We start from the raw sequence: 72,089 nt of genomic DNA on the forward strand, positions 1-72,089 counted from the left end.
TTTGGATACAAAGTATTTAACTTCGAGGACAATTTATGGTTAATTAAATTTGCTTGCGTGATTAGGTATGCACGGTGCTAATTTGTTCTTATTTCATGTCACTTGATTATCGTGAGATCTATAAGTTAATTAAATTTGTAATCTATATATAGTAATTAGTTGCTGCACTTACTAATTAAAAAATGAAAGCTAAATTAGGTGGGTTGAGTTTATGCAACTTGCATTTGCTTGAATCATCATAATTATGAGGGTTTAGAATTAATTTCAACTATTTAAACAGACTAAATTGATTTCATTTTTTAATTAAATTTTTTTTGGTTTAGAATAATTTTTAAAATTGTAAAATTCATTTGACTTGAGTAAGTGAAAATACATGATTTACTCAACTTATTTCATTCCTAAGAAATTATTCTAAACATGTGTATGAAAGAGACAAAAGTGTTAGGCTATGTTTGTTTTTTTGAATTCATTTCCCGGAAAATTACTTTTCAAATTTTCCTGTGTTTGTTTGCTATTAGAAAAGTTGATCAACGGAAAATACTTTCCAGTCAAAGGAAAATTTAGTTTGGTTTCTAGAAAAGTGTTTTCCTGGAAAATTTGGACGGAAAACACTTTCCGGAAGTTGTGAAAAATTTAGAAATGTCATATTATTTGCTAATTATATCAAATTTGGTCCTCAAACTTTTGATTGCTATATATATTTTGTTTTGAATATTTATTTTTCAATTTTATTTCTTAAAATTTAATTTTTATATTAACTTTGGTCCTTATTTTTATAATTGTTATTTTTTTTTCTTATCATTTTTTTATTGAAACTTTTTATGTATCAAATTTGATCCTCATTCTTTTGATTGTTACTTATTTTATTTGAAATAATTTATGAAATGTTAATTATTATAATTTTAATTTCTTCATCTTTTATTTTTTTTATTTTTTAGATTTAATCTCTATTATTTTGATTATTATTTATTTTATTTGAGATAATTTATGAAATTATATTTTTTTTTCAATTTCATTCTCACTCAACTTTTTAATTTGTAAGATTTGTTTCTCATTATTTTAATAAACTTGAAAAAAATAAAATATTAATAAGTTATTTTCCAGCTCATTTTTCATGACATAACCAAACACTAGAAAATGTTTTCCAACTTATTTTTCATTATACTGCCAAACATCAAAAAATAATTCACTTTCCCGAAATTTACTTTCCCGGAATTCACTTTCCAAAAGAAAACTACTTTCCAGCAAACAAATGGGGCCTTACTGAGATTAGTTTTTAATAATTCAATTTCAAAACAAATCATACCCTTTTAGTATGATTTGTGAATTTATAAAAAAAAATTAATTTTAATTGGCTGTAGAACTAACTCATTTATAGATGTTACTTAAAATGTTTCAAGCACTATAATTTAATAAATAATTCATTTTAGCTTGTATAGCCCAAAACCTTATAAGTATGCATGCGTGTGACATGAAAATACCATTAACTTTTGCTCATAATCCCTAACAATAACAACAACAATTAATGTCAAACAAACCCGAAAGAGTGTGTTAGGCATGGCTGTCAAACTATAATATAATCTTTTTCAAATTTATTAAACTCTTCTATGATTGTAGTAGGTTAGGAAGATGGGATTGAAAAAAGAAAAAAAGAAAAAGATGAGAGCAACTATATATAGGGTCCTCGTGAGATCCAAGCATGGGTCACCGATACCAAGCGTAGCAAGAAGGAATCTTTGATTGCGTATTAATTTGGTCATGCTAAAATGGAGAATTTCGCCATCTGCTTTTTTTTTTTAGTGCAACGCTCGAATTATATATATGATGTTTCAGAGACACTTTGCTTGTGTGGTTAGTTTTCAACACACAAGTGGGAATATTTTGCATTGATTGATGATGCTGCCGTTTATCTGCAATTGTGGCTCTAGCATCTGCTCGTATGAGGTCTTGGACAAGTCTTGCAAATGCTGAAATTGAAGCCATATATGGAAAAGCTACTCTACAACAAGAACACGAGTTGATTTGACATTTGAGTTGTACTTTGAGTAACTCATAGACAAGAGAGTTCTGTAGCCGTAACTACATTTAGGACACAATGTACTATGATATTTGCATTGCTAGCTCGTTTATTCTAGCCTAGCCTATTATATTTGTTTTACTTTATTTTTTATGCTTAGAACACTTAATTGTTCTACATTAACATAATTTGATTTTATTTTGTTAAATGAAACATCAATCAAACACTATAATCTTATCTTGACATTGTTAGAACCCTGTATAGAGATAAGAAAAACAACCTACCAAGATAAATCCCCAAAAAAATATTATGTAAAATGATAGCACGAGGATGATGATAATAATGTATTATAATGATGATGTTACGATGGAGGTGGTTGTTATAATAGTAGTTGTAGATATACAGATGAAGATAAAGGTGGGGTTTAGGGGTTGGTTAGGGATGGCGATGGCAGTGGCGGTGGCGATATAGGTTGTGATGATTATAATTATTGGATGATATTTGTAGAAACAAATTTGTGTATCTAAAAATTAAACAAGCATGCATCTACAGAATTTGATTTTATTAAAAAGTATTACTAGGTACAATTTCTATTTAAAATATTTGTACAAAAAAGTAAAACAATCATATGATTCTTTTCTTGAATTTGATTTATGATGACTTGAATTTATTTGTGAAACCAAACAAAGATTTGTGTTTTGCTAGATCACGAATTTACATGTGTATTGTAGAATAAGATTTGGTGATTTGATCATTTAAAGAGTATACTTGATTTATTTTTAAATAGTTGCTAAAGAGCTGTTATAAGATGTTTATGCTTAATCCAACATAGTTTCATTTTTTGTAGACTTCAAGCGTCAAATAAAGAATACTTGAAAGCTTTTAAGAGAGTTTGCTTGCTAGAAGTACTTGTATGGATTAAAACTTTATACTTTCAAGAAAAGTTATCCTTTATGTCTAGAGTGAAGCCTTTTTTTTTTATAGAAATTTATAAGTGAACTCAAGTTTTTTATCAATGCCACATGATATTATTTTATTAATTGATTTTTATTTATGGGATATCATATTTACGATAAGATATTGTAAATACATAAAAAACGATTTATTTTTCATGAAAAAATAAAAATAACACATGAAAATTTTTGATTGGTCATGAATTCTTTATTTGTACAACATTATGAGTGAATTATTGGTGTAAAATATTTCACAAAACTTTATGAGTTAAGAATATCTTTCTAAAAAAGAATTAAATTTAAAGATTTTATATAAGTTATTTTACACTAATTAATTTTCCTGCAAAATATTTTATGAAAAATAAATAAATAAAATTTAAAAAACATTTTTTTCTATAAAATGTTTTGCATAGAACAAATGCCCAATGTTATCCTTTCATTGTTTATTTTATACTCATACGGTGTCCCTTTTAACTACTATAAATAAATAAGGTTACGCTTGATTTTTAACTAGTCACATTCCAAAAGATTAAGAGATAATATATATACTGCATTATGCACTCAAAAACAAAAATTACTGCAATACTGAAAAAAAAAAAACAATTTTTCTAGAGAAAGTCTTAAAAAATCAAGGTCATTTATTCATATATGAACTTTCTTGAGTGTGCTGCAGGAGGAATTAATTGCAAGGCACACAAATTTTTTTTTTTTTTTACCTACATAGAACTCTAGAATCATAATCAATCAGATATTAAGAGGATTGAATCTAGTAGTTAGTGGGATAGAGAAGTAATATTGCCCACGTTACGTAATAAATTAAATTGATAATCACTAATGTAAAATCAGGCTTCTTAATTAAGAGAGTATTTGTTTTTTTAGCTCAAATTCTTTTCTTTTTTTTTAAGATGCGAGGAAACCCCATTATCTGAAAAGATCATTTTATGGGTTCAGGTGAGCGAGTAAAACTTTGACTATCTCAAGTTTTTATAAAAAATACACGCCCTGACTCGAATTCAAAACCTACTATACAGATCTCAAGTCTTTTATCATTATCCTACGCTCCTTGGAGTATATATATACCTTGTGATTTCCTTACGAGTGCAAAGAGTAATTTAGTGGACCAACAATGTGTCTTTGGAAATCCTTCCCTTCTCTTGATTTATCTCCTTCTGGGTTCAAAAAATTGTAAAAAATTTAGATGAAAGGATATAATTAAAAAATTATTAATTAATGAATCAATAAAAAAACTAAAAGTTATAATAAACTAAAATTGAGAATCATTAAATAATTCGAGAACTGATTTGACGTTTGCTATAAAAACTAAAGAATCGAAGTCCATCAAAACCTTCTTTGAATCTCAGGAGCCCTAGCATTACACTGTGGGTTAAGCGAAAAACAAATTGAACAAAAAAAAAAGCAGATAATAATAATAAAAAAAACCTAATCACATAGAATTAAAAGTAATTTGAATGTATAAAAAACTTATTGAAATAATAATATATTAGATCGATCTAAATTATAAAATTATAATAACTCTATAAAAAATAAATGAGAATAAATGAATCCTACATAAACCAAACCAAAATATATTATGAAAACCAATTTCAAATAAATCAAATATTTTTTAAAAAAGTTCAAAATAAATTTTTTTAAAAAAAATATATTAAGATAACAATTTATTGAATCAAGCCAAACTTTGCTGTTTAAATCATCAAACTTGTTATTTAGGTCATGACTCAACTAGATTTAATAAATTTATTTTTTAAATTATTGTTTACTTAATTTATGAAAAAAAAAAGAAGTTGAAGGATTAAATTGGAAGAACAAAGAATTGAAGGATAGGAATAAAATAATAAAGTTTACCAAAAAAAAAACAAAAGAATGAACGACAACTAGTTTCGAACCTAGGCGGGAAAACTTGGAAAGAAATTAAACTTTCGTAACCACTCAGGCACGCAGATGCCTGTTTTTTTTCCCCCCTTAATAACAATTATTGTTATTTAATTATTAATCAATTCCAGTATTCAAACCCGTGACCTTTTTTTTTTATTAATTCTTATGAAATGCTTAAAATAATATATTAATTTTATTAGAAAAGATTTTAAAAATTCTGTTTGTATTAATTTCTATGATAAAAATAAATGACAGATTTAAATATTAAATAAGTGATATTTTAAATGTAATTTTACAGTATTTATAGTAAGTTTTATTATAAATGAAGAAAGTAGAAATTAATATTGTTATCCTCGCGGTACCTTATTTGTCTACTAGGCTTGTAAAGTGTTTAATGGATCCGAGAACTAGTCATAATATGTGTAAACTGACCCCGACATCCCGAGTTATTATTAAAAAAAAAGTAGAAATTGAAAATTAACACAGAATAATTCTTAACACTCCTTCGTCATACCCTTTTACATTTTTATTAATTCTCTAATACTCCACCAAATACTGGAAAATGCATGGCTCAAAACACTCTTGAAATGCCCAAAAATGGCTTGAAATAGACATCATTTGAGAAAGGCCATTCAGTAAATATTGGGCCTGGGCCTGGTATTCTGAGAGAATTTTTACTTTTTTTAATTCATCAGATTTGAAGCTATCATTATATAAATCCATGGAAGAAACTTACGGTTCATAACTCTCCTCATATTACTTTAAATTGATCTAAGAAAAAAAAATCATGTAAGGTTTTATATATTAGAAATATTTTAAAAATAATTTTTTTTCAAAAATAAAGTTTATTCATATAAAAGATAAAAAAATTATAGATAAATCAAAAAAAATCTTCAAATTTAAATACATAACTAAAAAAATAATTCTCATTTAAAAAAATTCTCCAAACAAAATGAAAGAGAGAATGGTTACTAATTTAAATATAAATTAAAAAATAGAGAGAAAATCATAAAAAAATCATTAATTTTAAAAAAAATTAAACAAAAAAAAGAAGCAAAGGCCACCATTTTGTCGAGGCCCATGCATGAGCTTGCCCTTGGCAAGCCCACACGGCTAAACCTTTAATTTTTTTTGTCCAGCTGAAATCTTTTTGGAAAAAAAAATTAGATGACACGTTGTCTAATTTGCCTAGATTCCAACCGCTGTAGTAGCTAGAAAATTGAAACTCAAGTTTTTAACCCAAAAAACCTATTCTTCAACCCTCTTTCGATCCAAAATACCAATAAAACACAGCAAGAACTATAATAAATCTATTCATAGTCTTAAAAAAACTGTCTTAAAAATCAAAATCCACCAAAGCTCAAATATGCTTTTTTACAAACATTAAAGGTAAAAAGAAATACATAATATGAACTCTTTTTATCAAATGAAACCATTTGACATAAATATCATCCAATTTAATGGCCTAAATCGGTGTTAACTATGCTTTTTTCCCTCTACCGCTAAAATCCAGCGACCTCTCTCTTCTCTCTCACAATCAAAGACTAAAAAATAACAAAAATAAACTGGAAAAATATTGAGGTACTAAATATATAATTTGCATGATTTTTAAATTTTAATTATTAAAGTGTATCTTTTGGGAGATTTATGGCATACCATCAATATTTGATATCTTTTTTATTTTGGTCCCTTTTCTTTTAGTCTATCTTTTCATAAGAAATCAAAATAAATTGATCTTTAATTAGGATTAAATCATCAAAAAAAAAATTAAAGATCAAATTAAAAAAAACACAAAATTTTATACAATTTATCCACAATAATATATGAGAAGATGAGCAATAAAACCTTATACCATGAAAAAACTTGCCTTTTAGAGTAATATTTAATGTTGCGATTATATTTAAAAGAAAAAAAGTGCATATGCTTATTTATTAATAATTAATTCTTACTTGTTACTTCTTTAAGTCTGAAGTTTGGTCTACGGTAGAAAAAAGAAAAAAAAAAAAACGGGGGTTTGTAAGTCTGGTCAACGGTAGCGGTGAGACTGGCTTGCTATTACTCTCAAAAGTCATGCCTGCTTGGCCCAGAAGAGATTTGGACGGCTTCTCTAAATCTAACTGATAGCATGATTGATATGGTCGTGCTGTATGTTTTTTGAGATGTTTTTTTTTAATATATTTAAATAATTTTTTTATTTTAAAAATTTATTTTTAATATTAAAATAATTTTAAAATATTAAAAATTAATTTTAAAAAGAAAAAAACTGAAATTTTTAATAAACATGTGGTATCCGCCTTGCCAAATAATTTCTGCATAATTATAAAAAGTTTTAGACAATGGAAAACCAGATAAGAAGAAATTGACTTTTCTTGGAAAAAAAGGGAGACATATTAAATGACTTATTGAATGATATTAATAATTAAGAATCGGATAACACAATTATCAAATTGATATTAATAATTAAGAATCGGATAACACAATTATCAAATTGATATTAATAATTAAGAATAGAGATTAAATTGAAATTACCTTATCAGTTATTTCAAATCCTGGGTTTCTGGGCAATACTTTAACTGCTATACATCATCAAGTAAAATTTGGTTGAAAAGCTGCCGTGGAAAAATGCATGCAAGACTATAGTTTTAAAGTTATTAAACACGTCCCATAACTCGATTTAAAGACAACATGTTAACTTGAAGTAACTGATCAATAACAAATAAGATGTATTTTGGAGTTAGAACAACATTATTTTTTATGATTGTTTAAAATTTAATATATTCATGAATAAGATTATTTAGTATTTGAATGGTGATTTGTTATATGTTCATGTCAGTATTTTCTTTTCATTAGCTCAATAAATATAAAATTGATAGAAGAAGTCTTGATGCCTACAAATTAAATAGTCGTTATCGGTGAAATTTTGGGACAATTTAATGATAAAATCAATGATTTTAAATAAAAATAAAAAAATAAAAGAATAAATTTTAAATTCCAAAAAAAAGAATATTTGCTCTTATTGTTATGTGGTTAATGTTCTATAGATTAAGATATATAAGTTTAGAGAGTAGTAAAAATGAATATTTTACCTAGGTGGTTCAGTATATATTTATATTACCCGAACTTTGTCGTTTTGTGGAGTAGAGAAACTAGAGAGTTATTTTCGTTTGATTATATTAATAAGAGAAAAAGATCTCTTACGTATCATTAATGAGAGACTAGAGAGTCATTTTCGTTTAATTATATCATAAATAAGTCATGTCAATAATCTTAATATAGAACCCTATGATCATAAGATGGATCTTATAAACCAACTAGATCCATCGCATAGCCAAAATTAGAAGAGATGAATTTGACAAATCATTAGACTCACGGTACCTTAGGTTTAGCTCATGGCGGAACCTAAGTATATCGAAGTTGACAACTTGCTAGACTTGTGGTGTCTTGGGCTCAACTTATGGTTGAGCCCAAATAGATTAGGTCTAGGCTTTTAATTTCAAAGCATAAAAATACCAAATAAAAAAGACTTGTTAATTTTGAAGAAGTTTTTTAAAGTAAAATTAGATTTTAATTGAATCAATTTAATGATGAATTAGACTAATTGATCAATCCAGTCATGATTTAACCCGACCGATTAATTAGTCAATTGTAAATTAAGTTTTTTTTAAACCTAGCTAGGGATAAATCCCAGGTAAATTGATCAAATTAGATTGGGTTTAAAAATATGGTAAGTGGTACCATTCTCAAACTTTTTTTAATTTTAATTTTAAATTTTCACAGGAGAACCACATGAGCCCGGATTTTGAAGCACATGGTTGTCCTTGGTCTCTGTAGTCTTGAGGCTTCCTTAAATGCAGCCCTTCTGCTAAGTGCATATATATATATATATATATATATATATATAGTCCCTCTCCCATCTTAATTTAGAATAAGATGAAATAATTTAGAATCCAAAAAAAAAAAGGCATAGTGAGAGATAAGATGGGCAGGAAATAAATTAGATGGGTCGAGATAAAATTAAGAAACCAAGGATAGAGATGAAGCAGTATTTGGTAGCAATGAATAAAATAAAATGACTATTTTTATATTTTATTTACTTATGGTTGACAAGAAAACAATTTTTTTTTGTATGTAAATAATATGTTTGGAATATTGGATAGATATTCTTTAGTTTATTATATTATGCACATTTTATCTATTAAAATACTTTTAGTTGTAATACTTTTTTTATCAGTAAATATATAAATAAAATTAATTCAATATAACGAAAAATTACTTGATCTTCAATATTGATTTTCTCTGGTCAAATAGTTTTCTATAAAATTGCTTTTATATGATATCAATACAAAAGTTACCACCTAAATTTACCAAAAATATATTTGGTAAAAAAGTTTTTTTAAAAAAATAAAGAAGGCATCTAGATATAAAATATATTTTGAAAAGAAGAAACACTAAAAAGAGGTGTTTGAAATTGAATTTCAACCTTCTTTTTGTTAAAATTTGATTTTTTTTCTTTCAAATTACTTTTTTAATATTTTTTAATCATTTTAATATGCTGATATAAAAAATAAAATTAAAAAATATTATTTTAATATATTTTTAAATAAAAAAACCAATTTTTACCTTAAAAAATACTTTTGTATGATATGATGAATCCAGATAGAAAACTTTTACCTTTAGCTTGAAACTAGTGTAGCCCAAGCACAATTACTAAGAGGGAGGGGCGACAGTCTTGCAAGATTGCTGGCATGTTGTCTAGCCTCTATTTCTACAATTATACTTCGTGGGTTTCTGACAATTCTGGCTAAATCCCTCTAGTCTTCGTCCAAAATGCAATTTTTTCCTCTTTTTTTTTCAACAAAAAAACACAACCAAATACTCTCTTCTCAACCTTTTAATTACAATAAATAACTTCAAAAGTTATTTTTAATAAGACAATCCCTATTTTTGAGATCAAATGTTTCACCGATCGAGTTATTATTCAGGTCGATGTTACGGCAAGATGGAATCCGGCCAAGGTTCTGTGCCTTCCCTTCCTTTTTTCTTCTTATATATCTTTTTTCAGTTGTTGCATTTAATTAATGGTTAAAAATAATTAAGAGAAGATGACGATTGGATATCATGAAGCATGAACGAAAGAAGCTAGATTCATTGAAGGCAGAAGTCTTGTCCTTCGCATCGAAACAAGAAGGCAATTTGTGCAAATTAAAAGAAAATAATCACTTTTCAGGCTCTCTTCAAGTGTTTTACACGCTAAACGACGTCTTGAAAAATTTATGCTCTTTCAATGCATCGTTTATAGAGCCCGAAGTGGTCAAAAGAGCCAATCCTCCACTTCTCCAAGTGAGCAAAACTCTCTCTCCCGAAAATAAAAAAGAAAAAGATCAAAGGATGGAGAAAGCTTGATTAAATCTTGTTGACTCTAATGTAATATCGGAGAGATTAGCCAGTTTTTAAATTGATCAATCCCATCATTACATTAGTATAGTCAAATATTTATCATTATAAATAATATATAATATAGTAATAAAACACGAAATAAATAATTGTATATGATTAATAATCCCAAATGGAATCATGCTGCATTTCTCCCCGCTCATCTCTATACTCAACATCAATATCATCACTCATGATCATAGGCTCTTCCAGCAGAAGAGCCCCAGCTAACTCCATCCACATTTTTGGTGAGTCCAATGGTGCCTCGTTTATAGCTTGAATTTGGCTCGGTGACAACCCAACCCTAACAGGACCTAAACCACCACCAACACTGGAATCGCCGCTTACAGCCTCCGAGCATTTCATTGGTCTGCGAAACAGCAAAGCCGCCTCTTGTGCCGCCATTTGCACATCCTCTGCGCTAGAGCTCGCTGGCTGGGGCAAAATATCCACCATCTCAGGAAAATTTAGTTGCGCCCCACGTCTTCTAAGGTGCAATGCTGCAACGTCGTATGCGGCCGCCGCCATTTCAGGCATCTCATAACTCCCGAGCCAAATTCTTGTCTTCTTGCCAGGCTCCCGGATTTCGGACACCCATTTCCCCCATTTCCGTTGTCGTACACCTCTATATCGCGGCGGACTAATCCCAAGATGGCCGTCCCTGATTCTTCCTTCCATTGTAGCAAGCAGGAGAAATTCAGGCTGCGTCTACTGATGAATGGTATTATGGCAGTACTGTACTAGTGGAGTAGCGATGATCGTAGAACTGTGGGCTTTGGCAACTGAGAGTTCGCACTAATCTATAAATAGACGTGACATATCATGGGAGTGATTGCTATGGGAGCAGAAGGGAGCTTCCTCGTAGTTACATTTAAGTGCGGGAGATGCTGGCAATGAGTTGCATGTGCTCATTTTTCTTGGGTTTGAATGAATGACACGTGTTAATGTATCGCTTCTTTTTATATTATTATTATTCAAATATATTGTCATGGTCAGCCTAAAACAACTATCTGCAGATTTATGAAATTAATACAACAACAACATTCTTAAATATATGATCTGTAATAAGACAGGTTGTTGGTATCAAGGATGGAGTAGGAGGCAGATAAGAAAATCATTAAATTCTATTACAGGAAATAATATCATATATGTGAGTTTTTGTATTAAACGAAATATTTATTAGTTAAGAAATTACTAAAATCACAAATTAAAATAGTATACGTTATGGATTGATGGATAAGTTTTATAAAATATAGAAGGAAAATATATAAGAAGAGACAAATTTAAAGAGTGTTTTTTTAATATAAAACAAATAGTACCATGGAAAAAAATAACAAAATATAAATTTATTTTTAAAAATAACACAGTAGACACTCATGTGGCATATCCATATCCAGAAAGCCGGACACGCGCAACCTTTTAAATCTAAAAAGTTACAACCTAGTACATGCTCACAATTTTTTTTAATATGGGTGTCTGAGTTAACTTGTGCGTACCTCAATTAATTTTAAGAGCCTTGAAGTTAACGACCATGTATGTAAACCTCCAGTGACCATCATATTAGCAACTATGTGGCTCGAACTTGAGATCACAGGGGAGCAAACTTCTCAATCCCAAATTCTTATCTCTGGACCATCTACTAGATGTTTAATGGTTGTATATATCACAAAGTTAATGGTTATGCATGTGTTACATGCATAACCTTACTAATCATGTTTTTTATTATTGTGTATTTTTAAAATAAAAATTTTAAATTTTAAATTTAAACTCTTAAATTTTTTTTACAAAAAAAAATAAGGGGGGAAGTTTTTTTTTATTGGTATTATTTGTTTATATATATATATATGAAAAAAAGATTGAAAGAAAGAAATAGATTAATATTTATTGACTGTGATTATTTGTTCAATGGTGAGTACGTGGACCTCCTATTATCTAGGTATTGATATTTTGTTTTCTAAATATGGATAATTAATCAGATACTGTTGTTACGTAGCTATGCTGGAAGCATTGCGTATCGTCCATTGTCTTTCCATGTTAAATCCACAGGCACGAATATTCTAGCACAGTGCCACCTAGTTTTGGGATAAATTTGGCATTTCGCACGTAAAATACAAATAAATGATGAAATGATACGTAAGAAAAAAGTGTTGGTGAAATAGTATATTTTTAGATGTTATTGTTATGAATTATGGTAAAATTTTAATTGATGTCGTAATTCTTAACCGTGATATTTATTTAAATTAAGGACTAATCGAATGATCAGTTTGTTGAAATGGTCGATCAATTCATAAAAAAATCATAAAATTGTCAAAACTAGAGTCTCGGAGAGAGATTTTTAAAATCTAAAAATTTAATGATTAAGTAGCGATTCTATAGTTACTTTAAAGAAAATAACCTCAAAAAAATTCTTTTGAGCCATCATTCTAGTTTGACGCGACCAAACCTTCATCTAAGTTTAGACTGTCACATTGATCCATAAATACATTTACTAAGTCATTCACGTAATTTATCTAAAATAAATTCTTATCTAGTTATGACAGACTCATACATGACTATTCTTAATCTTCCATAAGCACTACTGTGTGAACAATAATATTTTCAGATTTTAATTAAAGTTTATTTTTTAGTCTCTGTACACAAATATATATTTTTATTCACAAAAATTTGACATGATAATCTTATATACGTGACTTTAAGAGAAAATAAAATATATATAAAAACTAAAACACTAAATATATAAGTTTTAATTAAAAAAAACTTGACATGATAATTTTTATGTGACTTTAAGAGAAAATAAATAAAATAAAAAATAAATATTTTATTATCATTAAATATTCATGCCGTAATTATTTTTTAAAATATTTTACACATTAGGTTCATAATTAATAATTAATAAAGTAATTACTAATATTACAAGAAAAGCTCTAATAGTATTTTTTTTTGAAAAGTATGGCATGATCAAATAATTATTATAACATCTTTTTAATTATTTTATTTAAAGAGAATTTAGTTTTGAAATACCAAAAAGCAAAACACACATAAAAAAGTCAAGTTTCGAGTTCATTGCCTCTGCCACTCAAAATTCAACATCTTTTTAATTAAAACACACATAAAAAAGTCACAGGAACCTTTATATTTCCACTCCATAACATATTATAATTAGTGGAAGAATTTTAAATATCAACTTAAATTAAAATTTTTGAATTCTAATCAATTAAAGTATAAATCACCGTAATTTAACTATTTATTTAAAAAGAATTAACAATAGCATTTGAGGTCGTGGCCTAGCGGAAAAAAAGACTTATTCTTTCATTTGCATCCACGTTCGATCCTCTTTGTATATATTTGTCACCCGTCTTACCTGTTTATTGGGCTTGCATGATGTTTAGTGGGCCCGAAAATTAGTCATGGTGCACGTAAACTGACCCGGACATCCCGGGTTATATAAAAAAAAATTAACAATATCAAGATTGATTTTTTTTTATGAGTCTCTCTCCCTTATCTCTCAACTTTTGATTAAAGTATATTTGAGTTTACATACGTCAATCAAGTGTTTAATTTGACAAGAATGTATACCAAAGATCATATAAATAATTGAAGTAAAGTAGGCAATCCAAGCGACCACGGGTCTTTCCATATCGTTTCCTTATTCAACGATAAGATGTATATTAATTTTGACAAGCTTATACGTCAAGAAATATAAAATCTCTTTCTTGTATGATTTTAATGCCATACCCTACATAAAATTTAATTATAATATTTGTAAAAAAAATAAATCTTTTTTAATGAATAAGTATTTTTAAGTAAATTATCTAGGAGACGCTAATCTTACCTATGGAGAGTGTGTTTATTTTTCTAGTAAAAGAATAAATATTTAATTTTTTTTTGAAATTAAGTTTTTTTAATAATTTTATATGATATTAAAAATATATTTTTAAAAAATAAAAAATATTATTTTAATATATCTTTAAATAAAGAATATTTTCAAAATTAACCGTCAATTTAGAATACGGTTCACAGCCAGGTTTGAGTGGATCAGTATCTAAGAAAGGCATTAATTTCTCGCCCCACGAGCTACCCTTTCTACTTGTTTCGAACGTAGTCAAAACAGTACAGGAGATCTAAGGGGTCAAAGCATATAACAAAAAAAAAAAAAAGCTAATGATAGTATTACCAATTGAATAATTTACCATTGATAAAGAGTTTAAGATCTACATAATAAATTTAAATTTTGAATAAAAATGTATATTTTTTATAAAAGTTTAAGATGATCAGGATTTTACTCATTCATCTCAACTTATAAAATACATTTTTCTAGGGATCGGGTTTCCTCAAAAAAAAAAAAATATAATGAGAAACCATAGTTAAGGTATGGAAAAAATATACAAAACGTGACACTAGGAAAAACATCATGTGTAATAATCGACGTGCTTTGGCTGTTGCTAGTCAATATATGATTGATAAAAATTGCATATTAACAGAAGTAGTTGGATTTTTTTTAATTTTTGTTTTTTTTAATATAGATATATTGTGTCATCTTAACGATCACATGAGTCAGTTGCTCATGCTCATCCGGTGGTAACTTTTCACCAAAATTATTACATTTAGTTAAGTTTGGTGGTAAAACATGGTAACTCGTCAGTCAGTCCGATCGTTATAATAATTCATGTTTCAAATAAACCCGGTGAGAATTAATTAAATGTGTTCTAATTGATTTGATATATATACTCACCATTCGGTCAATCCAATCAAAATTTATTTTAATTTTTTAAGAAATTAATTTAAAAAATAACATTGATTTAAAGTTTTATTTTTAAAATATTAAAACGATAATGTTTTGAATTGACCCAAATTAAACCGAGTTAACCCATCCAACTCATGAACTATATCATGGTTCTGATCGGGTTTAGTAACTTTGCTATCTCGAATCTAATTTTTATTTAATTAAATTATTCTAAAAATAGATATTTATAGAAAATATAATGAATAAATTATCAATAAAAAATGTATTTTTTTTCATTAAAATTTTCTTTTTTGATTAATGTATTTTTTTTTGTTTTAACAACAACAACTATTATTATTAGCTACGTAGTTCAATGAAAAAAAAAGCAATAACAACTAGGAAAAAATTTAGAAAAACTATAAAAACTAGGAATGAAAAATCATGTGTTTATAATTAAATAACTAAATTATCTTATTCACACTTATTTTACTATGGATAAACAAAAAAATTACAAGGAGTATTGTTTTTAAAGCAAAAATTCATTATGATCACTAAATGAAGTTTCAATTAAAAAATAAAAAGATCATGAATTGATTATTTCTCTGCAACTATACAAAAATGATAAAAACAACAAATTTTAGAAATTATATAACACATTTACAATTCAAAATGTAAGGATTTTTTTTTTTTGCTAGTTTAATATGTTATATAGTCAATCGGTTGGTTATACATAATTTTATTATATTCATGTAAATATATTTATTATTAATAAAATTTTAATTTATTAATTATGCTTAATGGAAGAAAAATAGTTTTTTTCCCTCCATTTGCTCCCTTTCTTCTAATCATATATTTCTACTACAATTTCAAATTATATATATCATTAACTAGACTCTAATCAAGTTTTAAAATATGATAAAAACATTCAAGATAGAAAACTATCAACCCATAAACACCCAAAAAAAAAAAACTCACAAAATAATGTAATTGAGAAGAAAAAATTTCAATGACAAAAATAAAACATCATTGTAATTCATCACTAGTAAAAGTTAATTATGATCAGAAGAACAAAACAATCAACAATGATACCATCAGCATTTAGTCAACAATCGTCAAGAACTGCTTGAAGGGAGGAAATCTCCATAAACGAGGACAAAAGTACAGGGAAAGTTTTTATCTTCACACGTTGTATGGGATAATTTTCTGTTGGACGTGACGTGTTAGATTGTAGGTGGCATGATTTAACGGGTAATCTAACAAAACCTAAAAGAGTTAAACCGTCCTAAGCTCAGGCGTGTCTAATACGACTACCGAGGTATCAAGTCAAGCAAGTGTTGAAACAGCTGGATCGAAGCTGTACTCATCGTCCCTCTTTGCTCCACGTGTTTATAAATACTACTTTCTCAATTTTAATGCACCGCCACCCTCATCTTCACATTACCATACCGTACTCGGGTACGCTTTCCGCGTCGGATCGGATCCGAACCATTAATTTCATTTTTCTAGCCATTAATGAATATGACTAGATTTTGGCTGATTAGTGGTCCACTAGATTTGTGGTCCGCAGCGGGGTAAAACAATTTTCAATGCAAAACAAATGCTAAAACAAAATTGAGATTGGTTCAATTAGTAATTTATATAATATAATTAAAAATATAATAAACAAAATAAACAAAAAACAAAAAGGTTAAAAAAACCCGATCTAAGTCAATTTTGATTATAAAACAACTAAATATTAAAGGGTAAAACTAAAAAAAAATTAAAAATAAAACCCTAGTTAAACTAGGTTAACTCACAAACTTTACAACTATTTATATAAAATTAGGATAATCTTATAGAAAAAAAAAAGTTTGAAGATCATTTCCTTAATAAATCAAATGAGGACACGATAACTCAAATGAGAACACGATAACTGTACAAAAAAAGAAGAAGGAAAAAGGTCAAGTTCAATCCCTAATAAATAAAATGTTGAAGGAAAAAAATTAAGAAACAATATAATTTCAAAAAAGGTCAGAAAAACTCGATCCGAACTCACCTTGGCCAAAATACAAAATCTTTGACTCTGTCATGATACCAGGGTGACCGCATTTGAAAGCAAATTGAATAAAATCATGAAACTTAATTATCGAATAACTTAATGTTAAAAGATAAAAATGATAAAAATAAATTAATTTAAAAAAGCAATGAAAAAAAATATGAGTCCACCCGCAAACCCCTTGATCTTGGAAATCATGAATTTCTTGAATTAAGTTCAATCAAGAAACTTAATTTTCAACTAATTTAATTTTGAATGATGAAACAATAAAAAAATATGAATTTAAAAAACTTGCCAAAGAAAAAAAGATAGTAATAAAAAATAATGATCAAATTTGATAAAAAAAAATCATGAAGGAGAAAATTGTAAAAAAAACCCCTAAAAACCTATAAGGATAACCTAATAGAAAGGAAAGGAAATGAAAAAAATAAGTAAGAAGACCAATTTCAAATAAGTTAAATGTTGAATGATGAAATTGAAATAAAGAGAAAAAAAGGAGTTAATCTGCGTTAACCTTTGAAATTGATGACTCTAGTTATGAACTTGAGACTAACCGCACAACAACAAAAAACAATTTGAGTTAACCTGTAAATCCCGCGATTATAGGTATAAGATTGTGATAAACCTATATAAAAGAAAAGAAAAAAAGAAGATAGGAAGATCAATTTCAAATAAATTAAATGTTAAAGGATGAGATGGAAATAAATCATTTTAAAAAAAGGATAAAAAATATCAAAAGTCAACTCACGTTAACCTTTTAAACTGATGACTCTAGTTATGAATCTGAGATTAATCCCAAAGAAGACAAACCATAAGAGAATTATAAAGGAAAACTCTAAAAAAATGCCAAAAAAAAAACATTAGCTTTAAAAAAGAAAAAATAAAACCAAGTCAACTCGAGCAAACTTCTTAAACCTAATAGATTCTCTAAAACTCACAATCTGTGAAATTCTTGAATCGAGTTTAATCAAGAAGTTTATTTCCCAAACAATTTCATTTTGAATGATGAAATTGTGGTAAAAATATCAATTTAAAAACTTCATAAAGGAATAAAGATAACAATAAAAAATAAAGATCAAATTTGATAGAAAAAAAAAACTCATGGAGGATGAAATTGTAAAACAAAAACTTAAAAAAATGATCCTAAAAAAAATAAATAGCAATCAAAAGAATGATGATCAAATTTGAAAGAAAAATGAAAAGGGTGAAACTGAAAAAAAAATAATTTTATAGCTTATAAAAAATTTAAAATAAAAAGTAATCAAAAGAATAAGGACGAAATAAGAAAGATTAAAAAAACAATAAAAAAGGGTGAAATTAAAAAATAATTGTAATTTCATGTTTTATTCAAAATGAAAAAAATAATAATGAAAAGGATAGATACCATATGTGAATGAGAAATAAATTGTAGGGGTTGATCCAATTTTTTGAAAGGGCTAGCATAGAATTCAAGGTAGGGAGAAAGAAAAATGAAGAAAAAAAACAACCATTAATGTTAGGGGTATTGGAACCTTTCAAATGTTGCTCTAAAAGGTGATGTTTGGTGGTCAAATAACTCTACACACACTGTCCGACAACGTGAAGCCCAACCAAATGTTAATAATTTTTTTATTATATTTAATCAATGTAAATTACATCAATTCCTTTTAGTAGCTTCTAAATTTATAATAAAACCAATATCACATAACCAAAATAGCTCTTATGAAAGCATTATGTTGATTGTCTTTAAAGGTATTAAAATAATTATACTATTCTGAATTTTTTTTGAAAAGAACAAAACACCTCTTAATAATAGGCTTTTTTTTAGAGTTAAATTTGTAATTTTACTGTGAAAAAAAGAGAAATGACCAATCTAACCCCATATAATTTATAAAAGATAATTGTATCATAATCAAAAGACTACCTTACTCTTAACACATAGTTAGAAGACTTAAGGGGCAATTTCATCATTATATTATTGTAATGAAAATAATCTGAATCTTGGTGGGAGAATTAGATTTTTTTTAATGGGATTTATAGCTACCCAATTAAAAAATAATACTGAATTATACTTGTCCATATGCTGTCAAATACCCTTCATTATGCAAAATCTTGAAATCAAGTTTTAACAATAAAAAATGTTGAAAGAAAGGAAAGAAAACTTTAAAAACTTTTAAGCCTGTAGTAAATACAAATGAATTTAGTAAAATTCAATAAATTTTTTTCAAGAATAAAATTAAATTAAAAAAACAGTAGCTATGCTAAATATAATCTTGAATATTAAATGTGAAATATAGAAAAAATTGTTTGATGAAAATAAATATGGTCCGTTGGATACCCAGCCCATCCTAAATGGCCTTATGCCAAGCCAGTTTCTGTCCCAATGTCGTTGGACCATTATCCTATATGGGCTCATGATTATATATTCCCCCCTCAGCAGCTCATGAAAATAAATAAATAAACCGAGTAATGCCACTGCCTCCTTCAGATCGGTACTCATACAACAAAGAATATATTTCAACCAATGAATTTTATATTCGGGAAAACCTAAATTTTTTTTTAATTATTGGGCTGATATCAACTTTTCTGAAAATTAATTTTATATTAATTTTATCCTCGAATAACTTTGATTTCACAGTTGAGGTTTTCTATTAGAATTCATTGATGCAAAATGACGGTAAAAAAAAAAGTAATAACTTGTAGATAGTTAAGCTTAGTAATTATTTTTGTGGTATGTTAGTTTTCAATTATTTTTTTGTTAAGTTATTATTTTTTAAAATTTAATGAATTTTTTTTTTTTAGAATACATTAAAAAACCAGTTGAAGGAGAGATATGAGTATAATTCTTTAACCTATCAGGATCTTGATCTGAATTTATGGTTAGAGACAAGATCTTGGATCCAATAGAAATCAGGTGTACGAATTCTCTAACACTACGATTGAGAACTTATGGACAGCCCATAGTGCTTTGACTGTTGGATGCTCGCAATCAATTTCAGGCACTCAAACTCTAGAGTTTGTAGCGATGTTAGACCAACAAGTACAATCTCGGATGACCCATCTTAATGTAAAATATAAATGACTCACTGCTGATTATGAAAAACTCTATCAATTGATAATAAAGATAAGATCATAAATGGATGATATATGTAACTCCTTAATTGGCTTCATGATCCCAACAATGATTGACCTCCTCCTCCTCCTCTTAATTTGGGAAGTAATATTCATGGATTACTGAATATCGAAGCAAATTACCCAATTGCTTTTAATTTCCCGGATATCTCTATTTATGTTAAGTTGCTGCTTATACTTTTCTCTATGAACAAAGCTTGTTGAAATTAAATCAAGTGGATGTTAATCTTCAATCCCATATTAAACTTATTATTAACCTTTATTAAAATTGGTTTACTAGTTAATGTTGCAATTATTATTAGTGGGTTATATATAGTTTCTATAAATATATGAGTTTCGTCTTATTTTAAATATATTTAAAGGGGGTGTTTGAGAGTGTAATAGCGATTAATTTTTAAAGTATTTTTCGTTTAAAAATATATTAAAATAATATTTTTTTAAATTATTTTTGATCACATTAATATATTAAAATGATCCTAAAATATAAAAAAAATTAATTTAAAATAAAATATAAATTTTTTAAAAAACATGATTTTAACCACGTTCTGAGAAGACTGCATCCATCCATTGTTAATGCAAGCTCTTGAGCCTGTAAAATAGTGCTGTGATTGAGTATTTTATGCTTCTATATATAATACTTCTTATTCTAGCGAGGTCATAAGAGAGTGCGGTAGCAAAAAGGGTTGAATTCTCACTTATAAGCTTGCACTTATCTGATTAATTATATATTCCAAACCTTATTATAAAACTAATCAGGAATGCTTATAGAAATCCCATAAATCGAATTTACGACAATATAAATATGATATTTAGTGCAAAACTGTGCATGGGAAAATATAAAATAACATGTAATTTAATTAAAATATCAAGCAAATACTATTATGTTACAATAGAATCATGACTGTACAACATATAATCACAGAAAGCTGATAGAAAGCAGTCAACGAGTGAGACATTTGTGGCCATCTCTCCCTCCACAAGTATTCTTCCACTAAGGAGAAGTCTTCTTAACTTGCTGACAAAAATCAAGTTAAAAAAACGAAACGGGCCCCTCCAAAACCGACCACTTCGTTAAAGTATAAAAATGTCCAAAAATAAAATAAAAAAAAATATGTCCACCACCCGGTATCACCCATGTTCTTTCACTACTGTTCCATTAAACAGAGAAATCAGTGTAATATATTCTCTCACAAACACTAATTTCCACCAAATCCCTCCTCCTATTTTCCAATTTATGAATTCTTGACAGTTTAAAGCAATTATGTGTACTGATTATATTAGTACTACGTACGTCCAATATATATTCGTAGTAGTATAATCATGATGAGCACTCGTTACCTAAGGATCCCAAAGAGAATATGTTTGCTTGTAATCCCACTCATCCTCCTCGATGTTATTGGAGAACACCATGGATTCCTCCAGCATTGCTATCTCTGACATTTGCATCCACATCTTTGGTGAATCCAGGGGTGACTCATTGATGGCCTGAATTTGGCTTGCAGAGAGCCTGACGGTGATGGGACCAACGTTGGAGGTAGAGCTGCCACCATGGGAGGACTCGGCTGTGAATGGCCTCAGGCTCATAGCTGCCTCATGGGCTGCCATGCGTATATCTTCAGAGCTAGAGCTTGTTGGCTTTGGTAGATCATGAACCAAGTCAGGAAAATTAAGTCTTGCATCATGTCCCCTAAAATGTAAAGCAGCAGCATCATAGGCTGCTGCTGCCATTTCTGGCGTCTCAAAACTCCCTAACCAAATTCTATTTTTTTTCCCTGGCTCACGTATCTCTGACACCCATTTCCCCCATTTTCTCTTTCTTACCCCTCTATAGCTAGAACTCACACCACCATGGCTAACAGTGTTTCTCTCTTCCATCTATAATTCCCACTAAAGTGAAGACCAATATTTTTGGTAAGTGAGCTAGTGAGGTTATATTACGCCAGTATATATAGATATTCTAGGGCATGGTATCTAAGTTGATCGAAACGTGGTGACTCGGTAGGAAAGGGAGCTTCCAAGTAGTTGCATATATAGGTGACAGATGTGTTTCTGTGCATGTTCACAATCTTTCTTCAGGTTTGAAACCTAAGAGATCGTTGATTTTCATGAATTAACCAATCACAGAGCGGCAAATGTACAAGTTTTGAATCGCAGAATGTTTTGTGGGGGGCAAAAAATCAAGTTAATTAAAGGAGATTACAAATGGAGATACTATCAATTAACATAACATATACTACTGTTTGGCAACGCGGTTTGAAACTAGGTTGATTAGATTTGGACCCACTCTCCCTAAGGTCTATTCATTTAATTTTCCTGTTATGCTTAGATCATTCTCGAGAAGCTGCTTTCCTTTATTGGGGGCCATGGCCACGGTGCTGGTTTTTTTCTAGGTCGAGAGACTCATGCGTCTTTCCGGGTCAAGAGAGCACCATATTATATATTGAAAGAGAGATATTAAGGTGTTCCTAGCATATTGTCGATTTCTTAAAATGATCCTTACCTGTATATACTCACACTGAACATATAAGACTGAATATTAATTTTATCTCATGTTTAATTATGTTATTTAAATTTAAATTATATATAAAAAAACGACCCTTAGAGGTTTAGTTGGTAATTAGTATTTGTACATGATAGATCTTCAATATTATCATTTAGGGTTTGTATTTTAGGAGAAGTTATAAGAAAATTATTCTTAGGTCAAATATGAATGACTTGCATAAAATTTAATAGAAGAAAAACTTGGTACCAATATATAAAAGCCACGTGTAGAATAGCCTTAATAATATTAAGTCTTAACAAAATCAAACTAAAATGGCCATGACTTCAATTTGCACTACAAGAAAAGAGGGTAAAAAGTTGCATAATTATCTGCCACTAAAAACAGGTAGAAAAGCCTCCTCTAAAGGTTACTGAAGTTTGTTATGGAGATATATATTGTTTTTTTAAAAATATATTTTAATTGAAAATATATTAAAATAACATATATATATTTTTTATTTTTTTTGATATTATCATATTAAAACTATTCAAAAATACTCATCAATTTAAATAAAATAATTTAAAAAATACGTTAAAAAACAAGTTCTAACAAAAAATTCAAACACTCACAAATTCATATGCTAGTTGCGGATACCTCTATAGCTAAAGGTTATATGGTAGCGCAACAATAAATTTGAAATCAACCACTAATAACTAGTTTAGCAACAGAATACTTCATCACAATTAAGTTGAATGGAGTATGAAGTACTACCATACTTCTAGGGATTTGTTACAGTCTGCATATGAAAAATAAAAAGTAACATACAAAACACATGTGGATAAAAGGAAGTGGAGTAGTAACAAAAAGAAGAAGGATTAAACATGTGATTCATAAAGATGTATGAGTTGAGTATTTAGATAGAGTTAGTTAAAAAGTAGTTAGTAGGAGGGAAAATAAGTTAGAAAGTCTAGCAACAGAATCCTGTATTGTATAAAGGCTGTAATAGGGATTTTGTATGAACCAAACAATAAAAAAATAAGTAATTCTTCTTCCTTTAACTATGTTCGCACTATTATTCTTTTTTTTTCCCTCCTATTTCCTTACTTCTTTGTTAGGCTAATAACCTAACAATTGGTATCAAAACCTTTACAAGAGTGAATTAATTCACTCAATCCAAAAAAAATGATGGAAAACAACAAAATAAAGGCGGTAGAGGAATATTGTAGGAAACTTGATGAAAAAAAATACAAGGTGTTCATTAAGAATCCTGAGAATCTATGGCGGATCAACAAAATAAATGGCAAGAATAATGGGTTGAACAAAACAAAAGGAATGATTAGATTAGATCGCATATTAAAGTGCTCACTAACCAATTCCAATCCTTCCTAGCTACTCAAAGGCCAGAAAGGGATGAAAGAACTAATTTTAAGGGACTCTTGAATACTCCACCAGTAGGATAAAAAGTTCATACTCATAATAACTAGGAGGAAACATTATTGGAATTCAGAAACAATGTTCGTGCAGAACATACGAGTAACCATGATCATTACAAGAGTGGGTACAATCCACCCGTTCTAAGGATTGACCTACCAACTATTTAGGAAGATAATCCTAGAAGTTGGTTAACGAGGTGTAAGAAATTCTTAAAACTCAACATTGTTCTTGTACAACAATGAGTTTAAATGGTCTCTTACCTCTCTTTATTTGGAAGAAATGGCACAGGTGTGGTTTGAAGGCAATATATGTGGAAGAAATTGCATAGTGAGTTAGGATGAGTTTACTACATCTGTGTGTAAAAAGTTTGGTAGCAGAGATGATATAGTTGAAGAATTTAATAAATTGGTGCATAAAGGTGGTGTGAATGGGTAAGTAGAAAGGTTTGAAGAGTTGAAATACTTGATGAGTGCATCAAATCCTTTTCTTCCTGAATCTTATTACATTTCTAGTTTTTTTAGTGGATTAAAAAAGGACATTAAACCAATACTATAAAATCTCAAACCAATATTATTAATGCTAGCTTTTGAACATGTGAAATGGCAAAAAGAGTCTAACAATGCCATGGCAAGAAAAAGAAAGATAATGCAAAGAAATAATCCTTTGCCTTATACTAAAAGAACAACAGGTAATATTCTAATTATGACTTTTAATCAGTTCAAGAATGAAAGTTAACGAAAATAAAAAAAATTCTCTTGAAACATTATATGAACAAAGGTTTAGACTAGGATTGTTTTATAAATATGGTGACAAATTCATGCCTAGTCATCAATGTCGGGTTAAAGGATTAAATATGATTGAGGTTAATAAAGATGTAGGAGAAGGGTCATTACGTTATGGGGTGAAGAATGTTATTGGAGATACTATAAAGAATAGAAAAGTCGAGGAGTTTGAACTATCATTAAATGCCCTAGCTGATATCTATGCCCATAATGCAATTAGAATTAGAGGTTGCTATCAATGAAGGGAATTGGTTATTTTGATTGATAGTGGAAGCACTCATAACTTCATCGATGAGCAGGTTATCAGAAATGTTAAAGCTACCTTTGTTAATACTACAATATTAGAAATAACGATAACAAATGAAAATATCATGCTATGTGATTCCCATACACATGGTTTAAAATGGTTTGTGTAAGATTATGAATTCCAGGTAGATTTGATGATATTATACTTAGGAAAATGTGATGTTGTTTTTGGAGTGGATTGATTAAAGGTTTATTCTCCAATCTTATTTGACTTTATCAAAATAAAAATCTCATTTAAGAAGGATACAAGGATGATAGAATTAAAGGGCATTGTAGATAGGGGCCTAACATATAAATCATGGCTATAAAGAAGGTTCTGAAAAGTTTATAGGAGGTAGTGATGGGTTTGTTGGCTAATTTTTCTTAGTTGAGATAGTGAAGGAGATAAAAACCTCAAAAATCATTATTGAAATTGCAAATCTACTAGAAGATTATGCATATGTGTTAAAGGAACCTGAAGGTCTTTCACCGACTAGGAAATTTGATCACATGATTCATTTGAAGTTAGCAGCACAAGTAATTAATTCTAGGCTCTATAAAAAGTTTATTTGTTCATAAAGAATAAATTGAAAGGCTAGTAAAGGAAATGCTAGGAAGAGGAATAATCCAATAGTGTGTGAGTTCTTTTGCTTCATCTATGTTGTTGGTAAAGAACAAAAGACAATGCATAATACTTTAATATGGACTTTAAACAACTTAATAAAGTAACCATAAAGAACAAGTTTCCAATTCCTTTGATTGACAACTTAATGGACGAGTTACAAGGTTCTAGATTCTTTTCTAAACTAGACTTAAGGTTTGATTACCATTAAGTTTGCATGAAGGAAAAAGATATGGAGAAAACTGCATTTCAAACTCAACAAGGACATTGCGAGTTTAAGGTAATGCCATTTGTATTAACAAACACACCTACCACTTTTTAAGCACTCATGAATGATATCTTACAACATTTTCTAAGGAAGTTTATTTAAGTGTTTTTCTTATAATATATTGGTTTACAACTCTTCTTTACAATTATATGTAGATCACTTAAGACATGTTATATAAACTCTTAATGCTAATCAATTGTATGTAAATAGATCCAAATATATGTTTGGTGAGTGACAAGTGGAATCTCTAGGGCATGTAATCTCAACAAGGGGGTAACCACTGATCCTAAAAATATTGAAGTAGTGAAGAATTGACCATTATTTTCATGAAAGGAGCTTAAAGGGTTCCTTGGATTAGTAGACTATTATAGAAAGTTTATTAGAAGATTTGGTATTATCAGCAAACCACTCATAGATTTGTTAAAGAAAAATGATTTTAGGTGGCATGAAGAAAAGCATGAAGCTTTTGATATGTTAAAGAACGCTTTATGTGAGGCTCCAGTTCTGACTTTACCTAATTTTACTAAGATATTTGCATTAGAGACATATGGATGTGCTATAAGCTTCGGAGCAGTGCTCAATCATAAGGGTAAACCCCTTGCATTTCTTAGTAAGGCCTTGGGAATAAGACTTTTGGGACTGTCCATTTATGAAAAAAGAGTATTTGGTAATTCTAATGGCAATAGACAAGTAAAGGCATTATTTGGAACAATATAGTTTATAATTCAAACTGATCATAAGATTTTTAAATACCTGTTGAATCAAAAGATTCATCCCACCATTTAGAAAAGGACTAATTAAGTTGTTGAGATTAAATTACCATATTTTGTATAGAAAAGAAAAGGGAAACGTGGTTACAAATGCTTTCTTTAGAAGAAACAATTATGGAATTGATCAACCAAAATATAATAACAAGGAGGTGGACAATTTTAGTGCAGAAACCAGATTGATGCTTGCTTGGTATGAAGAAATTTAATGATTTATACAAAGATGATACCGCATTGTGAAAGATTATAACTAATATATGGTAGATGCTAGTATGTATCCATATTATACATATGTAGAGGGAATTATGAGATATAAATAAAGAATTGTAATTAAAGATAAGGGAACTATGAGGGAATAATTAGTAAAGGTTATATATGATTCTTACATTGATAGCCATACTAGAATACAAAACTCATATAAGAGGTTTGAGATTCTTTTTTACTAGCCAACTATCAAGAAGATGGTCCAACAATGTGATATTTATCAACAAGCAAAGGAAAAAAAAGTGGCTTATCTAAAATTACAACCTTTGCCCACTCCTAGAGGCACTTGGAAAGACATGATGATGGATTTAATAGAAGGTTTGCTAAAATCATAAGAAAAAGACACTATTATTGTGATTGTAAACAAATTTATGAAATATGGGCACTTTATAACATTGTCTTATCCTTTTTCAGCTCAAGATATTGCTCAATTATTCTTAGACCATTTTTACAAGTTTTATAGAATGCCAATCGTAATAGTTACTGATAAAGATAAGGTTTTCTTAAGTTTTTTTTTCCTGGAGAGAGCTATTCAAGAAACTTGAGGTTAAATTGTTGATGAGTGCATCTTACCATCCAGAGATTAACAACCAGACATAACAAATGAACTGATGCCTGGAGATATACTTAAGGTGCATGACCATGTATAGTTTTAAAAATGGTGCATGTGGTTGTCTCTCACACAATAGTGATATAACAATAGTTTTCATTCTACTATAGGGATGACTCCTTTTAAAGCACTCTTTGGATATGTGCTACCATCTAGAGATATGATTCATATTGATTATACTATAGTTGTTGCTATGGATGAATTAATACAGAGGAGAGTTAACATGGATCAGATGTTGAAAAACCAATTGGAAGGGACAAGGAACATGATGAAACACATGACAAATAGGAATAGACCTGAACATGAATTTTCAGAAAAGGATTAGGTATCTTCAAAGTTGAAGTCGTATAGTCATGGAAGTGTTTCTATCAGGAAGAGTTTCAAGTTAAATCCAAGGTATGATGAGCCATTTTAAGTCATTAAAAAAGTTGGAATTGTAGCTTCGATCACTAGTATGCAGTTTAATATATCCTATCTTTCATGTTTCACTCTTCAAAAAAAGGATTTAGAAAGAAGATGTTATTTCTCCTCTACTGTAAGTTATGAATGAGGTGGCAGGATACAAATTTATCATGTGGCAATCTTAGACAGGAAGTTCATGAAAAAATGGGTTGGGGTGGTAGGGTTGATTTGCTGGTCTAATTCTTTTGTCGAGGATGCAACATAAAAGGGATTAGAGAAGATGAATAAGCAATTTTCAAAGTTTCATTGAGGTTAAGAATCATTTGGATAAGTGGAGTATTGTTACATTCTGTACATGAGAAATAAGAAGTAACATGAAGAACACATATGTTTCAAAATAAAAATAAAAAATTGGAGCAATAGCGCTAAGAAGGAGGATTAAACATGTGATTCATAAAGCTACAAGAGTAAGTAGTTAGTTAAAAATAGTTAGTAGTTAGTTAAAAATAGTTAATAGTTAGTTAAAAAGTTGTTAGTAAAAGGAAAAATCAATTAGTAAGTTTAGCAACAGAATCTTGCATTGTATAAAGACTGTAATAGAGATTTCATGAGAACCAAGCAATAAAAGAATAAGAAATTCTTTTTCTCTTGTCTCAATTCTCATTACTCCTTCTTTCTCCTACTTCTTTACTCCTTTGTTAGGTTAATAACCTAATAGGATTTTAAGATGATTAATCTTGCCTCTAATTCTTATTTATAAAGGGATGTTGAAATATATTGCAGGTTAATTTTACCTTAAAGGCAAAATTTGTTTATTACTTTGATTATTATAAGCAGTAACATTTTTAAATGAATTAAAAGTTTGTTAATTACATTTTAAAAAATAAAAATATTTAAAAAAATACAATAAATACATTATAAATTAATTCACTAATGCTTCTACTTGCAATTGTTCATCAAAATATAGCATTTAAATTTTAAAAAATGGAATTAAAACATTACACTTTTAAAACTATACTCAATAATGGTTTATTCTCACTATTACATCTCTATAAGACTAGAAAAATAAAAACACTAAAAAATTACATTAATACAATTAAAATTTACACAAAAGCTCCATAAAGTATATGAGGTTCGAGTAGAATTATTGCTTTTAAAACGGTTAAAAACTTTATTGCATCATGTATTTCTGATTTTATACTAGTTTGCATCCTTTATCATCATTATTATTAGTACTGCTGCTATAAATATCAATACTCTACTTTGAAAATCTTTTTTTTTTAATTTCTTACCAGATAAGCGATCCATGCTCAAGTTACCTATTCTATATAATATAATAAGATATTTCATTCAATTATTTTATAAAATTTACTTATTTTGTAGGGGCACGTGAGCCACAACCCAACCCAATAATATTTATTTAAAAGTCATCAATCAATTATGGAAAATCCCCAATTGAATCAAAGGTCTTACGACTTGGCCAATACTCATTGGACATTAAAAAAAAGACGTGTTCGGCAATTTTTTTTTGTCGACAATCATTTATTTATTTATTTAACCGATAGTGTTTTTTCTTTTTGGTCCATGCCTTTTCAATTATATGATATGGTCTTTATTTTCTTGGTGCTCGCCGTGTGGAATGTAGCTGCAGTTAAAGGGAATATATATATATATCTACCGATTCTGTATTGGAAGCTTCTGTTGAGCAGAGGGGAGCATAGGGCCATAGGGTCCAAGAACTTTCTATTCATCCCACCATATCGGGCAGTTCAAAACTCATCTAATTCGAGAATTGAGCTCTGACTTTGAAGTTGCTCGGCTTTCGTTAGGTTAAAAAGTTAATTTGCTGCTTTCGTAACCACACTCGATGCTTGAACAATCTATAAAGAGGACATGGCCCACTTAGATGCCGAGTAGAAATGGAAAATTTGTGTCTTACTTTTTGAAGGGCTTCAAAGTCCTAAATTCCCATTAATTAGTAATTAACAATAGCAACCTCGAAGACTTTTTGCAGGGAGTGTTTTAGAATGTCGAGTAGTTATTTTTTAATTTAAAAATATATTAAAATAATATTTTTTATTTTTAAAAATTATTTTTAATATTAGCATGTAAAAATGATATGAAAATATTAAAAAAATAATTTCAAATACATATAAATAAAATATTTTTAAAAACGCAAAAATTTATGGAGAATAAGATTCATTGCACCTTTCAACATAGAGCTTTAAGTGCAGGGAAAACTTCTTCACGTATGTCAACATCTGTATCTTTTCACCAACACCACCAAATAAAATCCCAAGCAACTCAAATATGTGCTCATACAAGCTGCAAAACCAGTGGTTGAAATTGCAAGATCTGTAAGCCAGAGAATTTGGAAACAGCTGGATCATTCCGAGCCTCAACTATCTCAAGAAATCAACTGCATATGTTTCAAATAATTACCTCTCCGAATTATCAATGCCATCATCATTATAATTTCCTTGTTAGATTTGATTACAGACCATTTCAGTGGCCATTGTACGTTCATGTAAATGTACATATATACTACTTCCGCGTTCAGCAGGAGCACACGGCTGCAGCAATTGACTCGGGGCGTGAAATGATCGGAGGAGAAATCTTTTTGCCTTTATTTCAGCTGAAGATGAAAATGACTTTAGATGATATCATATCCTTGTTTATATGCTATTTTTTGAATTGATGCATGAATATGGAAATAATCCCAATTAATGGCCTATGGGTGATACATGACCCACCATAATTTACTATTGAAGTTTGAAACATATTTATTATACCTAATAGAGAGTTCACTCAGATTATGAGTTAGAGATTATGAGTTAGATAGGTTAACTTGAGTTAATTGAATTTTATTTTAAAAAATGTTAAGTCGGGTTTTAAACTTGGTAAATGGGTCATGATTTGACCTATTGGTTTGACCGAGTCAAATCATGTCAACTCCGAGTTAAATTGTTTTACACCCAGCTTGGGCCAGAAGACAAGACGACTAGGTCTCGGGTTAACTTGTGAAGTTGGTTTGAAATAATTTTATAGATTATTAAAAATAAAAAATAGTAATATAAAAGACATGGACCATATGCACATGAAAAAGAAGTTGAAAGGGCTCGTCTGAAATTTTGAATGGGCAGACATGAATTTCGAGGAGAAGAAAAAAAAGAAGAAGAAATGGTTGTCGACACAAAACCAGAGGTGCGTTGGGAGCACGTTTTGCCCCATCGTGTAGGGGTCATCAAGGCCTTTCAAATGACGTCATGAAGGGCGGCATTTGATGATCAAATGACACCACACACGTCGCCTATTAGCTGGTACATGCTATACACGCGCCAACATGTTTTTTTCAAATAATATTTATTATATGGTTAAACACAATAATGCCCTTGAATAACCTTCACATTAACAATAAAACCAATGTAAAAGGATAAAGAGGCCCTTGTAAGAGAGTTATGTTAATTTTTTCTTTAGGAGCAATAAAATAACTTTACTATTTTGGAAAAAATTAAAAAGACCATAATGCTCCTGATTGAAAGATCTTGATTTTTTTACTCCAGGTTTAAATTAGTGATTTCACTATATATAAAAAAATAAAATTACTAACCTAACCCTGTATAAATTGTTAAAGATAATTGTATCACGATGAAAAGACCACCTTGCGTCGAATGCCTAGTGTAAAGTTTTTTAGGCCAAGGATAATTTGTCAAATCATTATTTTAATGAATAGTGATTTATATCTAAGGGTATAATAAAACCTCCTCATTTAGTGTTTTTGTTAATTAAAGGTTTTTTGGGCCAAGGATAATTTTATCAAATTATTATTTCAATGAATAGTAATTTGTAGCTAGGGGTGCAATAAAACCTCATTCTCCTTCAGTGTTTTTGTTAATATGATGAAGTTGTGAAAACAATTCACATAAAAATTAGGCTCTTCATGGCTGGGTTGATGGAAGGTATGACTGGGCTAGCTATGGTTTATAGGCTTGACTGATAGTTGTGCTATTCATATGAAAAAAAAGGTCCCTTGAGGAATATGAAACTCTCTAATACTTAAGTTAATGGGTGTATGTAGAGAAAAAATAAAGTGAAGGTTAATGAATGCGTATCTACGTGTGTTGGACTAAAAATAAATTGCGTGCATCAAAGGACACATGAGCAATCACAGAGAATGGAGAAGGATCTTTGATCCTTTTAGAGATAGGTTGTCTAGAGATCTAGAGAATTTAAATGGAGACATGAAGATTGCACCATGGAAACATTTAATTGGAGACAATAAGGTTTTCATGTAGACATAAAGAAGCACCACTATTTTTTATTTGAAAAATCTAAAAGACAATAAAGATATAATTTCAGAAAATTATCTTATCCTAGGTAATGTATCATAATGATTTTTTCCTATTTGTTCAAATTGCATTTATTTCTTCAAAAATTATTGAAGATATCCTCTAAAGGTCAATCTTTCTATCTGTTTTTTGAGTGCTTGACACTTCTTAATGTCATGCCCATGATCATGGTGAAAGAGATAAAATTTATTATGATTCCTTATGTTTGAACCACTTTTCATGGGAGATGGGTATTACATGAAGTATTTTCCTTTAATGACGATCAACACCTCAATATATATGGTGGTAAGAGATGTGGTTAGGAGCTTAGAGAATGTCAAATGGTCATAAATGTGACCCTTGGTGCTCATTTTTATGCTTTATTAGGTGATTGGTGACGTTGTGGAGATTCTTCCTTTTGGAAATGATGGTGACCCTGCCAAGTCATGCTAACTTTATTACTCGAATATGGTTCTCCATTACTTGTTTCACATTGATAAGAGTTTTGTCATGAAGAGTGTACAGACTTTCCTATAATAAGTAGTTAGCCTTCATTGATTAGGGCTTCAATGATAACGAATTTAAGCATATTCTCATCGCTTAGTATTTACTTGTTAAATCTTTAGAATATGCCCGCCGTAATACTTTCATCCTCTCATTATATAATGACAAAGAGCTTAGTTATGCTCTTTTTAGCTGGAATACTAGTGTTGAAATGGGATACGAGCTTCACATAGAGATCTTGAAGACTTATGATGGAGCTAGGATTGAAGATGTGATACCACACCCAAGAAAATCCATGAAAAGTTGTAAGGAAAATCTTGCACATGGCGTCACTATTTGTTCTCATTAGTTCTATGATACTTTTGAAATTTTATATGTATTTTCTAGGATCTATAAGGCCATTGTAATTATCAAAATGATGTTCATTTTTAGGAGTTGATATTGTCTCATGTCTAGGACTTTTTTTTATCAAGGAGCATGCGAGTGAGAATTCTCTCATGTCTAGGACTTTTTTTATCAGGGAGCATGCGAGTGAGAGTTAAAGGAGGATTGATGAAGATAGCCATGCTTGTGGCTAGGATATGTGAAGAAGTGCTCTTCATAGCAAGAACGACTTCTTCATAGGGTTGGAGTGTTGTGCACACTTTACACATCATTTCATTTTGTTCCTTCATGGAATCAGAGTTGACTTCATGTATATGTTGCATATAATGAAGATGTATATTGAATTTTCTATTGATGAGATGGAATAATGAACTTGTTGGGAGAGTTGTTGGAAACTTGGGGGGAACTAAAGTCCCTATGGTAGGGAGATCAATCACTCTTCTTTATCTTGAAGTTTTGTTAGCTATGAAAAATATTTTGATGAGAAATTGAGGAAAAGAATTAGCTTCTGTTTAGTTTTCTATTAATGATGCCACTAATAAAGTCGTGAAAAAACTTTACACAAAAAATTAGGCTTTTAATGGCTAGGTTAGTGGATGGTGTGACTAGGCTAACCATGGCTTATGGGTTTGAATTGTAGCTGTGCGATTCAACCAAAAAAAAAGTCCCCTAGGGAACAAGGACCTCTCTATTGTGTAAGTTAGTAAGTGTATGTAAAGGAAAAAAATATATAGAAAGAGAAAACATAAAATTAAAGTTAGGGAATGCATATCAGCATGTGTTGACCTAAAAATTGAATGGTCTGTTGGGCTTAACTTTCAATGGTGTAGCTATTGTTGGCTTTGGCTGGCTTTTTTACTAGGAATTTAACTCTCTTTCCTCGTGACTAGGTGTATTTATACATCCAAGTCTTGGAATTCCTTCATGGAAAATAAGACATGTCATTGGTGAAAATAGGTGTTCGTCCTTGGTTTGGTCATCCATTAGAGAAAAATGGTGATTTATTAGTGCTATCCATGTTTTTTGCATAGAAAAAACCAGTGGTTAGCCATGGTTCCTCGCGTGTCATGCCATGATTATTATGTCATACATGCTATTGATGAATATATTGGTTATGAACAATTCTATTGGCATATAAAATGGTACATGCTCTACATGGAAAAAAGTTTTTAAATAAAAAATTATATGCATGAAAAGTTTGTGTGTATGGCTTATGAAAACTTAAAAAAAATTCATAAAAAGAATGTGTTAGACTCGGTCTATTTGGAGTTTTTGAGCTAAAATTCTAGCTGTTTAAGTCATCGTTAAGTGATCGGAAGAAACATGTTATTATTTTTGAAAAAACTTCCCTTTATATATATATTACTTTTATTTAAAAGAGGAGATAACTAACAAAATTAATGATGTATTAAACGATCTTCTATAATTATGTGCACATACTCATTTTTGTTCCTATTGAAAGATACCTAATATCATATTGTGATTAATTGAATTCTTCTCTTAGTTTCCATTAAACATGTTTGTTAAATGAACAACTGATGTTGAAAAAGTGAGCTCTATGAGGACTTATTAACTATGTAATTGTGCGTGCGAGAGGGATTTATTTATTTATTTGAATGTTTGTATTCATATGTTTCTATCAAAGGAGTCAATCAAAATTTGATCAATTGTCTACATGTTAGATTTTCTTCTTGTTTTATATCAAATTTTTTGAATATCTCTTCTCATTTATAATAAAAATATTAACTTTGAAATCTATTAATGTAAAAGAGTGTGCGAGTTTTAGCTATTGATTATATAGTTATACTAATCCAGTCTTTGATCGGTTTAGGGTGTCTTTTGTAGTTCTGCTAAAATGTTTTACATTAATGATATTGTGGTAAATAATGAAGTTTTATAGATTATTTTAAAATATTTTTATCTTATATTAAAAAGATATTATTTTATTTTACATTGAAAAATCATAATTTTATTATTATGAATATAAAATATATAGATTAACGAGCTTTCAATCCCTTATTAGAAAAATAAAACCTTCTATTATTTATATAATAAATTTTAATATAATATAATAAACAATAAGAAAAAGATGGTTTTGGATAAAAAAAAGTCAAAATGACGAAATTTTAATAAAATTAATTGGCATTTTTTCCCATAAAAAACCTTTGAAAATTTTGTACAAAACTCTACAATATGTCTAATAAGATCTTCAGCATTGGAACTAGAAAACACCCATATTTGGGCCCCTATCAAGTGGAATGAATCTAATGTTTTGTCTCAATAGTCTAAAATATTATATTAATTGTTTCCTTTTCTATAATGAAACAAAACACAAGAATTTCTGGTAGAAATGGTAATACCTTTAGAGGTGAGGAGATCCCTTCAATAGTATCCTCATGTACCTCAACATAAACATTTGTAGCCTACCAGCATCCATGGCATAAATTACTTTTATCTTTCAGCCTTAAAAGCCAGGACTCTATCACGACATTGAACAAACTGCTCAATGCAGCTGGTAAAACTTTCTCTTTCCTTCTCCTTCATTTGCTTCCTTCAAAGCGTCATGAGGGCAGTCATATCTAGATTCCATTGTCACCCTAACCAGCAAAAGAACAAGTCACCTGCTCAATAATATCAGAATTTATCAAGCTGCAAGCAGTATAAACGGATTCCCCCTTTCAATTATCAGAAGAAGTGCGTGTGTACATATATATATATATATATATATATATATATATATATATATATATCTCCCTTTGCGATGTCATATGATACATAAAATTACAACTCAACACAATTACACAAAAGTGGCAAAGAATTAGCACAAGCGTCGTAAATTTGTCACGATAATAAATTACTCATATCAATAAACCTTTGAGCTGCCCTAGTCAGACCAGAACGGTTGAGAAGTCCAATGATGATAGCGTAATGTTCTCCAGATATCTTAACTTTATATCTCTTAGACATTAGTTCAAAGATTCTGCAAGCATCATCTGCGAATCCGGCTTCATCACAGATTGATAGAACCACTTTGAAAGTGAAATCATTAGGAGTAAACTTCCTGGATCTCATCTCATCAAAAAGTTTGATTGCATCTTGCCACAGGCTATTATATCCATAAGCCTCTATGATGGCCGTCCATGTCATTGAACCCTTGACAGGAACTGCGTTGAACACTGATTCAGCACTATGAACCAGTCCACAACTCCCATACATCTTGACAAGCTCAGATGAAACAAAAGGAATGGACTCAAAATCTTTCTTCAAGATATGTCCATGAATCTCTTTTCCAAACTTCAAAGTTTTAATTTTACTGCAAATACTCAACATCCTTGCCATTGTAACAGAGTCTGGCCTATGCTTCGACCACTGCATGAACCTAAACGCATTGAATGCTTCATCTATGCACCCGTTTTCTACATATGAGTCAATCATGGCTGTCCATGCGATCACATTCCTAGCCTCCATACCATCAAACAACTTGACGCTATAATCCAAAACACCACACTTTGAGTACATTTTTATTAGAGAAGTGGTGAGAGATACATTTGGCAAGAACAATTTCTTGACAGAAAAAGCATGAATTTCCTTCCCATGTTTCAGAGTCTTCAACTTAGCACAAACTGGAATTACAGTTGCAACCGTGACCACATCAGGCCTATACCCTTCTTGCTGCATCCAAACAACTGATCTCAACGCCTGCTCAAGCCTCCCATTAGACACATAACCAGACATCAAAGCAGTCCAAGAAACAACATTCCTTTCCCTCGATCCATAAAACACACGCCTCCCTGAACCCATGTCCCCACATTTGCAATACATATCAATTAACCCAGATTGAATCGATAACTCCCTTGAATAACCCTTCATCTTCAAAACATAACAATGAACCTCCTGGCCTAATCTCCTCGCCCATACTTCTCCTATCACCGGAAGAATAGTAGTTATAATAACAGAATTAGGATACATCCCTTCACTTACCATCCACCTAACATAATCCAAAGCTTCCCATTGACGCCTATTATGTGCAAACCCAGCAATCATCGCACCCCACGCAACAATATCTCTTTCAAGCAATTCTTCAAACACGTTATGCGCAAGCCTAGTCTTGCCGCACTTAAAATACATATCAATCAAACAAGTCCTAAGAACTGCACTACTAATCATCCCATTCTTTATCATAATGGCATGAGTCTTAAACCCTTGTTTCAGCGCCGAAGCGCCTGCAAAACTCTTAATGACATTGGAGAAAGTATACTCATTCAATTCAACACCATTTACTCTCATTTCTTGATAAGCACTAAGCACGTCCCCGTATCTTTTTTTACCTGATATCACAGTCCCTCTAATCAAGGCATTCCATGGATACACAGTAGCAGTAGAAGTGCACTCATCAAACACGCTTTTGGCATCCTCAATAGAACCACAGGAAGTGTACATGCGGACAAGTTTTGTACGCAAGAACTCATTGTTTTGAAGCCCATTTATGCGTAAATGCGTGTGTATTTCTTTGGCTTTGGTTAAAGATTTCGATCGAATACAAGCAGCTATAAGGGCAGAAAAAGTAGTGGGGTTAACTGGGATGCCTTGTTGGTCCATGTAGTCCATAATGATGAGTGCATCTTTGAGCTGATTTTTCCTGGCAAATCTTTGAATATCTTTGTAAATTGCTTGTGGGTTTTTCTTGTGGAGTGGTAACGAAGCTGGAAATGCATCTCTTTCATCGAATTGTTGATGCTTTTTGTTGGGATTTTGGGTTTGGACTGGTTGGGTTTGTGTAGAAGATTTGATTTTGGAGAATTGTCTGTGGGTAATGTTGATGTTGAGAGGATTTTGAGGGAAACAATGGAGGTGAAGAGAAAGCGCAGGGGATTGCATGGCTTCCATGTCCGGTTTCTACCTGTTGGAAAATGAAGGGAGGAGATGAATCTTTTGGTTTTATAAATGAAAGATTATTGAGGTACAAAACAACGCAGGACATGATAGCCCATGAAAAGGCAATAAAATGAGGAAAATATTTTATTTTTTCTTGAGTAATTGCTTAAATTGAGAAAATAAAAAAAATTAAGAAAAAAAATTAATTTTGGAATTTTCATTCTAAAGTTTGAGTAAGTTTTTAATTAAACGGTAGAGACTATCTTGGTCATATGTCTTCTTTGTGACTATAGCAACAATTCGAAGTAAATAGTTAGTTTAATAATATAATAAAATTAAAAATTCTAAAAAATATTTATAATCTGTTTTTTTAAAAAAAGTGTGATTTTTTAATTATAGATATTTAGTAAATATCTTAATTGAAAACTCTTGTAAGAGTTTGAGAGGAAACAAAATATCATAAATCATCAAATATGAGATATAATATTTAAGTTTTAATATTACAAAATTAAAATGTATTTTTCTACCATGGTTACAATTATATTATGCTATTTTGAATTATTATGTGTAATATAATCCTTTTTTCAGATAAAACCTATTTATACTAATAATTAAAATCATTAACATTATATTATTTATGAATATTTTTATTTTGGATTGTACTTTTTAATTATATGTTGCAAGAAAATAAATTAATGATTCAAACTTAAATAAACTTTATGAGTTTTTTTTATAAATAAATATTTTTTTTAATATTAGTTGGATTCAGTTTAATAATTTGATAATTTTTTTTATGCTATTTAGAGTTTGAGCGGTGTATCATTAAAAATAATGAAAAAAACAAAATTAGAATTAACATATTTTTAAGGATTTATTCTAATAAAAACCTATTTTTGAAATAACATCGATGAAGCAATCAAGATTGGTTATTTTCTTTAATAAGAGATTCAACTGTTAGATTAAGTAGAAATTTTTACAGTCGATTTCCTAGGACAATTACTGTGTCGCTGAACGAAAGACATCATTCTTTATCTTTTTTTTTTTATTCGAGAAAATCCTATTTTTTGAAAAGCGTATTTTATAGGTTCAGGTAAGTGAATAAAACCCCGGCTGTTCCAGACTCTTATAAAAAATGCACGTCCTAACTCAAACTCAAAATCTACTGTGCATATCTCAAACCCTTTATCACCACGCTACGTCCTTGTACATCATTCTTCACTCCAAAATAAGCAACAATTTAGACATATCACTCTTCACTCCCACTGATAAGCAACAATTTAGGCAGATAGCTTATAGGAAAGCCTGGTTTCTGCTGTGATGTAAGGGCAGCTGAAGGGGTTCTTTTTAGGATTGCCTCTTTTTTTTCCCCTCTACTGTCAGTCTTGGAGCATGCCTCCAAGTTGCTAATAATATGAGGAATAGACATGACGAAGTTTCTTTTTACTATTCATTTCTGCAAGTTTCCTTTTATGGCTATGCGATGCTTTTAGCTGAGAAGGCTAGATTTTGGGGCTGGCCGTTGGCCTTTCAGATTTTAGTTTTGAATTTCTACAACTCTTAACGATGTTGTTCTGCCCCTCTGTTTGCATCTCCATTGCTGCTGCTTGCTTTGCGTGGAGTTTTATCTCACCTTTTGATTAGCGCTCGCTTGGTTTCTATACGTTTCTTTTTCTGCAGCTGCTTCCACATGCCTTGATAGCCTCTATTTTGAGATTCTTTAACAGGTTAAGTTACAAAACTGGACTGGGAAATGGAGGATGGAGTTTGTTGCTGCTTTCGAAGCAAGGATGACAGTGTTTTAAGATGTCGTTCCTTAGTTTTGCTTGCGATTCATACATTTTCTGCAGTTGTTCGTTTTTTGCTTTTCTCTTTAATTTTTCCAGACAAATGTTGGGCTTTTCTCTTTAATTCAGACACGGCAGTTATTGCTTCTTAGAAATGATATGTTTCCTACAGGTACTGATGAAATGCACGTGTATGAGATGAATGTATGGTTAAGAGAGTAGATGCAATTGCAAGAGATTAATGAATAGATGTTGCTAACCAAGTTGAGTGTAGAATGATAGTGAGAAGCTTTGTTGCAAGAGATTAATGAATATTAATTTTAAGCTTTGTTGAACTACAATGGAGTGAGAAGCAGATTTTTCTTGATGTTGTATGTTTCCACAAAGGACAGGATAATGCATTGTGCAAAAATACTTGACAGATGTGGCTTCTTTCCAGCAATCAGAACGGAAGTTCTGATTGAAAAATCCAGCATTAGCATTTCAAGAAACAAGATTCAAAAGCATGATTTGTTGCAAGAAATGGGGAGGGAAAAATTGTTCGGAAGCTGGTTGTGGATTTACGAGGATGCTATCATGTATTGATGGAAAAGACGGTGAGCTAAATACGTACCTTTTGTTTTTCAATTTTAAACTCTACGGCAAAATTGCTAGATTCATTGATAAATGAAGACTTGCATATGCTTTGACTTTCTGATGCAAATCGCGAAGGTTTCCCTTGAAACATGGGGTCTGCTAGCGGACAGGCAGATAATTTCTCTTGGATTCGTTCATTTATTAGTTGCTTGTTGTTGTTTTCCTAGTTAGCTATTTGTTTACTAATCAAGTTAGTATTTGTTTCGCCTTTAGCTGAACAGTTTATTAGGGATCAAAAAACAAAGAACGAAGGATCTTCTTTTTTATAAAAAGCACAATATATATACAATTTGGAGTAATTCCATTGCAGAGAGATTCTATATATGTTTATTTGTTTGACTGTTTATTCTTCTTGGATTCCACGTGAGGTTGAACCTAGAGGTGTTGCACCAATTTGATATCAGAGCATTCCATGCCTATAACCTGGAGTGGTGACTCATATAATATGTCGAACACGCATATACTTGATAATTCAAATCATGAGCAGGCCAACTTACAGCTGCAAATCTCCTACATCATTATTGTTTTGGAACAACTTTCTCATTGAATAGATGTCATGTATGAGCGTCGGGCTCGAGATGGACTGAGATCTCCCACGGGAGGGGGCATGGTCAATTTCATGAGGAGTCGCTTGATGAAAATAATAGGGATGATGAGGAGAATTTGGAAGATGAAGTCGCTAGAGATTTTGAGAATTATCACCCTCAGTTTCAGCATTACTGAGAAGACTTTCGTCTAAACCATGATAGGCGTGGTTTGGGTTATCAACCTCTTGATGAACTTACTAAGAGGATGAAAGTGGATATGTCTGATTTTTATGGAAAATTGGAGCCCGATGCTTTTGAGGATTGGTTAACAGCCATTGAAGATTATTTCGACTAGTTACTCTGCCTCTAGTTTGTAGGAGCAGAGGAATGGAAGCCATGAAAGTCGGACTTATTTTAGTGGCTGTGATAATTGTTATTGGGATGTTAGTTGCTACGAGAACGACCCCTATTACGGCTGAAATTAGAGTTCTGCTGAGATATGGCAAGATATGCAGATTGTATGGGTAGCGAAGGTGGTTGAGGCAGCAAAGGTGAGTTTGCATCCATGAATTAATGGAAGGTCTTGTGCAGAAATTAATGGGTAAGGAGATGGTTGTGAAGGTCGGTATATGATAGTAGTTCTACCTTGATCACGAGGCTGATTACCAAGTTTTTGAACTCACCACGAAGGCCATGAAACACATAGAGGTTAAAGTCTTCAAGGGAGATAGGCTGACCAACAACAACCAATTCATTAAATAGCAATTTTGCTTGCTGCATGTACATATCAATCGAAACATCACCTTGTTGAAGATCTTGAAAGGACCTGTAAAGTTGCATGATGCAAAAATTAAATGGAGACGCGAGAGCTTTCTCAAGAGTGCGCCAAACACAATGCGAGATATGACAATCTACCACAAGGTGTAATACATCCATAAAGAGAGAAGAGAGTGACACACTCAAAATAAGTTGATCATATTGCTTCCAATAAAGAAAAGAAGGGTTGATTGTCGAAGAAGAATCAGTAGAGCTGTCAGAAACATGAGAGAGAGGACATGACATTGAGCCATCAACAAAGTGGAAGATGCTCTGACCAAAAAGATATGATTTCATCTGTAAATGCTAATAGAGATAATTTGTGTTTGTAAGTTTTAACGAAACAACTTGCTAAGTGTTGGACAAAGCAACTATAGTTGGAGTTGATGTCCCCATAATATAAAGAGGAATAACAGAAACATGAGAGGAAGAATCATTGTTATGCTCTGAAACTGAAAGAGGCTGCTGCTTGAGAAAACACCACCGACAGCAGCTTGTGAGTGGTAGGTCGATTGGGCTGCAACACTAGTTTGATGGAGGGAGAAGTTGGTGGCAACAATAGAGTCTGTTTGGGAGAGGGAGAGAGGATTTTTGATGGTAGAAGGCTTTAATACCAAGTTGAGAAGAAGTAGGCGGCTTAACCTATTAGTTAGTCAACCCTTTCCTATTTATATGTGTAGGACAATATACAATAATAAAAGTGGAGATAACAACACCAGAGTAGTACTGCCTATAATATTTCCTATATATATACATTTTATAATAAGCTCAATGAGTTGTTGGGAAGTCTTTGTTCTTCTTTATGGAAGAAGGTTGTTTGGAACTTTGATAACATATGAGAATAAATAATTTTTTTAATCATGGTGTTATGACAAAATGTTCCTATATCAACTTGCTTCAATATTTAGATCAATATATATACATGCTGATAATGAAGTGGTTAGGACATAAAATGTTCCTATGTCAATAACTAAAGTAGCTCATATAAATCACCATTGAATTTTTTTAGTGTTGTTAGAATCATTTCATTATTTTTTTTTTATTGTACTAGTAGTGTTGTCATTGAAACTTTGGTATGCTTTAGAGGCCTTTTTTTATTCTTTGTTTCTCTCTCTTCTTTCCTCCTTGTAGTTTGTAAAGATAAAAGAGAGAGAAAAAAATAAAAAAAAAAGAAATCTTAAAGGCTCTGAAGTTTCGATGATTCGATGATGATGACATTGATACAATTGACAAGGTAACCAACAATGAATGAAGTAGTCTATATGAAACGTCCGAAGATGGCGGAGCTCACTTGTCTTCGAGCGGCTCATGTGATCCATTATATTCATCATTAGTGATATTTTTTAATATTATTAAATTTATCTTGTAGAGATTTTTTAACAGTAAAAGATATGTTATTTTTAGAGTTTTGATTTTTTCCCCAACTACCAACAAATAGTGTCCCCAGAGCTTGAGAGGACAACCTTCAATTATTACATGCAAGCAGAGGACCCAACACGATGAATGCAAAAGAAAGGAGTTGCAAGCCACTTTCTAGATCTACACAGTCGCTCGTGGTTAGACCCACAACTGTTTTCCCGAGGCTAGGGTGAAAGAAAAGAATTGCGTGGCACTATTTGAATTCACATGTGTCTAAGTACACAGTAGTTTTCCCACATCTTATCCGAGGATTTCTTGAATTATCATCATTTGCTAACTACCCAGCTTTAAACGTTTTAAATGATTTGTCACACTGTACCTAAAAGACTAGTAACTCTCAATTTAAGTTTGCAAACAACCACTGTCCTCTGATGCTACTTGGAAAATCGTACGTGTTGTGGTTATATACACCCTCCGAGATGCTGTTTTTAATTCATCCAAAAATTTAATAAAGGTAGGAAAATATTATCTTCAATGGAGCTGGGAAGTATACTGGAGTTCCTAAACAACAAGTCCATTTTGGTCATTGGTGCAACTGGATTTCTTGCAAAGAGTATTGTGTCCCCTCTCAAAAGAAATTTATTTCCTCAAGACTTACGAATTTATGATTTCGTCCCTTTAATTTTTGTAGTGGTGTGCTGTGACAAAATCAATCTATTAACAATGTTGTTTTCTAACATTGGCAGTTTTTGTGGAGAAGATATTGAGGGTTCAACCCAAAGTGAAGAAGCTTTATCTTCTTCTAAGAGCCGTGGACACTAAATCTGCTGAAGAACGCCTGCATAATGAGGTAAAATCTTCTTCTTCTTTCTTTCTCTTTTTTTTTTATCTTAAATTTGTTATATGTGCATCATGGACTGAAACATAGAATAGTTCTTGATACTATATTGTATATATACTGATTTATACAGGTGATAGGGATGGCCTTGTTTGATGTTTTGAGAGAGCAACATGGTGCAAGTTTATATTCCTTCGTTTATGAAAAAGTGACTCCTGTTCCTGGGGACATCTCTTGTGTGGACTTGGGAATAAGAGACTCATTGTTGAAGGATCAGATATGGAATGAAATTGATACGGTGATTAACTGCGCTGCCACCACCAACTTTGATGAAAGGTCAGCAAGCAAATTAACTGATTTTCATTAGTTCATTTCTTTTAGAGATAAGAGATTTAAATTCCTTTGCAACGAAAGATATTTAAGAATTTATTAATCACTAAAATTAGTAACGTTTCACTCTTCTTACTTGTTTTTTTATATTGTCTGTTGAAGATACGATGTTGCATTAGGTATCAATACATTGGGACCTTTGCACCTCTTGAACTTTGTCAAGAAATGTAATAATGTTAAGGTGCTTGTCCATTTATCAACTGGTAAGAATATTTATTATGTAGTTGGATTGAGCTTTAACACACTGTACTCGTCTATGCATGGCACAATCCACGCCAAGTATAATGTTTTGGAATCTTTAATGCAGGCTAACATTCTTCTCAATGATTTTGCTTTCGTCAGCTTACGTATGCGGCGAAGATGCAGGATTGATACAGGAGAAGCCATTTCCCTTGGGCAAAGCCAAGAAAGGCACGGAAATGATAGACATCGACATAGAAAAGAAACTGGTCGACGAGAAATTGAGGAACCTCCACTCAGAAGATGCTGAAGAGAGTGCGGTCACATCTTACATGAAGGATTATGGCACTGAACGGTAATAATATCCAATTAAATTGTGACAATTTTCGTTTAAGACATATATACTTTTTTTTTTTGATTCACGTGGGGTGTCCGGGCCAGCTTGCGAGCACCATGACTATTCCCCACGGCCCACTGGACATCCTGCAAGCCCATGGACAGGTTAGACACCGCGAGGGTGACAGGCGTGCACATAGAGGATCGAATCCGGAACGGGGACGGAACAAGTCACACAATTAACCACAACAGCTAGGCCCTCGAGTGCTTGAGACATATATACTTCTTTGCCTGACATGATGTCTTTTCCCTTGATCGTGATTAATTACAGGGCCAGGATGTTTGGATGGCCAAACACTTACGTATTTACCAAGGCAATGGGAGAGATGTTCCTAGTCCATTATAATAGAGATACAGTACCTCTAGTCATTATCCGCCCTACTATGGTAACAAGTACTTACCAGGAGCCGTTTCCCGGTTGGATTGAAGGTGTAAGGTAGGCTGCTACTGCATATCTGCATGCGCATCATGGTGTAAGCATGCATGGTTCTTCATTAATTTTCGAATCTCAATTTTTGTCCCAATAACACAGGACCATTGATGGTGTAGCTGTTGGCTATGCTAAAGGGAAATTGAAACACTTTCCGTTCAATCCACAGTTAACAGTTGACGTGGTTAGCTAATACCCCCTTCGTTCTTTCATTAGTTTTTATATATATATTAGCATGCCAAAACTGAAAATGTCCTGGAAATGATGCAGATACCAGCTGACATGGTAATCAATGCTCTTATCATGGCCATGGTGGAATATGCAAACCGATCCACTACTTCAGAAATCATTTATCATGTAGGATCTTCATTGAGAAATCCGTTCAAATTCTCAAATTTAAATGAATTATTCTTTCTTTACTTCACTCAAAACCCGTTGATTGACAAAGAAGGAAAGCCAATAAAGGTTGGCGACGTTACCGCTTTCAGCTCCATGGCTAGTTTCCGTATATACATGGCGATTCGTTATTCGTTGCCATTAAAGGTTTGATGAGCATAACTAATTTAATTCAGCTGCGTCTCAATTTCAAATTCTTTGGCATTAGTTTAATTTCACATTTCGTTCTGTCCATCAAAATTTAGTCTGTTTCTATAGTTCATATACTTCACACATCACCTGCATCATCATAGTTCCATCGTTCAAGATTGCCCAAGTCCTACTCTAAGAAATTTTGTTTTTTTTTTTTTTCAAAGTCAACCTTTTGACGTAGCAGGTTTGATCAAATTTGACTAGTTCAATGAAATTTTGATTAAATTAACAATTTTTTATTGAATTAATATTCTAGTAGGTCTAACTTTAAACCCAACCCGATTAGATTAAATTAACCATTTGATCAGTGAATTTTTTGATAACTTATCAGGTCTAGCCGGAATTTTAACCATGTTGTACATTGGACTACATGTAGAATCAATTTCAAAAACTTCTATGCCTTGAACAATCGACGTCTTAACCCGTAAGATCAATAAAAAGCTTTTATTTAAAATAAATATAAAAAAATTATATAAATTATATATTAAAACTTCACCATTTAAGCTACTCATAACTACTAAAGTGGTGGAGGAAGAGCAAGATTGGTACACTATGCATGTCTCATGCATGATTACAACCTAAAAGCAATAAGTAAATTAACGTATGTCTTATTCTATAATTGCTTTTCCTTTGTTACAACATATAATCAAACGTAAACTTCCTACGAAGCGATTGTTTTCTCATTAATCTCAAACTAACAAGTAATTTTTTCTCTTACCAGGTATTCCGATATCTAGCAATCAATACTGTTTTATTCCAGAAACCCTACAAGGACAAGTACACTGCTCTTGACAGAAACTTGAAGCGTGGAATGCGATTAGCTGAGCTCTATGAACCTTATGTGTTCTTTAAGGGCATGTGAGGATATAGTCATTGAATTCCATTGATATATCTTATAGTTTGAATGAATATTACATAGATTAGCGCATAATAAATTAATTTTATCCTTTTTTACTCAGATTTGATGACACCAACTCGGAAAAGTTGCAAATTGCTGCAAGAGAGACTTGTTCAGAAGCAGATGCCTTCAACTTTGACCCCACAAGTGTTAATTGGGAAGCTTACATGATGGATGTTCATTTTCCTGGTCTCGTAAAATATGTGCTAAAATGATATATATATTGCCAGAGAGCATTTGCACGGTGACATTTGGGCATAGTACTGTTCCTACGAACTGTCTTATAATTGATTATAATGATGTTTTTTATTATGATGAAAAATAAAATTAGTGGACAAAATAAATTATCCAATAAAAGTGAAATCTAATATGTCAAGTTTATGTTGTTAAAGACTTGTAATTTTCGATTTTGTTGTTATTGAAATATGCTATTTTTCCTTAATGTTTTTTTTTGTTAAATGACTGAATATATGGTTATATAATTTGAAAAATATATCACTCGTTTATATAATATCCATTTTTTCTCAATATTCTCATCCAATTTCAGTTAATTATAATTTTAATTCCAAAACTATGCTTTAGTGTGATTGGGACACATTGCAAGATGAATTTCAAAGCACGGTAAAAAATTGAGCCATAAAGCTTCAAACTCTAAGTGTTGTTACTTATTTTGGGTTTCCACGTAAAAAAAGAGAAAATACAAAAAAATATATTTAGAAAAAAACAAAAAAAATAATAGCAGTGAGAAGAAGATGTTAGAGCGTTCAGAAAATGGCCAAAAATTAGTTGAGAAAGTTCAAAAATACAAAAATTAAAATTTGACGGTATATTTTTTTACTAATGAAGGCTCTATTGACAAAAAAAATTTAATTTGAGGAAGAAAAGTTCAAAATAAGATATTTGTGGACTCGATTAAATTTTATTAAAGGTTTAATTGATTTTTATGGAGGGGTCAAATTATAAATTTTTAATAGTTGATTTGATCAAATCAGGGGCTTAATTGCATAAATATTAAAGTTTGATGGCTAATTAGGGACTTGATTGAAGAAATTTGAAACCAAGGACCAAACTGGAAAATGCGTGTAAATAGAGGGACTGAAATTGACCGAATCAGGGGCCAAATTGATGAAATTAGAAGTTTATTGATCAATTAAGGGTCAAATTGAATAAATTCAAAATTGAGGACCAAAGGAAAAAAGACATTGATAGCTAAGGCTTGAATTGAAGTTTATCAGGGGTAAAATTGAACAAAATTGAAAGTTTGAAACCAATTAGGAGTATAATTAGGAATAAATCATGGATTGAAGAGAGCTCTTATGAAGAAACTCATGAGTAAGAAGATGACTATGAAGATCTGCATAGGATAGAGGATCTGCTTGTTCATGATAGGAGTAATATTCTAGATTCTCTATTTTTTGTGTTACTTGAAAAAACTAAATGAATGCCAATGCATTTGTCTTTCAAGGAACTATATAACTTAAATTATAATAACATCCTTTAAAATCCAATGTCTAAACGTAAACTGTATTATTATGTATTTGTAATCTTAATATATGTTTGCTTCTTTTGGCTAAGAATTAATTTATGCTCAACTTTAAAAGATAGATATGTGGAATATTGTGTTTGTACTCTTGAATAATATGATGTTTGAGACTTATAATGATTGGGATTTGATTGAGCAATGAATAATGGATGTGCACAGGTTAATAGTCGATAATTTGAAACCTCCCGATATAAGGGAGACTCTGTACTGAAATTTCGTTAAACCTTGTATGAATTCGGCAAAAAAAAAATTACCATGTTTTTCCCTTTTTATGATTGATGTGTTGGTCTTGAAAATGGGAATGTTACATCTGCACCGGTGGTGGAGAAGAAGAAGGCTGCAGCAGGGGAATGACAACTGGAACAATAAGAGTGGAGTTTATTGGAGAAATGTTTTTTAATATGTTTAGGGCTCTGATACGAAGTTGAGAATAATAGGAGGCTTAACAAGTTAGTAAGTCAATCACTACAAAAAAATCAACGAATACCAACACAATTACTAACGGAATGTTTCTATCGGTATTACCGAACAAATTTTTTCCCTCACTAAAACTATCGGTATATACCGATAGAAACAATCTATTGGTATATATCGAGGGAATCATAGACATAATAAATTTTTTTTAAAAAAACAAAGCAGTGCGATGACATGGAAGTTTTTCTGGATGATTTTAAGAACGAAATTACAGAAGGATTCAAATCGATATTTCTGTACAGTGACATGTCTACTTCACTGAAAAAATGACCAACAAATTTACAGATGGAATAATTCTGTTCGTAATTCCATCGGTAATAATTAATATATGACCTGACCATCGACTCTCTCCTCCTCTATTTCTCCTTCTTCTCCCCCACGCAGCCCCCCTACATCACTGTAAACAACCAACCCTGCCACCCCCCCTGAAACATCCCTCCCTCATCTCAAAACAACTCATTGTTCTTTAACTTTTGTAGTCACAACATCCGTGTTTTGATTTATTGCGTATTTTTTATTTTTAGTAAGTAAATCTATTTTTTTAATTTTAAAATCATTTTTTTGAATATGTTTTTGTAGTATATGTATTTTGTTTGGGTGTTTACTTGTTTTATTGTTTTTTCTCAAACAAACTTGTAGTATGAATTTCTTGTTATGTTTTGTTTAGATTTTGTAAAATTGTATTTGTTTGTAAATTGTTGAAAATTATGTTAAATTACCAACTTAGGTGTGCTATGATGAAATAAATAATGGCTTGTTTAACGGGTTTATTTTAATTTTAGTCAATTTTATTGCTGAGTTGTAATTTTTATAAATTAATGTGTATAAATTTGTATGTACGTAGATAATTGATAAGGAATATTTAAGAGAAGTTTGAAAGTAGGTTGGATAATCTTAAGCTAAACCAATATTTTTGTAAATTTATTTACTTAACGTTGTTAATTAATACATGTTGTCATCATTATTTTATAAAGGTTTGATAGAAGTCATGGATGTATCGAGATTCACCCCAAGGATTGCGGAGGATGGATTATTGTAATGGGGTTTAGAGTTTTATTAATTTTGCACATCTATTCCGAGAAATATTATTGGAGGCGGTATTAGGTGTTTATATAGGAGATGTAAAAATAAAAAGTTTCTCAATCCAGATGTTGTAACGATGCATCTTTTACGCAAAGGGTTCATGAAGGATTACCTATCTTGGTATGCACATGGAAAACTATTTGTTCGTAACAAGAGCATTTTACCTGAAGGGAACAAGCTAAAAGAGAACTTCTATGCTGCTAAGTCCATGATGAAACTGCTTGACCGCCTTTTATGATCGGCTTGTTTTAACTCGCAAGTGCACGAGTGTGTGATGTAACAATTAACTCGGTAAGATCGAGGTCATATCCACAAAGAGCTAGATCTGGAAATTAAGCTAGGTAAAAAAAAAACTTAAGAGAAATTAAATTAACAATAACTTGGTTGAAAATAATTAATGGATTTGTTTTCAAAGATGAAAAAAAGTTTAAATAGATTTTAAATGACAAGAAAAAGTAAGTCTTGGTCTAAATCAATTTCAATGGTGATGTATTAGTAATTCCTTCAACATATATAAGATAACTCAACCTAATATCAATGATGGTGATATTAGATCGGAAGATATTACAATGAAGTTTAAAAAGATGAAGATTGATTATTGTTTAAAAATGAACAAGTACTTTCATATTAAGTAAGATATTGAATCAAGCAATCTCTATACCAAAACTAAGGTTTGTGCATAAAAATTCAATATTATGACATTACCTAAATGATTTCTAAAATTTCTTTGCAATAATAAAACATTCATGAAGAAAATGAGAAGATAAACATTAAGATTCATTCATATCATTGATTTGGATCCAAGAAAGAGATTAGCCAACCATGATTATATATAAGAACACTTTAATAAACATGAAATAACTTGAATCAAAATGAAATAATAAGTTTTACAAACTAAAGAACTGAAATCTACAAAGAAGAACACAATACAATTTCAATAAAAATTCTAACACAAATATGACACTAACTTTGTACAGAAATTCGACCCTCCTACAAGCCTCCTCTGGAAATGGCTATTAGAGACATATTTATATGAAATTATGTTAGCTTTCTAGATCATTAAAGAAAAACTCATTTGGATCTCTGAGTCAAACGTTATGGCTACAACACCGAAAGGTGTTCTGGAAAGTCAACTTAGGCAGCTTGGAGAACACTTTGGTGCATGTTTTTCTTCCTCCTTTATGAGCTGACTCTTTCTTCCTTTTGACCAAAAATAATGTAACAATTTCCCCTTCAGCTTTCCATACATATGCTTGCCCTCTTGAATTAATACATTGCCCAAAATAAATCAAATGTTATTGTTGTGTGGACTTGTAAGATCATGGATTGTGCTTTGGTTGATTTGGAGGCTGATTTGGGGCTGAATTTAAGTATCAAATAAGGATACAAATGTACCTATTATTTGGGCTAAGATTGACATTGAAACCTTGAATGTTTGATGGTTGAAGTTTGCAAACAACATAAGGCAATTTGGGCTTGAAATAGATCATATGATAATCTTTTCTAGAATTGGAATATAACATTCTAGATTTGCTTTAATCTTCAACTAAATTTCTCTTCAATTCTTTATTCCGAATTCCGATGTTAAATTTTCTGAAATAATTTATTTAAGCTCCAAAAATCTATCAAAACATTAAAAGAAACTTCATTACTAAAAAGTACATCAATTATTATTAAAAAACCCAAATAAAAATAATAAATACATATGTAAAATAAGAGACTTAATGATACTTTTGATGCACAATCACACCCCTCAACTTAGATTTTGCTAGTCCTCAAGCAAAACAAAATATAAAACCTTTGAAATAAAAAGAATAATAATAACCATAATTAGGCTCGACTCATCACACTTAAAGGACCTATCATGCAAACATTGGTATCTTTAACTTAGTGTACACAATAGCGAATAAAGAAAAATAAGCATACTCACATTCTCTAAATCAAACATCCATACAAAATTCCAAATTCAATTGTATTTATCATGCAACCAACATAATTGATTCACTTGAAAACTCAACTTGTAATCTTCCCTTCTCACTACTACAAACAAGGTAGAAAACTCGAGAAATATATATATATATATATATATATATATATATATATATATATATATATATTCTTTCTCCTTTTTTTTTTGGAGATATTATTTATTCTTTGTCTTTAAGTGGTCACATTCCTTTTGACATGAATACAAATATTTGTGATGAATGCACTCGGTTACTCACAAAGTCACAAACTTAAAGTATTTTTGCATACTCATATTTCAAGCTGCCGTTTGATGTAAATATTATTACTTATTTTTGGACCCCACGTGATAGAGACGTTGTATACCTCTTTTGAATTTAGTATAGGAGTTTAACTCATGTTTGTTGGAAGATTGACAAAAGCAGAGAAAGAAATATTTTTTTTTTGAAAACCTGTTTAAGCTGTTTTCTACTCTTTTTATCCTTCCCTTTTGCTGCCAAAATCATCAGGTTTCTTACACTGACTAGGGGTCTTCATAATGCTAAATTTTTTCCTTCGTTATCTTGTTTTTAAGGTTGGAAAAATCCTTCAAAATTTGCATTAAAAAAACTGATTTTGTTGTTGTCGTAATTTTTTTGTTCCAAATTAGGCTCTGATTCTGACTTGGTTTTGTACGATATCTGACCATCCTAGCTATGTTCTGTCACTCATGACATGTTGAAAAATTGACCTACACCTTTATTGGGTCCTAGGGATCACTGATCTTAGGGTAGACTCTCAGTCAGATTTGGATGCTTGACATTGTCAGATCACGAACCTTTTTGACCAACCAGATCCCTGCCAGATTCTGTTATCTAAAACGATTTTATCTCACTTTGAATCCTTCATCAAAGTTGTAGTCCGGGACACATAAATAAATTTGGGCTTTTGAATTGCTTGATTTCAATATTAGAAGCTCAAGATATTCATGTTTGAAATCTAGTGTGAAAGTAGGGATTCCTGCTGCGAGAAGGAGTTTTGCTCGAGTTTGCAAGGACACAATTGCAAGATGCTTAAAGATTGAAGACCAATTGCATGCCAATTTGAATCCTTTTTGGACCAAGGACCAAATGGAAAAAGTGCTAAAATAAAGAGGATGATTGAAGATAAAAAAATAGAAAGGAATTCTGTCGAAGGAAGACATTGAAAAAAACACGTTTACATGCACAACTAGCCGTTTTCTTTCTTTCCTTTTTATTTGAAATTTCTTGTTTGGTTTTCATATTTCTCTCGCTTGAATGGAGAGCTGCAGACCACGTTTTTATTGCCTCATTTCAAAATGAGTAGCTGGCCTTATGGAAGGAAAGAAAAGAACCACACCATCATATAAAACTGGAAAGAAATCAGACGTTAACACAAAATCAAAATCAGAAAATTGCAGTTTCCTTTTTGCGTTTTTTTACTGCAAATTAGTAGGGATTTGAATTAATGCATTAAATCTCTTCTAAATAGAGATATGTTAGACTATATATAAGCCCCTCTAATGACCTAGAAAAGGAGGAGAAAAACAGAGAGAAAAGAGCAGAAAAAACAGCAAAAGAAATGAAAGAAAAACGCAAGAGAGGCAGGGAATAAAAAACACAGATAACAGGGGAACATTAAGGTTCTCTCTTTGATCCTTTCGTCACTGAAAAAAAAGAGGAGAAAAGAGAGGCAAGCAACAGGCAGTCTTTCTTTGGTTTTTCAAAGGCAAAAGACAGAAGCTTTTCCATCAGTTTGTGTCTCATCTTTGCATTTAAAACGTGCAGGATCTACAGGTATGAGTCTCGACTTCCTTCATCTTTGACATATTTAAAGCTTTGTTTGTTTTTTTTTTCTTTTTTTAAAAAAAACATGTTTCTGCTTTTGTTGCGGGGACGTTTATTTTCCATCTTAGCAACAAAGTCGCTTGCTTGCCCACTGTCCCTCCCATGTCTTTGAGTTGAGTTTATTATCACTATTAGAGCTATGTTTTTTTTGTGTTTTACTCCCTCGTCATGAGAAACTGTGAGTTTTTAAAGTCTCCACCATCCCTTTCTCCCTTCGCTCAATCGTTCTCTTGCAATGGAATGGTATATAGAAACAAGTGTTTAGGTGCAAAAGAGACAATTTGAAAAAAAAAATGTGAGGGAGGGTCCCTTTGTTCAGTTAAGGATTCTTTTTTTTCCTGCCGATTCTGGGTTCACACTTTTTTCTTTTTTTTTTTTTGAGTTTGCGGGGGGGTCACGGTTCATGTTGTAAATTTTTTTTAGCTTCAGGACTTTGGTTTTTTAATGTTTTGTGCACATTGACTTGTGTTTTAAATTGGTGTGCCGAACCTTGTTTATTTGAGATGAATTGTTTTAAGCTTCTTGCGAATTTTGGAATAGGTGAATATTTTTGTGATGTTTGTGTAATCATGTTATTCATGTTATGAAAAAAATGTTTTTCTTGTGTGTTGTATACAGCCAATACCCGAATATGTTTTGAACGCTCTTTTTTTAAAATACAAAAAAAATTGGAAGTTTTGAAAATGTGTTTCCGCATGGATTTCTTAAACACAAAAAAAAAATATTTTCTTGTATTTTTGGATTTTACAACATATTTGTTAAACTCCAAAGTGTATTGGCCAATATTCAAAAAATATATAAAAATCTTAGTTTTGGGGGGAATTCATCTATTATTCACCGCTAATGTTTGGATAAAGAAATCCTTAAAGGACGAATATCCAAAATATTATTGGAAATAATTTGTTATTATTCACCATTAATATTTGGATAAAGAAACCCTAAGTGGTAAATATCTAAAATAATTTTCTAGGAATAATAAGTCATTACACATCATTGAAAGAAGCCTCAATTATAATTGAGGATATTTCAATTTTTTACTACATGGCTTATGAGCCGTGAGAGTATGAAACACTAAGGCAAAAATAGTGTTTTAAAGCGCCCTAAATTTCTAAATTTTTGTCTTTTCTCCTTGCGATTTATGAGTTGCAAACTCTTGAAATACCAAGGGAAAAAATGAGCTTTTAAAGCACATGGAATCTGCTTGGATTTCTATCTTAATAAATTTAGTTAGAATCAAACCTAAAAAAACTAATGGGATTAGAAAACACCTAAGCAATTATAAGACAAACCAAACACTAAGCAACTTACTTTAGGTAGGGCGTACTAGGGGTGCTAATACCTTCCCTTTATGTAACCAGTCCCTTACCTTAGAATCTTTGAAAGACCAGTTAGGTTTCCTAGTGACCATAATACTAGGTGGCGACTTCCTTTTACACAAAACAAAAAGACCCCGAAATCAATCGAGGATCGCCGCGAGGGTGCAACAGTAAAGACAAACATTTGTGATGAATACCCCTTGTTACTAAGCAACTCAAAACATCAGAGTAGATAGAACTTTGTACACATTTATTTATTTAATTGTCTAATAATTATTACTTTATTTACTTAAACCTTGTTTAGGACTAGATCAAAAGGAATGATCACAAGTAAAGCATCACACTCATCTTTTATGCATATTCACATAACTCACACAACTTTTACAAGGAAAAATGTACTTCAATAATCTTAAGGGAAAAAAAGTATGCTATATCTTGCTTTATAAGATATTATCTATCCCAAATTAAAGCATGCAATGTTCAACACAATAATGAATCCATAAATGTAATGTTGATCCTAAACAAGTCTCACTAACATAGTTTTGTTTTCTTTTTCAAACAAGTATGGCCATCTCAAGCATTAATCAAATATCTAAAATTAAGTTTTACATTATCCTCAATGTAAAAAAAGAAAGAGAAGAAAAGAAGAAAGATTAGAAAACTGTTACTCTTTTTTTTTTCCAAGGATGAATGTCTGATTGAATTGGACATGAGCTGACTTCTTGTTTGAATTTTTTTTTGAACCTACATATCACAACTAAAAGAAAACATCAAACCATTTTTTTTTAAAATTAAAAACCTTACATTAAAAACATCACATCCCCCAACTTAAAATAATGCATTGTCCTTAATGCATGAACAAGAAAATATAAGAGATGGAAGAAAGAAAAAAAATGAAAAAAAATAAAAATAAACATAAAAACTCATTACTTCTGATACTATAATGGTATTGGATCTTCAAGATCCAATGTCTTAACTTCAACCACAAAGTTTTCAAGATAAGGTTTCAATCGATGATCATTTACTTTGAAAACATTTCCATTCTTAGGATTTTCTACCTCGAAGGCACCATGCTTAGAGATGGATTTAATCACAAATGGACCAATCCATTTTGTCCTCAACTTCACAGGAAAAGATGTAATTGTGAATTATATAAGAGAACCTTTTGACCAACATGAAAGGATTTCCTAAGAATATGTTTATCATGCAAAGTTTTCATCTTATGTTTAGAAATTTTTGCATTTTCCAATGCATCATTTCTCAGCTCCTCTAATTCTTCCAATTAAAGCTTTCTATTTTTGTCAACCTCATTTTCATTGTCATTGAATTGTCGGATAGCCCAATATGCACGGTGCTCAATCTCAATAAGGAGATGACAAGGCTTTCCATAGACTAGCCTATAAGGAGATATTCCTAAAGAGGTCTTGTAAGCGGTGCGATATGCCCACAAAGCATCGACTAGTTGTAGGGACCAATCTTTACAGTTTAGATTGACTGTTTTCTCTAAAAAAATTTTGATCTCCCTATTTGCCAACTCAACTTAGCCACTAGTTTGTAGGTGATGGGGGGTACTGACCTTGTGAATTACACCATATTTTCTCATCAAAATACCAACGGGCTTGTTACAAAAATGCTTTCCCCTATCACTAATCATAGCCTGGGGCATGCCAAAATGAGAGAAAATATTTTCTTTCAAGAATTTGACCACAACTCGATGGTCATTGGTTTGAGATGCAATGGCCTCTACCCATTTAGACACATAATCAACAACTACAAGGATGAATTGGTAACCAAATGAACTTGAAAAAGATCCCATGAAATCAATCCCCCAACAATCAAATATTTCCAAAACAAGAATGGGGCTAAGGGGCATCATGTTACTCCTAGTGAGGTTACCTAGTCGTTGGCATCGGTCACATGCAACACAGAAGGCATGGACATCTTTGACCATAATGGGCCAATAAAAACCACACTGTAAGATCTTGGTAGTGGTTTTCTTGGAAGAGAAATGCCCACCACAGGCTAATGCATGACAAAAATTAATGACACTTAGAATTTCATGATCAGGGATGCATCGCCTAACAATTTGGTCAATGCAGTATTTAAATAGGTAGGGGTCATCCTAAAAAAAGGTACCAATGTTGCGCAAGAATTTTTGTTGGTCAACTTTAGACCAATGAGAAGGAATCTAACTTGTGGTTAGGTAACTTGCTATGTCAGCATACCATGGAGAGCCAATGTAGGAGACAGTACCTGCACAAAATAAATTTTCATCAGCAAAGAGTTCATTTATTGGAGATTCATCAATTATGGTCTCATATCTTGAAAGACGGAACAAATGATAAGCCACTACATTCTCTACTTCCTTTTTATCTTGAATTTCAAGGTTAAACTCTTGGAGTAAGAGAATCCATTGAATCAAATGTGGCTTGACATCTTGTTTTGTGAGCAAGTATTTCAATGTTGCATGATCAATGAAAACAATAACAAGAGATCTAACCAAATAAGACCTAAAGTTGTCTAATGTAAAGACCACAACTAAGAGTTTTTTTTCAATTACAGTGTAATTCAATTGAGCATCATTCAAAGTCTTGCTAGCATAATAAATGACATGAGGCTTCTTATCTTTTCTTTGCCCTAAAACAGCCCCTATCGTAAAATCACTAGCATCACACATCAGTTCAAATGGTAAAGACCAATCAGGAGCTTGCATGATTGGTGTAGTGGTCAACAACCCTTTAAGCTTTTCAAAAGCTTCTTGACATTTTAATATCCAATCAAATTAGACATCTTGTGACAACAAGTTACACAATGGTTTGATAATGGTACTAAAAGAATGAATGAATCTTCAGTAAAAACCGGCGTGTCCTAAAAAGGATCTCACATCTTTCACAGTCCTAGGGGTAGGTAATTTTTGAATGAATTCAACTTTTAACTTATCTACCTTTATCATTTTTGAAGAGACAATGTGACCTAAGACAATGCCATGTGTCACCATAAAATGACACTTCTCCTAATTGAATACAAGATTGCTCTCTTCACACCTTTCAAGAACTTTTTCTAAATGCATTAGACACAACTCATAAGAATCCCCATAAGCTAAAAAATCATCCATGAAAACTTCCAAAAATTTTTCCACCATGTCACTAAAGATACTCATCATACACCTTTGAAAAGTGGCCGGTACATTACACAAGTCAAACGACATTCTTCTATAAGCATAGGTACCAAAAGGACAAGTGAAAGTGGTTTTTTCTTGGTCTTCTGAGGAAATCTCAATTTGATTGTAACCTGAGTATCCATCAAGAAAACAATAAAAAGCTCTTTCGGCTACTCTTTCAAGTACTTGGTCTAAAAATGGAAGCGAAAAATGGTTCTTCCTAGTCATCATGTTCAACTTACGATAATCAATGCACATACGCCATCCAGTTTGGATTCTAGTTGGCACTTGCTCATTATTTGCATTCTTCACTACCATGACTCTAGATGATTTAGGGATAACTTAGGTTGGACTAACCTATTTTGAGTTTGTAATGGGGTAAATGATATTTGCATCAAGTAGCTTAAGCACTTCACCTCTCATTACTTCCTTCATGTTTGGGTTCAATCGTCTTTGCATTTGCTTCACAGATTTAGCCTTTTCTTTAAGATAGATTCTATGTGTACATAAAAGAGGGCTAATTCCTTTCAAGTCAGTAATTGTCCACCCAATTGCTTTCTTGTGTTTTCTCAACACTCTCAAAAGTTTTTGTTCCTGCTTTATGCTAAGTTTTGATGAAATCACAATAGGATATGATTCATCTTCCCCTAGAAATGCATACTTAAGATCACTCGATAAAGGCTTCCTTTCTTGTTTATAAGGTTAGACAAGAGATGCCTCAATTTTCACTTGGGGTGAAATCAAAGGCTCAAACGATGGGGTCCATTGACCTATTAACATAATAGGCATTGGATCTAGATAAGTATATTGCTACAAAATAAAAATACAACAAATTAGGAAATTCACACACCAACTAATAAGTAATATTAACAACAATAAACATTAAAAGATAATTATAACAAGCATGAATAAAAAGGCGGTAATAGCCAAGCACTTTAAACAATAAATATTAGATAAATAATCACAACAAAACAATAAAATAAATTAAACAAGAGGCGGTAGAACCAGCCTTATGATATAAATAATAAATATTAGAAACTAATTAGAATAGACATTAAAAAAACAGTTGAACGAACCAAAATCCAACAGTTAGTTATCCAGTCCACGGTCCAATATCCGAAAAGTTGAGGTCAATTTTTTTTAGGCAGTAAAACCAGCCATTTGGTTTTTTTATATATGATTTTTTTTGTTTTTCAATAATCAAAACTCAATTTGTTACCTTTGCTTGCTAGCTCCCCGGCAACGGCGCCAAAATTGCTTGACCGCCTTTTATGATCGGCTTGTTTTAACTCCCAAGTGCACGAATGTGCGATGTAGCATTTAACTCGGTAAGATCGAGGTCATATCCATAGAGAGCTAGATTTAGAAATTAAGTTAGGTAACAAAAAAAACTCAAGAGAAATTAAATTAACAACAACGTGGTTGAAAATAATTGATGGATTTGTTTTGAAAGATGAAAAAAGTGTAAATAGATTTTAAATGACAAGAAAAAGTGTAAAGATGAAAAAAATGTAAATAGATTTCAAGCAATTAACCGCCTGTAATATCGTCGGTGTTTGGTTTTTTTTTTGACCGAATTAGTGACGGAATAAGGAATTACCAATGATTAATATTCGGATAGATGGATTCCATCGGTAAAAATGTTACTGATAAATTATGTGTCTTACACCGACAGAATGAATCCGTCGGTAAAATGGTGTAGTGACAAAGGGTTTATGGAGAATCACTCGTGTTGGTATGCACACAGAGAAGTATTTGTTCATAATAAGAGCATGAGAGAAAGGGTGGTTGGGTCAACTTCTAGTGCTAGCAACGTAAATGGAGTTGCAAATGACAACAATAATCCTAATAGGAATATGATTATAGATGCAATAAGAATGAATCAAGGTAATGTCAATCAATATCCAATTATAGAAGAAGAACCTAATGCAGATGCAGCTAGGTTTTTTGATTTGTTGAAAGATTCTGACGAACCATTATAGGATGGTTGCATGAACCAGAGTAAATTATCGGCCATAACACAAGTGTTCACCATCAAGTCAAATCACAGGTTAAGTGAGGCCGATTATTACAAGATTATCGAATGGGCGAGAAGCATTTTACCTGAAGGGAACAGGCTGAAAGAGAACTTTTATGCTGCGAAGTCCATGATGAAACCCCTCGATTTAGAATACCAAAAAATTGACATGTGCCCTAACTTCTATATGTTATACTACCTTGAAAATGTTGAGCTGACCAAGTGCATGACATGTGGGCATTCTGGTTACAAACCCAGAATTAAAAGGGCTCTCGTGGTATATACAAAGCTTATATACTTCCCAATCACACCTAGACTGCAGAGGTTATTCATGTCACCAAGGACTACTGAACACATGGCATGGCACCAATCATATGATACGGTTGATGAAGTGATGGTGCATACTTCTAACAGCGAAGCTTGGAAACACTTTAATAGTGTGCATTGATTAGTACTTAAAAGTGCATTTTTATCAAGGTTTTATATCATCATTTTGCACTTGAAGTATCAATAACTCCTTAACTAAAGCATGTTTTATAATAACATATCTAATTATATAAGATACCTTTAATTTATGGTAAATGTTCATCTTAAATGCAGGCCTATCACATAAATGAAAGAATTGATTGATGAGTTGAAGTACTGAAATTGAAAGGATAAAAAGATGGCCAAAGAGATGCTGGTGCAGTCCAAATTGGAACACAGTTCGGTAATTGGGTCATATCTGGAGCTGTAGATCTTGGATTTAGGTCCATTTTATATGGATGGAAAGATAAGACATAGGCCTACAACTTTCATGTGGAGCCCAAGATTTAACAAGGCCGTTTTCAAGTCCAAATTATAGCAACAAAGAAGAAGTCTGAATCTGTCCTGCAGCCCAGACACTGTTCAGTGTTCAGCCCATATCTCAAGTTCTAGAAGTTCAAATAATCTCAAATGTTTACCCTGGAAAGATGAGACAATTCCCTAGAACTTTCATGATTCAAGTTTGTTCAAATTATGACTTCATCAATGACGTTTTTGGCAGACAAGAAGATAAGAATTGTCACCAAGTCAAGATGTGGCCACCCACTCATCAATTAGTCAACAAATCAATAGTTCCGAATTTTGGCCTATAAAAGGAGGCATTTGCCATGTATTTAGGCATCTTGGTTTTCAGATCAAGATCATGCTCTTGCTTTCTCTCTTTATATTTTGTAATGCTTAAGTTTTGCTTATATTAATTTCTTGCTTATGCTTTTCATTTCCTTTCCTTGTTTATTTATGTCTCTTCCTTTCATTATGTTTAACTAAGTTAATTATGTCAAGGTGAAAAGGGTACACTAATGGTGTAAGAATAAGTATAATATAAACTTAACATGGATCTTAATGTTGGATACTAACATGCTTTATATTTGCTATCTTGTTCACTTATAATACTTTGCTTGTTAAATGGTTAATCTAGATTTATGTTGTATAACATTTGGTACAACAAATACTTGGCACTTTCATAGCCCATACTGTATGGTATAACCGACACCTGAGCTATGAAAGGAACTTGATTTGTTGTTAACATAAGTTATAATCATGAATGCCTGACAACATTTACAAGTATTAGCATTATTCGAATAAGATAGCTAATGTAATCATGTTAACAATTTATAATCTGATTGGAACCTCCTTGTGTGTGGTTTCCAATTAAATAATAAGGGTTTATACTATACTTGTTTCAAATACCATTAGTGGATCCTCTGACCTTGACATTTGTTGTTATCATTGTTTAATCCTTACGTTAATCTTCCATCTCAAAGTTCTCATCAACTTCTTCTTCTTCTTCTTTATTATTATCATTATTGGTGTTATTATTATTATTATTACTACTACTATTACTTTTACTATTACTATTACTATTACTAGTACTACTACTACTACTACTACTACTATTATTATTGTTGTTGTTGTTACTATTGTTGTTATATTATTGTTGCTTATAATTTATACAAGTAACCTCCCTGTGGTTCGACCCCGGTCTTGCCGGGTTATTTATTACTTCGACACTCCTGCACTTGGGAGAAGACATCAATCTTTTGGTCGTGTCAAGTTTTTGGCGCCGTTGCCGGGGAGGTAAATTCTTGTACAAATTATAGTATTTATTTTATTTTCTCTTTTCTCTTTTCTTGTATCTAACTTTGTTTCTTTTGTTTTGTTTCTCTTTCTTTTGTTTTCTTCTTTCTTTTATTCTCTTTTTACACGTGCATGAGAGTGTGGTCACGTACATTAAGTGGTAGACTTTGTAGGGTATCCTCATCATTTTCAGAAAATATGGCTGAAGAAGATAACCAATCACTTCATAATGAGAATAATGAGAATATTCGGGTTAGAACTCTTAGAGACCACATGAATCCCACAAGAACAAGTGCACCCTCATGCATAGTTTTTCCTCCTGATGCATCTCATTTTAATTTTAAGACAGGCATTATTCAACTTTTACCATCTTTTCATGGCTTAGATTTAGAAAATCCATACTTGCATTTAAGGGAATTTGAGGAGGTTTGCAACACATATAATGACTCAAATTGTAGCATGAACACCATTAGATTGAAGCTTTTTCCTTTTTCATTAAAAGATAAAGCTAAAACATGGCTACAAAATTTGAGACCTGGTTCCATTCGTGCTTGGGATGAAATGCAACAACAATTTTTAAAGAAGTTTTTTCCATCCCACAGAACAAACTCTTTCAAAAGACAAATCATTACTTTCTCTCAAAAACCAGGAGAAACATTTTATCAATGTTGGGATAGGTATTGAGACTTACTTAATACTTGCCCCCATCATGGTTTTGAAACATGGAGATTAGTTTCACATTTTTATGAAGGGTTAACTCCTAGAGATAGGCAAATGGTTGAATTGATGTGCAGTGGAACTTTTGAGGATAAAGACCCTAATGAAGCAATGGAATACCTAGACTTGCTAGCTGAAAATGCGCAAAATTGGGACACCACAGGTACTTATGAGGCACCAAGTAAAACCCAACCTCATACATCTAGTGGAGGTATGTACAACCTTAGGGAAGATCATGACCTCCAAGCCAAGTTTGCATCTTTAGCTAGAAAGGTTGAGGCACTAGAATTAAAAAAGAGTGGTCAATTAAAATCTGTTCAAGACATTGCATGTCAAATCTGTGAAACCAACGAACATTCAACCAATGACTGTCCAACCTTGCCTTCTTTTAAAGAATGTCTCCATGAACAAGCCCATGCATTAAACAATTTTCAAAGGCCCAACCATAACCCATATTCGCAAACATATAACCCTGGTTGGAGAAATCATCCAAATTTCAGTTGGAAGAGTGAGAACAATAATGCTCAAACTTCACAGCCACCGTTTCAAGCACATCATAATTTCCAAAATTCTCATGGATATGCACCTCCTTATGCTCCACCTCCTAGAAGAAATCTTGAGGAAACATTGCATGCATTTATGGAAAAGCAAGAGGCAATTAACACTCAACTTGCTCAAAGCATGACAGATTTTAAAGATACTCTTGCAAAGTTCACATCTGCTCTCAGTTTCCAAGAGAAAGGTAAGTTTCCTTCTCAACCACAACAAAATCCAAAGGGGCAATACAATGTAAATGCAAGTAGTTCTGGAAGCCAACACATGGATCAAGCCAAATCAGTCATCACTCTTCGCAGTGGTAAGGTTATTAAAAAACCCATTCTTGAACCTTGTGAGAATGATGATGAATCAATCTCTGAGGGTAAGGAAGGGGTTGAATATGATCATTGCAAAGAAAAGACTGATTCTCCGCCAGCACTTCCATTTCCTCATGCCATGACCAAACAAAGGAAAGTCAATCACAACTCTGAAATCTTTGAAACTTTCAAACAGGTAAGGATCAATATACCTTTGTTGGATGCTATTAAACAGGTTCCTTCTTATGCTAAATTTTTGAAAGATCTGTGCACTGTGAAGAGAAAAATGAATGTGAAAAAGAAAGCCTTCTTAGCCGAACAAGTAAGTGCCATTCTTCAGAACAATAATGCATTGAAATATAAAGACCCTGGTTGTCCTACAATTTCATGCTTTATTGGAGAACATAAAATTGAAAGAGCTTTACTTGATCTTGGAGCTAGTGTGAATTTACTTCCATATTCAGTTTTTCAAAGTCTCAATCTAGGTGAGTTAAAACCAACTTCTGTGACTCTTTTACTTGCCGATAGATCTGTAAAAGTGCCTAGAGGAATAGTTGAAGATGTGTTAGTACAAGTCGATAAATTCATTTATCCTGTGGATTTTATTGTCTTGGATACACAGCCTGTTGAAGCATGTAATTCATTTCCTGTTATTTTAGGACGTCCATTTCTTGCAACTTCTAATGCATTGATTAATTGTAGGAATGGACTAATGAAGCTATCTTTTGGAAACATGACATTGGAGATGAATATTTTCAACATTTGCAAGCAACTTGGGGATGATAATGATTTACAGGAAGTGGACTTTACTGAAAAATTAGTTCATGATCAATTTCATGAAATTGAGATTGATGAATCTGATGATTTGCAAATGGTCTATTTTCAGGAAGAATCAAAGGCAAGTAATTGGAGACCACAAATTGAGGAATTGCCGCCACGATCAATTGAGCCAATACTTTCAAGTGTTCAACCACCAAAACCTGATTTGAAGCCGTTACCCCTCAATCTCAAATACTCATTTTTGGGAGAAAATGAAACTTTTCCGGTAATAATCTCTTCCAAACTTAATGCACAGCAAGAAGGTAAGTTATTACAAACTCTGAAAATGCATAAAAATGCATTAGGATGGACCATAGCTGACATAAAAGGAATTAGTCCTTTGATTTGCACTCACAGGATTTATTTGGAGGAAAATGCTAAACCCTCTAGAGAAATGCAACGAAGGCTTAATCCTAATATGAAAGAAGTAGTGAAAAATGAAGTCATTAAGCTTCTAGATAATGGAATCATTTATCCTATTTCTGACAGCAAATGGGTAAGTCCTACTCAAGTGGTACCTAAGAAGTCCGGAGTTACTGTGATAACAAATGAAAAAAATGAGTTAATTCCAACTAGGACTATTACTGGTTGGCGCATGTGCATTGATTATAGGAAACTTAATTCAATGACTAGAAAAGATCATTTTCCTTTACCTTTCATGGATCAAATTCTAGAAAGAGTTGCAGGTCATGAATTTTATTGTTTCCTAGATGGCTATTCAGGCTACAACCAAATTGAAATTGCATTAGAAGATCAAGAGAAAACTACTTTCACATGTCCATTTGGTACCTTTGCATATCGAAGAATTCCTTTCGGATTATGTAATGCACCAACCACGTTTCAAAGATGCATGCTTAGTATATTCAGTGATATGGTTGAACGTTTTCTTGAGATTTTTATGGATGATTTTTCTGTTTTTGGTGATTCATTTGATGATTGTTTGACTAACTTAGAAAAGGTTTTGAGCAGGTGTGAAGAGAAAAATCTTGTACTGAATTGGGAAAAATGTCACTTTATGGTAACAGACAGCATTGTACTTGGTCACATTGTTTCATCAAAAGGAATTGAGGTTGATAAATCTAAAATCGAGTTAATTGCTAACTTGCCAACACCAAAATCTATTAAAGATGTTAGATCATTCTTAGGACATGCTGGTTTTTATAGAAGGTTCATCAAGGATTTTAGCGTAATATCTAAGCCCTTGAGTAACCTTCTAACAAAGGATAATATCTTTGAATGGACTGAACATTGTGAAGAAGCCTTTGTTAAACTTAAAAACCAGCTTACTTCTGCTCCAGTCATTCAACCTCCTGATTGGTCTTTACCTTTTGAAATAATGTGTGACGCTAGTGACTATGCCGTGGGTGCTGTCTTGGGACAAAGAAAAGATAAGAAACCCTATGTGATTTACTATGCAAGTAAAACTTTGAATAGTGCTCAAATGAATTACACCACTACTGAAAAAGAATTACTTGCAGTAGTATTTGCATGTGAAAAATTCAGGTCTTATCTTGTTGGCTCACCTGTTGTTGTTTTTAGTGATCATGCAGCATTGAAATATCTTCTTTCTAAGAAAGATTCTAAGGCTAGATTGGTTCGGTGGATTTTGTTACTTCAAGAATTTGATATCACAATCAAAGACAAGAAGGGCACCGAAAATGTTGTCGCCGATCATTTGTCAAGATTGACAACAGATTCAAAATCTGACATCACACCAATCGATGACTACTTTCCTGATGAATCTTTATTTTCTGTCTCTACGATGCCTTGGTTTGCTAATATTGTTAATTTTCTTGTTTCAGGACAATTGCCAGCTCATTGGAGTACCCAAGACAAAAGAAAGTTCTTGAATGAAGTGAAGAACTTTTATTGGGATGACCCTTATTTATTCAAATATTGTCCTGATCAAATATTTCGAAGATGCATTCCTGACAATGAGGTAAGTAGTGTCATTAAATTTTGTCATTCTGAGGCATGTGGGGGCCATTTCTCATCAAGAAAGACAACTGCAAAAATCTTACAATGCGGATTTTACTGGCCCACCATGTTCAAGGACTCACATGCATTCTGTAAGATTTGTGAAAATTGTCAAAAGTTGGGATCTATTTCAAAACGTCACATGATGCCTTTAAATCCTATTCTTGTCATTGAGATCTTTGACTGTTGGGGTATAGATTTCATGGGTCCATTTCCTTCATCATTTGGTTTTGTGTACATATTAGTCGCAGTAGATTATGTTTCAAAATGGATAGAGGCAATTCCAAGTCGAAACAATGATCACAAAACAGTGATAAAATTCTTTAAAGAAAATATTTTGAGTCGATTTGGAATCCCTCGAGCCATGATAAGTGATGGTGGAACACATTTCTGCAACAAGCCATTTGAGTCTTTAATGAAGAAATATGGAATCACTCACAAAGTTGCCACCCCTTATCACCCTCAGACTAGTGGGCAGGTAGAGCTTGCTAATAGGGAGATCAAACAAATCTTGGAGAAAACAGTGAACCCTAATAGGAAAGACTGGTCTTTAAGACTTAATGATGCACTTTGGGCTTATCGAACTGCTTATAAAACATCATTAGGTATGTCACCTTATAGACTAGTCTATGGAAAACCTTGTCACTTGCCTGTGGAACTTGAACATAAAGCTTATTGGCTATTAAAGCTTTTAATTCAAACCTTGATGATGCTGGTCAACTGCGAAAATTACAAATAAATGAGCTTGAGGAAATAAGAAATGATGCATATGAAAATTCAAGAATTCATAAAGCAAGAATCAAAGAGTTTCATGACAAGAAAATATTGAGAAAAACATTCAATGTTGGTAAAAAAGTCTTGCTTTATAATTCTCGACTCCATTTATTTCCTGGAAAACTAAGATCAAGATGGAGTGGTCCTTTCATTGTGAAACATGTGTATCCATATGGGGCCTGTGATATCGAGAATCCAAAGAATGGCAATGTTTTCAAGGTAAATGGACATCGTTTGAAAGTTTACTTTGATAATTTTTCAGTTGAAAATGACTCGATTGAATTGAGTGATCCTGTATATAAAGATTGATTCGTTTTCTCACATTGTTTTGTGTTTCATTTTGCTAGTTTCTCTCACCCCGGTCAAAAGGCGGATAACGGTACTCCGTGACTTAAGTCGGTTCTTTCAGTTTCCCATAATAACTGATATCTGTCTATATTTGTGTAATTCTTTACTCTTTCTCTCTTCTTTGAATCTCTTCTCCAATTCTCATTTCAAAATGGACACCATTCTTGAAAAATTGAAAAAGTACTTTCCCGCTCTGCCTCAGAATGCGATTACAAAAATTTACAGTGCTAGGTGTGCAAGATTGAAGTTGTTAATGGATCATGGAATTCCTGAAGATATTCGTTGGTTGATTGAAGCAAAGGTCCGATTATCAGGTGAGTCCTCCAATTCTTTCATTTCACACATACCTGGAACAGGTAAAAGCACTTTTGCAAAGAAACGTCGTGCAAAACGACTGAAAGTCTGTCACAAATGTGCCAGATGGACTTGTAATGCAACATGTCGTTCTTTAGGAATGGTATCTATAAATCGTGAAGATAAAATACAATTCATTAAGGATGGCCTGAGTAAGGGGTCTTTAGATAATCTTTTGTTGACCCTTGAGACGCATCCTAGTGGAGATGTGCATCGTGCAATTCATGATTTATGGCCCCATTTTCATAAAGAACATGATAGACTTAGTCTTAGGAATCTGACTAAAAAAGACCCTGTTTGCCAGTTTTTAAGAAAACTGGATGGGAAGCCTATCCCCGACCCATAGAGGGCGTTTAAGCCGTTCTTGGACGTAAAACCAAGGGAAGATGTGAGCCACAATCACAACTACCTGTACATACACATGCTTTTTCAAAATAAATAAATAAATAAATAAAGAGAGAGAGAGAGAGAGTGTGTGTGAGACTCTAGCTGGCCTACATATAGGTGGTATGATTGCATCTTCAATTTCTCATCTATAAAATCTTCTCTTCCTTCCCCTCATTTCTACTCATCCCTTACATTAGACAGATATAGAAGCGTGTAGAAATGGCAGGTTCCTCAAGTTATCACATAAAAAATATTTGTGTTTTCGGTGGATCCAGTCCTGGGAAGGAAATAGCATTTTTAGAAATAGCAAATCATCTTGGTCAGGTCCTAGATGAGAGAAAGATTCATTTAGTGTATGGGGGAGGCAGCCTTGGGTTAATGGGGGGTGTGGCGATAGCTGCATTTTTAGGAGGTAGTCAAGTTTTGGGGGTCGTCCCTGAAGCTTTAACAAAAGGGGACATCATTGGAAGAACAATTGGAGAGGAACTACAGGTCTCCACAATGTTTGATCGAATGAATACAATGTTTAACCATGTTGATGCCTTCATTGCCTTACCAGGTGGTCTGGGCACATTGGAAGAGATCTTTCATATTTCCTCTTGGGCCCAACTTCACATTCACCATAAATCTATAGGTTTGCTCAATGTTAATGGTTTTTATGATACTTTGTTGTCTTTTCTTGATCAAGCTGTGGAACAGGAATTTCTAACATCTTCAGCACGACAAATCATAATCTCTGCTGCTACTGCTGAACAATTGATCGACAAACTACAATCTTTCACCCCTGTAATTGATCCTTCCATGAGTCGCATCAATTGGTCAACTACAGAAAGCCGTAAAAAGCTTAGATTGGATTTGAGCCTTCGTTTGTGAATCCTTGTGTCTTTTGGTTTTATTTCTCACATAGTATTTTGTTCTGTTATTTTTTATATTTGTTGAAGTGTGTTTCAGGTTTGTCAGTGTTCGTTGTTTCAGGTGATGTCTTCTATACTCTATCTTTCTACCTTAGGACATTGAGGACAATGTCTCATTTTGGTTGGGGGGAGAGGGTAGTAGTATTTAAAAAAAAAAACAACTAACCAACTAACTGTTTTTGTTTTAAAAACCATTTGGCAAAACTGTTATTACTAGGATGGTAGAGTAAGGGGGAATGACTCTTGAGACGCATCTTAGTAAACATTTTCTAATGGTTATTTGCAATATTCATAACAAGGCCTATTAGAATACTTCTTGAAATATTCAGGTTTACAAACTCTCGCATTGTTATCACTTAATTCTGCTCATATACTCATTTAACAAGTATTCTTAAACCTTCATTTTCACACACACACTTTAACATATGATTGTGGGTTGCACATTGGATTATTACATTATATATGTTCTTTTGTTAAAGGTAACAACTAAGGGATAGGGATAGTCTATAATTTGCAAAAAAATAAAAAAAAAAGAGAAAAAAAGAGAAAAAAAAAAGAAAAAGAAAAAGAAAATGATGATAATAAAAACGTAGATAAGTTTGATTTCGTAGCCTCCCTAACCTAAGCAATTAAGCCCGAAGGGGTGTTTTAACACCTAATACCCTAAAGTCAACTGACTTGGGAGCTATTGGCCCAAAGCTTGTTACATGGGTTAAGGAGAAAAGCTTAAGGGAATCAAACATTGCACTATCTACGTATCAGTATCTGCAACCCGAGTTACTAAGCTCGTAGGGGTGTCTCAACACCTAATGCCCTAAGATCAACTGGTCTGGGAGTCATTAGCCGAAAGCTCGTTACATGGGTTAAAGATGCATTGTGTTTTAAGTTATATGTATAGATAGTTAAAAAAAAAAAAGAGTAAAATAAAATAAAATAAAATAATCCCAACCCAAGGAAGTTAACCTTAAACATTAGAACAAAATATTGTTTTCTTCCAACAAAAGCCCCATCATCTATGTTTCATACATTGAGCACATAACAAGGAAGGTTTATTAATATTTTGTTTAAGAGGTATTGAGCAGATATATAAAATTTAATGAGAGTTTGTTTATCTGGATAGATTAAGGGAAGTTGAATGATGAATGCCTTGCTTTGTGGAATTTGCAAATTTTTTTTCTATTTTAACGCTTTAATTACTAGGGACTAGTAATAACCTGGTTGGGGGGTGTGATTAGTACTTAAAAGTGCATCCACGGTCCAATATCCGAAAAGTTGAGGTCAATTTTTTTTAGGCAGTAAAACCAGCCATTTGGTTTCTTTATATATGATTTTTTTTTGTTTTTCAATAATCAAAACTCAATTTGTTACCTTTGCTTGCTAGCTCCCCGGCAACGGCGCCAAAATTGCTTGACCGCCTTTTATGATCGGCTTGTTTTAACTCCCAAGTGCACGAATGTGCGATGTAGCATTTAACTCGGTAAGATCGAGGTCATATCCATAGAGAGCTAGATTTAGAAATTAAGTTAGGTAACAAAAAAAACTCAAGAGAAATTAAATTAACAACAACGTGGTTGAAAATAATTGATGGATTTGTTTTGAAAGATGAAAAAAGTGTAAATAGATTTTAAATGACAAGAAAAAGTGTAAAGATGAAAAAAATGTAAATAGATTTCAAGCAATTAACCGCCTGTAATATCGTCGGTGTTTGGTTTTTTTTTTTGACCGAATTAGTGACGGAATAAGGAATTACCAATGATTAATATTCGGATAGATGGATTCCATCGGTAAAAATGTTACTGATAAATTATGTGTCTTACACCGACAGAATGAATCCGTCGGTAAAATGGTGTAGTGACAAAGGGTTTATGGAGAATCACTCGTGTTGGTATGCACACAGAGAAGTATTTGTTCATAATAAGAGCATGAGAGAAAGGGTGGTTGGGTCAACTTCTAGTGCTAGCAACGTAAATGGAGTTGCAAATGACAACAATAATCCTAATAGGAATATGATTATAGATGCAATAAGAATGAATCAAGGTAATGTCAATCAATATCCAATTATAGAAGAAGAACCTAATGCAGATGCAGCTAGGTTTTTTGATTTGTTGAAAGATTCTGACGAACCATTATAGGATGGTTGCATGAACCAGAGTAAATTATCGGCCATAACACAAGTGTTCACCATCAAGTCAAATCACAGGTTAAGTGAGGCCGATTATTACAAGATTATCGAATGGGCGAGAAGCATTTTACCTGAAGGGAACAGGCTGAAAGAGAACTTTTATGCTGCGAAGTCCATGATGAAACCCCTCGATTTAGAATACCAAAAAATTGACATGTGCCCTAACTTCTATATGTTATACTACCTTGAAAATGTTGAGCTGACCAAGTGCATGACATGTGGGCATTCTCGTTACAAACCC

General features: G+C 31.8%; 4 protein-coding genes and 1 pseudogene across 4 annotated transcripts; 2 read left to right on the plus strand and 3 right to left on the minus strand.

Moving 5' to 3' along the window:
- Window positions 1–10,229: 10,229 nt before the first annotated feature.
- Window positions 10,230–11,057, minus strand: LOC133706384 (ethylene-responsive transcription factor ERF022-like). The gene has a single exon (XM_062131911.1). The coding sequence runs from the start codon at window positions 10,972–10,974 to the stop codon at window positions 10,417–10,419; it is 558 nt and encodes a 185-aa protein (XP_061987895.1). The 5' UTR covers window positions 10,975–11,057; the 3' UTR covers window positions 10,230–10,416.
- Window positions 11,058–21,007: 9,950 nt separating this feature from the next.
- LOC133706288 (ethylene-responsive transcription factor ERF021-like) lies at window positions 21,008–22,094 on the minus strand. The gene has a single exon (XM_062131795.1). The coding sequence runs from the start codon at window positions 22,038–22,040 to the stop codon at window positions 21,504–21,506; it is 537 nt and encodes a 178-aa protein (XP_061987779.1). The 5' UTR covers window positions 22,041–22,094; the 3' UTR covers window positions 21,008–21,503.
- A 13,954-nt stretch (window positions 22,095–36,048) lies between these two features.
- Window positions 36,049–38,253, minus strand: LOC133668251 (pentatricopeptide repeat-containing protein At1g71460, chloroplastic). The gene has a single exon (XM_062088026.1). The coding sequence runs from the start codon at window positions 38,182–38,184 to the stop codon at window positions 36,139–36,141; it is 2,046 nt and encodes a 681-aa protein (XP_061944010.1). The 5' UTR covers window positions 38,185–38,253; the 3' UTR covers window positions 36,049–36,138.
- Window positions 38,254–43,799: 5,546 nt separating this feature from the next.
- On the plus strand, window positions 43,800–47,456 carry LOC133706313 (alcohol-forming fatty acyl-CoA reductase-like). Its single transcript, XM_062131817.1, has 10 exons — window positions 43,800–43,907; window positions 44,041–44,144; window positions 44,266–44,468; window positions 44,625–44,725; window positions 44,865–45,057; window positions 45,370–45,534; window positions 45,631–45,712; window positions 45,799–46,071; window positions 46,838–46,974; window positions 47,076–47,456. The coding sequence occupies exons 1-10, from the start codon at window positions 43,829–43,831 to the stop codon at window positions 47,227–47,229; spliced, it is 1,491 nt and encodes a 496-aa protein (XP_061987801.1). The 5' UTR covers window positions 43,800–43,828; the 3' UTR covers window positions 47,230–47,456.
- A 16,185-nt stretch (window positions 47,457–63,641) lies between these two features.
- Window positions 63,642–72,089, plus strand: part of LOC133667875 (uncharacterized) — a 10,263-nt pseudogene continuing 1,815 nt past the window's right edge.

Source organism: Populus nigra, chromosome 11 (assembly GCF_951802175.1).
Source record: "Populus nigra chromosome 11, ddPopNigr1.1, whole genome shotgun sequence".
NCBI classification, from domain to species: domain Eukaryota; kingdom Viridiplantae; phylum Streptophyta; class Magnoliopsida; order Malpighiales; family Salicaceae; genus Populus; species Populus nigra.

What these genes read in the sequence shown, in the direction of transcription:
- LOC133668251 (XM_062088026.1), bottom strand. Translation starts at nt 38,184, where the DNA reads ATGGAAGCCATGCAATCCCCTGCGCTTTCTCTTCACCTCCATTGTTTC.
- LOC133706313 (XM_062131817.1), top strand. Translation starts at nt 43,829, where the DNA reads ATGGAGCTGGGAAGTATACTGGAGTTCCTAAACAACAAGTCCATTTTG. An exon ending in AAGAACGCCTGCATAATGAG is followed by an intron (nt 44,145 to 44,265) that starts GTAAAATCTTCT and finishes TGATTTATACAG; the next exon opens with GTGATAGGGATGGCCTTGTT. An exon ending in GGTTGGATTGAAGGTGTAAG is followed by an intron (nt 45,535 to 45,630) that starts GTAGGCTGCTAC and finishes CCAATAACACAG; the next exon opens with GACCATTGATGGTGTAGCTG.
- LOC133706288 (XM_062131795.1), bottom strand. Translation starts at nt 22,040, where the DNA reads ATGGAAGAGAGAAACACTGTTAGCCATGGTGGTGTGAGTTCTAGCTAT.
- LOC133706384 (XM_062131911.1), bottom strand. Translation starts at nt 10,974, where the DNA reads ATGGAAGGAAGAATCAGGGACGGCCATCTTGGGATTAGTCCGCCGCGA.